Genomic DNA, 72,089 nt, shown 5'->3' with positions numbered 1-72,089 from the left:
CACACAAACGATGCCTTTTGACCATTTTATATCTTTCCAACGGCGTACAATTTACGAACCGCTGGCAAACATTTAATTTGTGTTGTTGCTCTGTACAAAGAACGCAACAAGAATTAGGAGACGAACGAAGAGGTGCCGAAAAGTGTTTGGGACTGGGAGAAGAGTGAGGAGAAGAAGTACAAGATTTAGGATACACTTTACAAGTCGAATTATACAAAGTGCCAACACTTCTCATTTCATGCAAACACAGAAGAGTTCGAATTCTCTCTGTCAAGAATGCATCTAATTCTTTCCAAGTTGAAAGACGAGACTTATTTGTCACACTTTGCTCCCATAAAGCGTGTGTGATCTTAGGCAATTTTTGTAAACAAATGAAAACCACAATCGGATCCCAATTATCCGTAGGTATTTCATAAATTGCCATTGCCGAAAGGCAACTATTTATTCCACGCTGTATTGATTTTAGTCCCGAACTGGTTTCCTGATCCAAAACAGGAAGTGAAAACAACGATTTCAATTGATTGTGGACAAGCAATCGTGGATTATTATAAGTGGAATTCAATGCATTCCACGCCAGGTCGAAACTCCTATGAGTCAGAGGAAACTTCGAGACGATTTCTCGAGCCTCACCACTAGTTTTACTAACCAGATGACACAAGCGTTCAATATCTGTCAACTGGGAGTTATTTACGTAAACCGCACTAAACAAATATCTAAAAGTGGGCCAATTTAGAATGTTTCCATCGAAAACTTCAATATCGCAAGGAGGTAACGCAATATTACGAATGCTATCAATATTTGGGAGATCAGCAACGAAGTTTGTGCCTACTCTAGGATTCCCAATACTCAATATTGTAGAGCTAGACGCCTGTGTACCCACATCACAAGAAATGTGGGTCGACAAACTCAGGTCTTTAACATTAGCATCACACGACAGGCTTTTCGAAGAAATATCACCGGGATGCTCCGTTAAGGAATCTACCGAACTATTTTCCAATGTGTTCGGGGACAATTTAGCAGAACTACGAAATTTTGATAACAATCTATTTATTATTGACGAACAATTTACAATTTACATGAAGTTTCTCAGGATTTTCTATACGAGAGAGGCATTTTTGAACAATTCCCTGAAAGTTCTTCCACAATTTCTCAATTTCTTCGCAATAAACTTCGAGACCATAAAAGTCAAGTTCATCTTCCTTTAATGTACCGAAGTGCTCAGCGAATGTCACGATAGACTTGGAAGCACGAATTAATAAATGTGGAGGGTTGAAAGCCATATTAGTAAAAAACGACAATCTAAACCAACAAAATGGTGAATGAAATTTAACAGCAAAAATTTAGGTCTATTAAATATATTACTTTCCACAAAAAGATAAATTCTCAAACTGCCAATTGTAGCGTGCTGATTTAAAATCGGAAATCTGAAACAATATTCAAAATCCCAAAAATTCACTATATTTTGCAAACGAAAATCAAACAAAAACCTTGTCGACAACTAAAGAATCTACAGCAACCTATTTGCTGAGAATTTGCAATGAGAAATTTAAAACAATATTTAAATTCCAAAATGTAGGTAAAAATTGTAAACTACCATTTAATTTACAAAATTATTACCTAAAACGGCACTAGGCGGTATTATTTGAGAATAAATCGACCATAAATGTCTAATGTCAACCAAAAGTTCACCAATAACTACCAATTGTAGTGTATATTTGTCCAAAAAATGCAACAGAAAATTCGAACAATATCAAAATTCCAGAAAAAAATTGCAAAATTCACAAAAAGTATGAGTAATATACGCTCTACACAAGAAAAAGTCCAATTGACAGATTGTAGGGTGCATGCAATATCAAATATTTACAAATAACCACCGATTGTAGTGTATTTGTGTTCAAAAAACCAACACGAAATTCAAACAATATCAAAATTCCAAAAAATCACAAAATTCGAGTAAAAAACTCCCTACAAAAGAGCAAATCCAATTGACCAACTGTAGGATGCGTGCAATATCAAATGCATACAAATAACTACCGAATGTAGCGTATTTGTGTCCTATAATGCAACAAAAATTTCAAACTATATTGAAATTCCAAAAATATACAAATCGCAATAAATATGTTTAAATAACTCCCTACGCAAGAAAAGGTCCAATCGATCGATTGTAGGGTTCACGCAATTCCAAAAAAATGATTAAAAAGTTCCCTGACACCGATTTATTATATTTACTATAAAATATAATAATATGTGTCACAATACTAATTTACTGACCGGGTACTGTGTAATAATACACCGGCGGGAGACTGTGCAATAAAAACGGACACGACAGAAAGAGGAATGTCCAAAAATGCAATATTTATGCGTGCATGCGTGTGTGTATATATTTGCATGCAAGCCACTTACTGACCGACTAGACGGTACGACAGAGCGACGATGCTGGAGTATGTAGCTATACAAGCGTGTGTGTATCAACACAGAAGGGACCACGAATAGGCCGTGCAGTGTAAATATGTAACCGATGTATTTATGAAAATATGTTTGTATATTTACACTGCTAAAGCGAAACGAAATCAATGCAAATTAGAAATATTTTAGGGAATATTTTCTACACCTTTTGCAACAACAATAAGAAGCAAGTAAACGACAATTTAGAGGAAAATAAACAAAAATTAAAGCGAAATATTTAGAAGCAAATATGTATTATTTTTGTTTTGATATTTCTATTCCCGTATGTCTGTCCACGATTTGGACTTTGACCGATTAACAAAAAAGAGGGAATCTATGACGTTGTAAAACGACCGCACAAACAAACGAACACTTGTTTTTCTTTTTATTTATTGCTCACTTTGCACTATACGTACCGATGGTAGTTGCAAGCTGCAATTATGTTGTGGACTGTATTTTAATTCCAAAATTATGCCAACTGGAATATCCGGCTCGATTGGATCAAATGTTTATTCGGCCCGAAGCGACCAAATGTTTAGTCCGCACTATAGGGACTTGGTGGAAACAAGTGTATGTAGGCTCTCACAATAGAGCCAGTCAGGGGTGCCAACTTGGTGGTTTTCCCGCTACTTGTGGTGATTTTTGACGTACAAAAACCACTGTTTAAGCAGGAATTTCAACTGTTTTAAGGTAAAAATCGCTACAGACCTATGGTGCGTATGTGGCTGTAGCGATTTTTACCTCGGAACAGTTGACATCCCTGGAGCCAGTACGCCCAATGTGTACGAGTGGCCATCAATATGAAAGAAATAGAAATAAAATAAAACACGATAGTTTTAATAAAAGGTTTGGCTCGATTGCCGTGTGTTTATTATTGGTAAACAATATTACCTTTCGAATAATTATGTACAACGATATGTACATGCAAGAGCTTACAATAAAGCGCGGGTACTGCTTGCGATTCAAGCGGTCGATCGATCTTTTCTATTTATGTTTTGTGTTGACATCTGCATAGATGCTTCAAGAGGGCGGTTGTCAAGTGAATATTCGTTGAAATCTCTCATACTATTACAGGGGTGTAATAAATAGGAATGAGGAGATTTCAACGAATATACCCACAGTTTATACAGTTGGCCATTCAGAGTTCTGTTAGCAACTTTTGACAACAAACATAATAGATTGTTCATTATTGTGATTTGATTTCCTTTGTATTTTATGTCACAATAATGTATTTGACAGCAAACTAAATAGTCAGGGCTAACTAGTTTGGGCTGAATGGCCAACTGTATAAACTGTGAATATACCTATGCAATTCATAGGGCCAATTAAAAGTGGTAGAATCAATTCTAACTTAACCTTTAACTTTGGAGGTGAAAATGTAGGACGTACTTTTTGACGTGGTGGTAAATTTTACCCCTATACATATTCTTAAATATTTCTTTATATATTTTCTATTTTTTATAATATTTTGCATTGTTTGCATGATATTGTGTCAGGAAATAATAAAATAATATCAAATCAAACCACACTCTTTGTTTATATAGAAAATTAGGCTCTACATTTCACAAACCTTTTTTTAATCCAACAAAAAAGACATATTTTATTTTTAGAAGAGATAAATAATATAACAATACTTAAAAACGTGAAATTACATTTTTTGACAGTCTTGCCTACGTATTTAATAAAAATACAGAGATCATTCAAAAACACACGTCTTTTAAAAATCTGCAGGGTACCAAATAGTTGAATTATCATTCATAGTGATCGTACACTGTACACATACATATGGGTATGATGCAACCCATTTATATTCCTTTATTGGATTGGAAACAGGTATGTGTAGTTTTTTTGTTATGCCTACTAAGCATATATAACATATTTTCGAGTCTCTGGGATATATTTTGGATGGGGCTATTAGTCCTTGCCCAAGATCTTAGTAATAATTTAACGTAAGTAGCCTTTGGTTATGTTGAATTCGGAATCGAACATCACCGTCAACGTTGCTGAACTTATCGTCCTCTTCTAGCAATTGCCTTATTATAGGAACACTGATTTGCTGTGATAATGGATTAATTGAAAATGCAGAATATATAATTCATATGTCGAGTTTGACGTGTGGTCAAAACTTTTCCATGAAATTCATACGTCGTATTGGACGTGGGGTCATTTTTTTACATAGGATACTTACGTTAGTGTGGAGGTGGTGGTAAAATATTTTCTGTGCCACAGTGACAAGAACTTGGACGTGGGGTAATTTTTACACCACCCTAAGCATATCTCCTCACTTGCTAGTCATATGACAACCAAAACATTACTGCCTACTTATGTTAAGGAAATATGAAGATACAAAGAAAATTAGACCGATCGCTCAAATCATTTGAAAGTAATTAACAAAATATGATCAAAGGGGTAAAATTTACCCCCACCTCCACAGTTAAAGGTTAAACAGCATATTTTGGCGAAATTTTGTAAAACTTTATGAAATGGTCTGCTGGGTACAAACAAACAACACAAACAGCTGTTTCATAAGTGCAGAAACTATCGTCTGTCAGGGTAAAAAATTAATTCAAATTAAGGAATTTTAAATGCAAATTAACTCTGCCGTCTGTCTAGGGTATAAAATTCATGGGCGATATAAACATAATTATTTCAATATATCAAATAAAATTATTTTTTTTTAAGAACGAAACCTATAACTCTGCGTATTGCGTGTGCGTTCCAAAATACAAAAAAAAAACATGTATTTCAAATTCGTAAATAATTAGTAACGAACATAAAAATTACAGCCAAATTCTATTTTTCAGATGGAACACGTGTTTATATTCAAAAGTTCAACAATTTTCAACTTTGTGGCCTGAAGCCTCGCTTCGTTGTGGTCTGTCCTATTGAACACAGTACAACTTCACTTTTCCGCTTTGAAGCGAGGCGGAAAAAATAAGCAACGAAAATCCATTGTGTTCTCGCCTTAAGGAACAAATTTATCAGCAATGATGTATGGATCATATTCAAATCGTTGATATAACCTATTTTCAATAAGATAATCCCTGCACAGAGAAAGCTATAATAATACTCTTAAGGTAAGGTCACATTTGGCAAATATTTGCTCAAAAGTGACAAATATTTGTTTGCCACAATCTGACCAAAAATATTTTTCAAAGGCAAACAAGAAAACAGCTGATTTTTGGGAAAACAAAACTATTTGGAAGCAAACAAAAATTTAACTAAATTGCTTTTAGTGTGAACACCGTTCAGCAAATATTTTCCTCCTTTTTTTGACAAACATTTATTTGGTCTTACAATTTGTTTGTTACCCTGCGTTTACAAATGACAGGACAGTTGACTTCATGTATTGATTGTCAAAATCCCAAAACTTGCCTGTGTGACGTAGGCGTCCCGACAACTGCAAAAACAGTTGTAAAATTTTGAATGAAAATCGTCGATTTCTTTTTGTTTTCCGTTTACATATTTTGGTTTTGTTCACGTTCTTTTGTTTTCAACACACTTCAATTATTATCTCACTTATTTTTACAAAAATGTCAAAAATTTGTCTTCTCTAGTGTCTGTGAAAAAATGATGGACAGCTGGGAGACAAACGACAAATGTATGTATGTGTTAGTAAATCAGAGTTGTATTTGAAGACAAACTAGGTCTGTACGATAACCCAAAAGTTTGTGCAAATTTGCACAAACTTTTACAAAATGCTGTTCGATAACAAACTTGCAAAGTAAAAGAGAGAGAATTTGGAGACAATTGTGAGAGAATATTGTAGAGTTTTGGAGACTTTTGTTTACAAGTTTTTGCAAGGAAATTTTTTCTTGGTTATTAAAATAAATAGAAATAAAAAAGGGACAAATTATTAAATTAATTATGGAAAACGATAATGTAAATAAAATAACTTATTTTGTAGTTTGTGGTGACTACTTTTTTATTTTATTATTTATTTATCTAATCTTTTCCACCAACATCTTATTCTTCAAATCACCTGACATCTTGCAAGTTTTTACAAATTGCTGTTCGATAACAATCTGCAAATTTTTAGCTTCGAGAGAGTAAAATTGGTGAAGAGACGTTACTGAGAACTTGCTGAGTACTTGCAAGTACTTTTCACTTGCGAAGTTATCGTACAGACCTATTATTAAATTGTTTGTACGTACTCTAATGCCATGTTCAGACTAGCGGTAATTCGCTCTCTATTCGTTGTTCGACCCCAAATTACGATACAATTACTTCATTTCCCATACAAAATTTTGAGAACGAACAACGATTTTTGTGCATTGTTCAATTTAAATTACTCTCAGAACGACGATAAAATATGTCCCATCTCTAACAAATGAGAGAATTTATCGAAATAAATTAATTATGACAGGAAAAATAAAAAATTAAAAATTTATTAAAAATCCAAAACTTTTTGGAAAAACTGCAAAATATGAATGAAAAGTAAACAGTTTAACGACTAGTATACATTCAAATCATAGCAAATTTTGTTTTCTCTTCCATTGCAGTTGCATTTCTTGTCCATCGTTTCAAATTCGCGTACAAATTTAGAAACAAAAATCATATGCCTACCGGAAAGTCTGTATACCAAAAAGTTATTTTGGCAAGTCTCTCTCTCGTTAATTATTGAAATAGAAAAATTTTAAAATATACTGAAAACACCACAATTGTGAGAAAAAATAGAAAACATGAATGAAAATAATAGAATTTAATATTAAATAGATATCTGAAAGAAGGATAAATATTTTTTCAGTTCATATAAAATAATTTTACCCGTATTTTGGTTGAAATTTCCTTTAAAATCAGTAAACAAAAACCATGAAAATATGAATCATGTTGCCATGAATTGTGTACAATGTCGTATGAACGGGTTAATTCGTGTACGTAATTATGAGAACGAACGACGTGATTCAAATGCTGGTATGAACATGACATAAACATGACCGTTAATGATATTTCATAGTCTGTGTTTAGACACACAAATTTCTCGGGAAAGTAAATTGAGTTTTTTGGGAGAGAGCGGAGAGGAAAGGGCTCCTCAATACTCTTTCCTACCCCCTATTGCCTTAAAACTGAATTTACTTTCCCGAAAAATTTGTGTGTCTAAACACGGACGTAGTCATTTATTGGAAAATATCTTCAAAAACTAGACATTAGGTCTGTCTGGTTACTTTCCCAGCAAGAACTTTCTCAGAGAGTAACGAGTTTTATTCTCTTTTGCTAGAAAATTGTAAAAAGTAAACAGACAACTTCGCAGCAAAAACCAGCAAGCAATCAGCTAACTTGCCAAAACAGAACAATTTGTCCGCCAATAACGAAACCAAAGGAAGCAAACATGTTGTATTTTATTAAAAATAAAAAAGAAAATGAACTAAAAAATGATTTTTCCACTTTCCACTGATTGCTTTCAAGAAGAAGAAGACTTGCAAATGTTAGCTAGAAGAAATTTGTCCAGCAAGAACTTGCAAACTCTCAGTGAAAGAACTGTCAAAATGTCTCTCTCGCATTGCTCTCTATTGCTGACTTTTTATGTTAACAGACGACTTCCAGCAACAATTGGTACAAATTAGCTTCGTTCCAGAACTAAAAAGTTTTTACACATTTAACACATTTTGCACATTTTTACCCAAAATGCGTTCCCGTACACCAAAAAAGTTGCAAAATGTTCACCTCTCATTGAACAAAAATGGCGCTGAATAGGTTTCTCTTTAGAAACTTTTTACACGATAAATTTAAGCGAGCAAAAATGTGCAACATGTTTGCCGCCTTCTGATTAGCTGATACGCCGACTTTGACATTTGTTCCAGATTTTTTGAAGTTTCTGCCATTTTTCCGAAGACTTCTCTCACACCAATGAGTGCACTCCGATTCATATCAGCTCAATGATAAGGGACCTACTGTTAATTGCCGAGTCCGAACGGCGTGTCCTAAGACACCACTTGTAGAGAAGTTATTCATGGCTGAAATGCTCAGGAAATGTCGCCAACATTACTGAGGAGTATTTTGCCACCGTTGAAATTTTTGATGTTGCCTGGCCGGGGAATCGAACCCACGACCTTCAGTGTGCAAGGCGAGTGTGCATACCATTGCACCACGGTGGCACCCAGTCCAAAATATCTAATGTTGGGAATATCGATGGTTTGCCAGCTCTACGACGTACCGTGGAAACGGGCCATATAACTTTGTACAATTGCTCTCTATTGCAACAATTGGTACAAATTGTTACAAATTTAAGGGTAACCAGACAGACCTAATTACGTGTAGAATTTACACTAATTACGATCATGCCACTATTAAGGCCTGGGTACATATGCAGCCTCGCCTGCTTACCTTGCTTTCCTGATTCATTTCTGACATAGTAAAAATAAAAGAATAAAGAAGGCCGAGCAAATTTCGAACTGAGTTGCTCTTTCCTTTTTTATTCTTTTACTATAGCCTTTGCTCACTTGTTTATTCATATTTGAGGGTCGGTCGAACAACAAATAGAGAACAGACGACGTACCGTGGAAACGGGCCATAAAAGTTTGTACAAATTTGTGTGTTATCGAACAGACCTATTTTGGTGGATAAGTAGTAGAGGCCCCAGATTTCCTGTGATGCAATAAACAAAACAACGAATCAATTTTGTGATTTATTAAAATGAAAAAAAAATACTACACAATTGGTATGTTCCAGTACTGCAAGAATCTACTTATTTTTACTATTTTTCCGATGACATAAAGGAAAAAAATTATCGTAGTAAAAATTTGTAGCTTCTTGCAGGTTCTGGAACAGAGCAAATATTTTTGACAATTTTTATTTTTATCTTCTATTTGTGGGCTCATTCTTGCTGAAGTCATATCTGATAAAAGACTAAAGACCAAGTTTGATCTAATAAAAAGATTTCAGAATCACATTTGAATTAGGTCGAACTTGGTCTTTAAGCGGGGTACACACGATCAGTTTTGGTTGTAGATTTTTCGGAAATATCGATAAATGTCAAACTGTCCATCAACCACAAAATAGTTTGTGGTTGCCTGATGACTGACAAAAATGAGCGGCCACACTATCAAGCAACCGATTATTTGAGCAAAGCTATCAGTCAAAACTTATCGTGTGTACCCTGCATTAGTCATTTACCAGATATGACTTAAGTACAGTACACATTGTCAGTTTTGAATGACGATTTTTTGCAATTATCGATAATTATCCAACCTTCCAGCAACCACAATATATTCTGTGGTTGCATGATGAATGACAAAAAAGAACGGCCACACTAGCAAGCACCAACAAAGCTGTCATTCAGAACTGACAATGTGTACCCAGCTTTATGGGAGTACTCACGAAATATTTTGTGGTTGCTGGACAGTTTGACATTTATCGATATTTCCGAAAAATCGACACTCAAAACTGATCGTGTGTACCCTGCTCTAAGCAAGAATAGCATGCATATTATGAGGACTTAAGATCTTTTAAAATGAAATTTTAATTTGTTTTGGGTTTCGTTTATGTGTGCAAACAGTTGTTACACCAGCTTGCCACAAAAGATTCCTGGCTATTATATATTTTCTTTTGTGACTTTTGGAATTACTCAAATAATGCACTTCCTTTATTCCAGCGTTAATTATTAATTTTGCACATTCATTGCATGGATACAGTGTTGTATAAATGTGGGCGCCTTCTAAATCCAACTTAGTTGCTTTAATTATAGCATCGGCTTCAGCATGCACAACATATAGCTGTTTATCATTCATATTAGGATTTTTCTTGTCTCGTCTTTCCCAACTTAAATCCTGGTGATCGTCCTTACAACCCTTGGGAAATCCATTGTAGCCAACGGACACAATATTATGTTCTGCACTGACAATGACCGCACCAACTTTTGTTTCCGGATCCCTACTAAATTTTTCCGCCAAACGTGCCATACCCATATAGAAATCTTCAGGTTGCAAGTCATCCGTCTAATGAATTAAGAAAATGTAAAGAAACAATATTCCAAAATTTAGCTTTCATGCTTCAAAGATTGCACAACGTCTTAAATTAGATGTGGGGGACTTGTTTGTTCGGTCATGCACTTAACCAAGAATGTCAGCCGCTTATGTCCCAGCTAGCATTTGGAAGATTGTTTTTTCAAAACTCATATTGCGGAGTCTTTTTAGAGTCCTTTTGGTGATCAAAAATTGATTAAGTCCCAATTTACATTAGGCGAGTTTACTTGCGGCAATTGTCAGTTTGTAGGTGAGAGAGGGGGCTGAGAGGCAAAGGGTTACCATATGCCTCACCTCTCTCTCCCTCAAACTGACAATTGCCGCAAGTAAACTCGCCTAATGTAAATTGGGACTAAGTCGCTTGTATGATCAGAAAGGGACTCGAAAGTGACTCCCTGTAATGATTAAAAAGAGTTCAATTTAAAATACAACAACAAATGTGTAGTAATCACAACTAAATCATTGAGGTGTTTAAAATGTGACTATTTTTTTGTTATTTATTGTCACATTTTGATCTTCATAAAGATTGAAAAATGTTTAATCAAAAAAGGATCATGCAGATGTTTGAAAAGTGATTATAATTATGTATCGTCTGATCATATTTTGAACAGTTAGGTGATTAAAAACTGATTGTTTGGTTTTATTTTTGTTTGGTTGTAAATACTTGTCATCTACATTTTCTATAAAACTTTGATATAAATGTAACGTATAATAGCTCATTTAGACTAGCCCTAAATCCTCGACTGGATTTAATAAATCCAATACAAATCTCATTGCATTTAGATATACATTTTGGAGGATTTAAATGGCAGTCAGCTGATTTTTGTTCATAGCACAATTACCAAGGTAGATGCATCAGCCTATCTGAACGAATTTGAAACGCCAAAAGATTTTTTTGTAAATTGAATTCGTCTCAAAAAACATACTTCAAATTACAAATTAATTGTTTAATACTGAAAATGTTAGCACATTATGCTACTAATGCTACCTAAAGAGCAAATAAAGAATTATTTTATCACAGTTTGCCCATCTAAAATAAATAAACGAATTATTTTATCGTTTAGACATCATAAATATTAGTATTAGTTGATTAAAATCAACTTTGTACATCAAAACAAATTTAATTTTTCCGCCTTGTTTACAAATGTTTAACAGGGTGTTTTTGTAAAAATGCTTGCCTGTCACACGAACCGTTCGTACTAAAACGTATACGTTCAAAATTTGGTTCTTGTAAAATTTTACGAACCATTCGTTTTTATCTGAAAGCTTTCGTCTATTTCATAAAAGCTTTTATATTTCAGGGTTTCCATTATACTTATTTTGTGAATTTTGCATAGGCATCTGCACGTAAAATGTGTTACTTGATGGAAACCCCGATAAACAGATGAAAAACAAAAAATAAGAAAAAATGTAATCAAATGTGTCCAAAAATAATTGTGATAATATGAAGAAACGGATGTACATATACGCGTGTGTTTCTATGGAAATAAATAAAATTGCATTCCCTTCCAGTTTTCGTGTGTTTTGTGCCATTTATTACTCAAATTATTTAATTTTCATTCAAAACGATGGGTCTTTTCCATTCGTTTATTTTTGACGTATTCGTGCGTCTGATTTTGTTACGAAAACCAAAAAATTACGAAAATAAAAAGCTTTCATTTGTTTGTCACGCGAATACAAACGTCAACCGCTATGAAAACCAAATTGTGTCTTCGTTCATGAAATCGACGAACGAATGGGCAAAAAGTTTTTACAAAAACACGCTGTATATAAAATTATTTTTAATGTAGCAATTCACCGATGCATCTACCTTGTTTTTTGTGCCAGCTTGCAACATTTTGTATTTTCTAGCAACATGTTGCAAAAAACAGAGTTGTATACGAGGATTTATGCCAGATTTAAAACAAATCCACTCAATAGGAGGATTTATTTTTGTATGGGAAATCTGGTAGATTATGGCTGGATTTAGCAAATAAAACCTGATAATGGGCTAAATCCGGCTAATGCACGATGGGGCCAATAGCAGGTTTTTGAGGCAAAAAGTCAATTTTTGAAGTGAACAATTTGAAAAAAATAATAACGGATTTCGATTGCCAACACTTTGAATCACTAAAAATAAAAAAATAAATCAATCTGGTAACATCACACAGCGACATACTGATCTGGCAATGGTGACATATTTTCTTATGCATCATTTTCCGACATTCATTATAAATAATTAGTAAAAGCATTTTAGGCGCCAAAAAGAACATTTCAACATTTTTATATTTTTTAAACATGGAAAGCTCTTCAATGTGTATGTAAAATAAGATAGTGTTAACAAATAATAAAAATGTTATGTGTGGTAAATGTATTTTTGAGTTAAGATGTTATGTCTTTTTTGGAGTATTTTGCTTTGTTATCCATGTGTTCTCTGGAGTATAACTTTTGAGATCTAGGTAGATCTAGGATATTATATATATGTGGTGAAAGGTATTAATGTGTACTATAATTTTGTGAAAAAATTAGCTGCGCCTATCTGCGCCTTTTCATAAAAATCTGATTTCAGATGTCGTAATACTTAAAAATGTGGACATTTTTATGTTTTGGTTGGCGAATAATCGGAAACCCATTAATGTTACCAATTGGATTTCGGAAAAATTTAATAGACGTCTATAATAATAATATATAATTTCAAAGATATCGCAAACTTTGGCTTTTATGGCGGAATCTTAGCCGATTTTTACTAAATTTGGAACCTTTTTTTATTAACTTATAACAAAGCACAGACAAAACCATGAAATTTGAATATATGTATATAGGGGAGCTATTTCTATATCTGAACCGATTTCAATATAACTTGACAAACTTATTTGTAGTCCGAATTCCGTAACATTTTCCAAATTTTATTGTAATTTGATGGAATTTGCATGCTTGGTCAATCATTTTCCTGAAATCGGGCGAACATATATATGGGAGCTATATCCAATTCTGAACCGATTTCAATATGATTTGCCAAAAATGTTTCTAGACCAAAATCCGTCACACATTTCAAATTTCATCAAGATTGGACATACATAGCGGGATTGGTGCACCAAATACCTAAAATCGGGCGAAAATATATATGGGAGCAATATCAAAATCTGAACCGATTTCAATATAACTTGGCAAACTTATTTGTAGTCCTAATTCCGTGGTATTTTCCAAATCGCATAAAAATTGGGCAGAATTTGCGTGTTTGGTCCATCAATTGCTTGAAATCGGGCGAACATATATACGGCAGCTATATGTATATATGAACCGATATGAACCAAATTTGGCATATTAGTTTCTAAGCCCATTATAAACATCTGTACGAAATTTGGAAGGTCTAGCTTGCCCCAGTGATTTGTTGCCTCGAAAACCTGTCATTGGCCCCATCGTGTAATGGTTGGTTTACATTGATTTCGAGTGGATTTCGTTAATGTAAACCAAGCATAATGGTGTCATATCTAAATGACATATAATATTAAGTGTATAGACAAACACAACACATGTTCAGGTTTTGTCAAGTGAAATGAAGAAGCTAACCACCGCGCAACATAAAGGATAATTAAAAGACGACATAACAAACAGAAAAGACGATAAAACAAAGGAAAGAAACAAAAAAGAATAAAAAGAAATTTCTTTTAATTTATTACGTCTAATAAGAAGGCTAGGCTCATAAATGACTCTCTAACGACTAATAAACGATTAGAAATATGACACAAAAAAGACCCGAAAAAGAGTCGCAAAGTAATCAACAAATCACCAATAAATGATTTAAATTCGACTCGAAAAAGACAAATTCGTACAAATTTTTACTGAATGCTGTTCGATAACAAAATTATCCAGCAAAAGAGAGCGAGTTTGGAGAGATTTTTGGAGAGTTTTGTGACTGAGAACTTGCAAATTTTTGCTGGGAAAATTTGTCCCGCAAAAATTTGCAAGTCTGATCAGCTGACTTTTAATCACCTGCTCAATGTAAACAACTCGAAATGTTAACATTTGTGGCCAAGAAAATTTCACAATTGCACATTTTTTTAGATTCTAAAGCGTTGTGGATAGGATTAAAGCATTAAATAAGTAAACTGCAATTTTAAAATTTAGGTTTTTGTTCCGTTTGGGTTTAAAATATCAAAAGAAACAAAAACAAATTTCATACATTATCGGAAACAGCTGACTTTCTTGCAAGTTTTTGCAAAATGCAATAACTTTCTGCAATTTTTCTTGCTTGAGAGAGTAAAATTCTCTGAGAGAGGTTGCTGGAACTGACTGATTAATTCTTGCTGGGAAAGTTATCGTACACACCTAATATATACCATCAGAAAATTGGGCAAAAATGAATCGAGGAAGACTTATTAGTGATTTGTTTAGAAGAGTCGCCTGAGCTTACGTTTTCCTACCGGCAAAGGAGTCATTTATGATCAGAAAATGAGCTCATATTCCAGCTTTGTAATCGTGCAGTCGGATCAAAAAAGACTCGAATTTGATTAAAATTTTCAAAATATGCTGGCTGGGGTGTCTCGGTCTTAATTTTATGGAAGTATAGAAAAAAAGTACCCTTAAAAATGTTATGGTTGTTCTCCCCTACCTTTTTATTGCTTTCAGTTGGATCTGATGTTGTTGCCTGTTGTTGGCTCATCTCCGCTTTACTTGGATCACTTGACATACCAACAGAAAGTTGCGCTACAAATACAGACAAAAGAAAAAGTAATGAGAAAAAGGCTATGCAATTTATGATTACATTAATAACTAATATAATTTTTGGGCGACTGTCGACTTATGTGATAGCCGAGTTCTTTCTTGCTGGATGATGTCATGTCAAACCCATTAAATTTCATCAAAAGTCACAGAACAAAAGACATGTCGTTATAACCATTTTCTTTACATTTTGCGGATTCGAGGCAAATTGATTATTAATTTAATTTTTTTCTCCGATTTCTTGAATTAATTTTGATTTAGAGCACAATTTATTTTACTTTACTTTAAAAAGATGGTGTTAAAATATTCTCGATTTAATTTCGCAACAAGTGACTTAACAAATGATGATGTCTAATATACATGAATACATACGGTTGCACCTACGAACATAGTCTTATGTCAGACTATGAAAATTTTCATTAACATGAAAACGAGTTTGTAGGTAAGATGTGTGAAGGGGGTGAAACTCTGTACACAAGGTTCTGTAATCTGAAATTATTCTTTGTGTTTACATTCGTTATAGGCCGTTTATATATAACAAGGTTAACCCAGTGGGTCTGGGTTTCAAATGTCATTTCCATTGTATATACTTCAAACAAATCCTCATAAAGAAGGTTAACCCTGCAAAAAACTATAATATAAACGCCGTATAACTCTTAAACCAATTCAAAGCAATGAAAATATCAAAATTTTCATATGATTTTAAATATGTGTGTAGATGTCAATGAAAATTTGGAAGAAAATGGCAAAACGTTTTCAATGAAAATTTTCATAGTCTGGCATAAGACATACATATGTCCTTAACGGGATGTAAAAAAAATTCTCGTAGTGAGTGGTTTGTTTTAAATACGGCATAAATCCTCGAATCCTCTGTTTTTTGCAACATATTGCTAGATAATACAAAAAGTTGCAAACTGGCACAAGAAACAAGGTGGATGCATTGGTGAATTGTTAAACTAAAAATAATTTAGAATGTCAAAATTTGTAAACAATTAAATAAACGCCACCAATGTTCTATTTGAGAAACACTGGCACGGTTTTGTGTGTTGTTGGTATATAAGCTACCAAACAGCATTTGGGTATGTGCATTTGTTGAAAAATCAACGACACATACGAGTGGAAGAAGGTTTGCTTTGTTTCGTAAACACTTTCGTCGGAGTTGTGTTAGGTTACCAAAGAAAAACTTCTCATTGAAGGGTTTTCTTTGTTTACGTTTATACTTCGAGCTGACGATTGATGTTTGGGTATAAAAAGTTCCTTGTTGAAGAAGTTATTGAAAAATAACTTCGGTGGAGAATATCCACAAACAAGAAACAAAGGGAACTGATGAGATCCAGTGGCGTGGATCGAAACTAGTCTTCCTTGCCTTACCCCTTGGCGAACAATGCCAAACCTTCTCCACTAATAAACTTGTTGTTTTAAATATTAAAACAACAAAAGGGATTAAGCCAGACTATTTTGAAAAATCAAAATTGTAACAGCTATCCCAATTAAATAAACGCCACCAATGTTCTATTCAAGGCGGAAACATTTAAATTTGTTTTGATGTACAAAGTTGATTTTAATCAACCAAGACTAATATTTATGATGTCTAAACGATAAAATAATTAGTTTGTTTATTTTAGATGGGCAAACTGCGATAAAATAATTCTTTATTTGCTCTTTAGTTAGCATTAGTAGCATAATGTGCTAATATTTTCAGTATTAAACAATAAATTTGTAATTTGACGTATGCTTTTGAGACTAATTCAATTTACAAAAAAAAATTTTAAATTTGATCAGATGGGCTGATGCATCTACCTTGGTAATTGTGCTATGAACAAAAATCAGCTGATGCCATTTAAAACCTCCAAAATATATATCTAAATGCAATGAGATTTGTTCTGGATTTATTAAATCCAGTCGAGGATTTATGGCTAGTCTAAATGAGCTATAAATCCTCGAATCCTCTGTGTTTTGCAACATATTGCTAGATAATACAAAAAGTTGCAAACTGGCACAAGAAAGAAGGTAGATGCATCGGTGAGTTGCTACAAATAAATAATTTTATTTGAGTTGCACCCAAATTAATTTCATACATTTTAGTGTTTTTTTTTTACTTTTGTTTGCTTAAGCTGGAGTATTCCCCCAATGGCTTAACTTCATTTATTACCCTCTATTACAGAGAGTAATGTTTTTCAAAACGAACTGACAGTGTTGCAAAATATCATGATTTCATCCCGACTATAGGAATTATCAATTGGCTTTTCAGCTTTTGAAAGGATGCCTTTTTTAGCGAAAAACCGAACTCTTTAAAGCTTAAAACACATACAACGTTTGGGTAAAGTTTTGTGTCGTTTTGGCCGTTTTTACACTGTTGGGCATGATGCCGAAAAAATCAAATTCATTTGAAATATATGCCGACAAACAGATAAACGCTGGACTTTGGTATCGTCGTCGCCCTGTTGTTGTTATTTTTTCTCGACGCCCAACGCAAAACTTTAATCAAACGTTGTACCTGTTTTCAGCTTTATTCACTGCCGCACAAGAACAATGCTGCTATTGGTGTTCTTTATTAATTGGTATGTTCCTTTACTCTTGAAAATGGTAAAGCTGGAAACACATACAACGTTTGAGTAAAGTTTTGTGTCGTTTTGGCCGTTTTTACACTGTTGGGCATGATGCCGAAAAATTCAAATTCATTTGAAATATATGCCGACAAACAGATAAACGCTGGACTTTGGTATCGTCGTCGCCCTGTTGTTGTTGTTTTTTTCTCGACGCCCAACGCAAAACTTTAATCAAACGTTGTATCTGTTTTTAGCTTAAAACTGGCAAAAGTAGTAAAAGTTGTAAACTGCTAACATATGAATTGTATTGTGTCTGAAGTAAAGGAACGCTTTTCGAGTAAAAAGTGGTAAAAATTGAAGATTCTTGCACGTAAAGGAACAGAGCTAATATATATTTAATTTTTAATATTAAGCGTGGACCCGTATAAGTCAAATAAATCCGTATGTCCACTGGCTTTTATTTGATGAATACGCTGTAGTATTGACATTTGAGTTTCTTATGCTTGGTTTACATTTACGAAGTCCACTCGCTTTCAACTGTCAATTCCTTCACGTATATCATGGTAGAATAATAAGGTGTAAAGCCAAAAACAGCTGATCTTCATACCAGTTGTCAAAATTCGTTATTGTGAATAAAATCGCATACAAAATGTAAACAAGCAATTCACAGTAATGCATTATTGTGAGCAAATTTAACGTTTGACATTATTTGATGTAACACCTTCTTATTCCACCATGACGTATACGTCAAATGAAAACTCATCTGAAATCTATTGGATTTCATTTGGCATTTAATGCTTAGTTAACATTTACGAAATCCACTCGATTTCAACTGTCATTTCCATAGCTTAAATGTCAAATGAAATCTAATGGATTTCAGATGAGAGTTTAGGCTATGTTTATATTATAGCCTTTTGCAGGGTTAACCTTCTTAGTGAGGATTTACTTGACGTATACTTAAAGGAATTGACATTTGAAACCCAGTGGGTTTGTTAAATCCGGTTATATATAAACGTACTATTAGTTCCCATACTTTTTAATAGTAAAACTTGTAAAAGAGCCAAAGAGAGAAAGTTTGTTCTTACACAACAATTTTTTTTTTCAAAAAGTTCGGAACGCAACAGTGGAACAAATGTCAAAGTCGGCGGACCAGCTAATCAGACGCCGGCAACCATGTTACTATTTTTTACACGCTTAAATTTGTCGTGTAAGAAGTTTTTAAAGAGAGCGTCATTCACCTCCATTTTTGTTTAAACAGAAGTGAACATTTTACAACTTTTTTGTGTACGAGAACGGGTTTTCGGGTAAAATGTGTAGAAGTCGTAAAAATTGTTAAAACTTTTTAGTTTTGGAACAAAGCTGAGATTTCATTTGACACAAAAGAATTGACTGTTGAAATCAACCCGATTTCGTTAATGTAAACTTACTATAAGCAATGGAGTTGACAGTTGAAGTCGAGTGGATTTCGTAAATGTAAACGTATTATGTATCCCGGTTACACTTAACCGGATTAACCCAATGGGTTTGGATTTCAAATGTCAATTCCATAGCGTCAAATAAATCCGCATGAAGTGGGTTAACCCGGCAAAAACTCTAATGTAACCGTATTATTAATGAGAATTTATGTTACGTATACGCAATGGAATTGACATTTGAAATCCAGTGATATGTAAACGTACTATTAAACGGTTGAATTGAATTAGAGGTTTTTGCTGGTTTAACATTCTTTATGAGGATTTATTTGAAGTTTGCGGTATGGAATTGACATTTGAAACCCAGTGGGTTTTTTTTTCAATCCAGTTAAGTACAAACATGGTACAATAATACAGGTAGCATTATCATGCCAGCTGATGGTAACATAATGTGTCAACTGCATTGAATTGATGTCAAATGTTGACACCTTATGCAAAGACATAAATACAACAAGATAAGACATTTTTTTGCTATCATTCTTCAGTGAATGGCTTTTGAATTTAACATAATGTTATATCACGATATGGTGATATAACATTTTTTTCTTTTATACATTTTTACGTATTTAACCGAATTTACCGATCCAATTGACATAGAATTATTCTTGAATAGATCCTTGAATTCATAAATTTCGTTTCTGATACCATTACATGAAATGTTCCTCCTTGGTTGCGATTTTGAATTAACTGCAACCTGTTAAGGGTAATGTTTCTATACAAAGCTTCGTAAACATTTTTTTGTTGCATGCATTTTGTCTAGTCTTAGTTATATTTATGTCTTTGCCTTATGTTACCAACAATTGCCGATGCGACTACCTGTGTATTTGTACCATGAGTGCAAACGGGGTATTATACCCTAGACAGACGGCAGCGATAATTTGCATTAACTGCCTTAATTCAAATTAATTCGTGCATTATCCACATTCTTAATGCACAAAATCGAGCTGCATTTAAAAGGCATTTAGGTATTTCAATATGGCAATGCCGTAGAAGAGAGCCCATATTCATATGGAGGAGAGAGCATATTCATGCTCTGAGACACAAGGAAAACAAAAAAATACATTGCAAACAACAACAAAACAGCAATCAGCTGTTTCGTAAATGCAGAAACTGTCGTCTGTCAGGCCAAAATTAAATACAGTTATTAATGCAAATTAACGCTGCCGTCTGTCTAGGGTATTAGGTCTGTCTCGTTAATTTCCCAGCAAAAATTGTCCAGCAAGAACTTTCTCGGAGAAGTGTTTTTAATCTCTTTTGCAAGAAAAGTTTTAAAACTAAACAGACACAATCTCTGCAAAAAGAGCAAGCTATCAGCTAACTTGCCAAAAGAGGACAATTTGCAAAAATGTTGTATTTTATTAAAAAATAAAATAACTAAAACAAAAATTTTTTCCACACTGCAACAATGTTCTCAAAAAAAAAAAACAATACAATTAGGCTTGCTATTTCCATAATAAATTTTTTTTTAATTTTCACAAAGCTAAATCACCGAATAATTAGAAACAGATGATTGATTGTTTTCAGCAAGAAGTTGCAAGAAGAAATTTGTCCACAAGAATTTGCATACTCTCAGTAAAAGAACTGTAAAAATGTCTCTCTCCTTTACTGACTTTTTTGTGTTAACAGGCGACTTCCAGCAACCATTGGCACAAATCATTGCCCAATTACCCAGGTAGTGAATATGAAAAGTCAATAAAAATATTATTTTTTTGTACTTTACCTAATCACATAAAGAAAGTGTGGACATAATCGCTTATTTAGATTAGCCATAAATCCTCGACTGGATTTAATAAATCCAGTACAAATCTCATTGCATTTAGATATACATTTTGGAGGATTACAATGGCAGTCAGCTGATTTTTGTTCATAGCACATTTACCAAGGTAGATGCATCAGCCCATCTGATCGAATTTGAAACGTCAAAAGATTTTTTTGTAAATTGAATTCGTCTCAAAAAACATACTTCAAATTACAAATTAATTGTTTAATACTGAAAATGTTAGCACATTATGCTACTAATGCTACCTAAAGAGCAAATAAAGAATTATTTTATCACAGTTTGCCCATCTAAAATAAATAAACGAATTATTTTATCGTTTAGACATCATAAATATTAGTATTAGTTGATTAAAATCAACTTTGTACATCAAAACAAATTTAATTTTTCCGCCTTGTTTACAAATTTATATATTTTAAATTATTTTTCGTGTAGCAATTCATCGATGCATCTACCTTATTTCTTGTGTAACTTGCAACTGTTTGTATTTTCTAGCAAAATATTGAAAAAAAATATACGAGGAATTATGCCGGTTTTAAAACTAATCCACTTAATAGGAGAATTTATTTTTGCATGGTAAATCCGGCAGATTTTGGCCGGATTTAGCAAATAAATCCTGATAAATACGGCTATTGAGATTTCCGTTTTACACCACCTTATTATTTCACCATAGACATGAGTCAGACTTTATATTTTTCCCCCATTTCTTGATTTAATTTTTTGTTTTTACTTTAGCATTGCTTTGTGAAGATGACGTCAAAAAGAAATCTCAATTTAAATTCGCAACAAGTCATGCAACAGGTTATGATATACAAAGTTGCTTATACGACGAATATATGTATGTATTAATTTATTATTGATTTCTTTAATTTATTATTTCAAATTGATTTGATTAAGTTCCTATTTCATCCATTTTTTTAAACATTTATGTTTTATAAAACGATTTGGAATAGAAAATTGTTCGTTATGATGAAGTTCTACTTTGTGCACATGAATATCAATTAAATATTGGATTTTAAAAACAATAATATATATTCTTCACTTTTCATGTTTGTTAAGTACTTATTTTATTGTAACTATATTCATTTTATTTGAGCCCAATAAACACCCATTCCTGTGGCGAAAGTTTTCTTCGAGACATTTATCAGCACAATAAAAATACATTATCAATTCCTTATATTTTCTTACTTTTATCCGTTAAACAGCGATGAATTATAACCTATTTTTATACGTTTGCAAACTAAAGTGTACTTGTATGTAGAGTTGCGAGTACTTCCGGAATAGGGATAGATAAGTGTCGACTTTCGATTAATCAACTTTTTGCAGTCAAAAGAACTAGAGTTGAGTAATCTAGTTCCTCGTACTAGTTCCAATGCGTATGAGTAACATTATGAAATATAACGTGTGATAGTAAGTATACGCAGTTTGTTCAAAGAAAAAATGGTGGCCATTGGAACTGCGAAGTGAACTAGATAGTTCCATATAGTTCCTTTGGCACAACTCTAAAAAGAACCTGCGTGAAGTTAGCGACGTCGCTAACTTTCGATAATACAGAGTTATCGAAATTCACAGGGTGATACAGAACGTCCAAAATTCACATTTAGTACTATTTTTTCAACCCTGCTGACGAAAAAAGTTAACGACGAATATTATAATTAAATAATTTAATAAAATTATGAATGGAAAACTCCAAAAATCATAAAGCTAATTATAAATAATAAAACTTAAGTAATTTTCAATAGTTTAATGTACATCAAAGTTACCAAACCATATCAAATTACGCATAGTTTAGAACTTAGATTTGACCGGTGGTCAGGACAGAGTATCGCCTCTGAAATCTTCCCTATACAAACCTCGTCCAAACTGATTACATGGAATTAAAGACAGAGTCCCAGAGAATATTTCCTCATACTAGGAATGTTCAATTTCAGTTTTTGTAGAACAAAGTTGTCGATTTTTCGTTTTCCAATTGGAGGTGAGGACAGAGTATCGCCTCTGGAATCTTCCCCATACCAACCTTGTCCAAACTGAATACATGGAATTAAAGACAGAGTCCCAGAGAATATTTCCTCATACTAGGAATGTTCAATTTCAGTTTTTTGTAGAACAAAGTTGTAGATTTTCCGTTTTCCAACTGGAGGTCAGGACAGAGTATCGCCTCTGGAATCTTCCCTATACAAACCTCGTCCAAACTGAATACATAGAATGAAAGATAGAGTCACATAGAGCATTTCCTCATACTAGGAATGTTCAATTTCAGTTTTTTGTAGAACAAAGATGTCGATTTTCCGTTTTCCAACTGGAGGTCAGGACAGAAAATTGGCTGTGGAATCTTCCCTATACAAACTTCGTCCAAACTGAACACATGGAATTAAGGACAGAGTCCCAGAGAATATTTCCTCATACTAGGAATGTTCAATTTCAGTTTTTTGTAGAACAAAGTTGTAGATTTTCCGTTTTCCAACTGGAGGTCAGGACAGAGTATCGCCTCTGGAATCTTCCCTATACAAACCTCGTCCAAACTGAATACATAGAATGAAAGATAGAGTCACATAGAGCATTTCCTCATACTAGGAATGTTCAATTTCAGTTTTTTGTAGAACAAAGTTGTCGATTTGCCGTTATCCAACTGGTGGTCAGGACAGAAAATTGGCTGTGGAATCTTCCCTTTACAAACCTCGTCCAAACTGAATTAAAGACAGAGTCCCACAGAACATTTCCTCATACTAGGAATGTTCTATTTCAGTTTTTTGTAGAACAAAGTTGTAGATTTTCCGTTTTCCAACTGGAGGTCAGGACAGAGTATCGCCTCTTGAATCTTCCCTATACAAACCTCGTCCAAACTGAATACATGGAATGAAAGATAGAGTCACATAGAGCATTTCCTCATACTAGGAATGTTCAATTTCAGGTTTTTGTAGAACAAAGTATTCGATTTTCCGTTTTCCAACTAGTGGTCAGGACAGAAAATTCACTGTTGAATCTTCGCTATACAAACCTCGTCCAAACTGAATACATGAAAAAAAGATAGAGTCCCAGAGAATATTTCCTAATACTAGGAATGTTCAATTTCAGTTTTTTGTAGAACAAAGTTGTCGATTTTCCGTTTTCCAACTGGAGGTCAGGACAGAGTATCGCCTCTGGAATCTTCCCTATACAAACCTCGTCCAAACTGAATACATGGAATGAAAGATAGAGTCACATAGAGCATTTTCTAGTACTAGGAATGTTCAATATCAGTTTTTTGTAGAACAAAGTTGTCGATTTTCCGTTATCCAACTGGAGGTCAGGACAGAGTATCGCCTCTGGAATCTTCCCTATACAAACCTCGTCCAAACTGAATACATGGAATGAAAGATAGAGTCACATAGAGCATTTCCTCATACTATGAATGTTCAATATCAGTTTTTTGTAGAACAAAGTTGTCGATTTGCCGTTATCCAACTGGTGGTCAGGACAGAAAAATGGCTGTGGAATCGTCCCTATACAAACCTCGTCCAAACTGAATACACGGAATTAAAGACAGAGTCCCAGAGAATATTTCCTCATTCTAGGAATGTTCAATTTCAGGTTTTTGTAAAACAAAGTTGTCGATTTTCCGTTTTCCAACTGGAGGTCAGGACAGAGTATCGCCTCCCTATACAAACCTCGTCCAAACTAAATACATTGAATGAAAGATAGAGTCACAGGACAGAGTATCGCCTTTTGAATCTTCCATATACAAACCTCGTCCAAAATGAATACACCAAGTTTTCTATAGAAAACGGTGGTCTCGCCACCAATTTTTCTATAGAAAACGATGGTCTCGCCACCAAGTTTTCTATAGAAAACGGTGGTCTCGCCACCAAGTTTTCTATAGAAAACGGTGGTCTCGCCACCAAGTTTTCTATAGAAAACGGTGGTCTCGCCACCAAGTTTTCTATAGAAAACGGTGGTCTCGCCACCAAGTTTTCTATAGAAAACGGTGGTCTCGCCACCAAGTTTTCTATAGAAAACGGTGGTCTCGCCACCAAGTTTTCTATAGAAAACGGTGGTCTCGCCACCAAGTTTTCTATAGAAAACGGTGGTCTCGCCACCAAGTTTTCTATAGAAAACGGTGGTCTCGCCACCAAGTTTTCTATAGAAAACGGTGGTCTCGCCACCAAGTTTTCTATAGAAAACGGTGGTCTCGCCACCAAGTTTTCTATAGAAAACGGTGGTCTCGCCACCAAGTTTTCTATAGAAAACGGTGGTCTCGCCACCAAGTTTTCTATAGAAAACGGTGGTCTCGCCACCAAGTTTTCTATAGAAAACGGTGGTCTCGCCACCAAGTTTTCTATAGAAAACGGTGGTCTCGCCACCAAGTTTTCTATAGAAAACGGTGGTCTCGCCACCAAGTTTTCTATAGAAAACGGTGGTCTCGCCACCAAGTTTTCTATAGAAAACGGTGGTCTCGCCACCAAGTTTTGTATAGAAAACGGTGGTCTCGCCACCAAGTTTTGTATAGAAAACGGTGGTCTCGCCACCAAGTTTTGTATAGAAAACGGTGGTCTCGCCACCAAGTTTTGTATAGAAAACGGTGGTCTCGCCACCAAGTTTTCTATAGAAAACGGTGGTCTCGCCACCAAGTTTTCTATAGAAAACGGTGGTCTCGCCACCAAGTTTTCTATAGAAAACGGTGGTCTCGCCACCACCGACGTAGCCAGGGGGGGGGCCCGAGGGGCCCGGGCCCCCCCCGAAATGGTTTTTGTTCCCATAAGATTTTAGCTTATGTTACACATTTTTTTAATTTTTGAGTAAAATTTTAAAATGTTTTAGATTTTTAAAGAAATGTGTATAGTATTTGGGTCAACTACATTGGTTTACTTATTGAAAGTATGAAATAATGAAGAAGTTAGGTTTTTTGAGCAATTTTCTGCATAGTTGTTGGTAAGTTTTAAGGTGTTGTTTGAGCGTTTAATAGTAATTTTAGGCTGACTCTAAGTGTTGTTTGGCTTGTAAACAATATCTAGAAAAAAATTCTTGTGGTCCTTATTCTTTATTATGTTTCAAATTTGCAAAAAAAGAACTATACCAACCATTTTTTATGATAAAACTTTTGTTCCACCGCAGTCTCGTTCGTTGAGATTATTAGAAACTGGTCTCTTGTTACAAATTAGTAAATGTCTATTGTACAAAAAAGGATTTTTCTGTCGTACTTTTATGTTCTGTTCTACCTTTCGAATGTTAATAAAACCAAGATTAACGAGCTTAAGGTCAATATTTATATTTTATTCACGGATTTTTTTCTGTCGATTGCACTGTGCAACATTTTTAATGTGATCTTGTGCAAACAATTCGAACTGATGATTTTTTGAAAGTACATACCCAAACGACAAGAAACCATAGTTGAGTTTTGTTGTGTCAAATCCAGCTCGGATTTTATGGCCCCATCTAAACATGGTTAAATATTGAGTTTTAAAGAAGCAAATTTGTAGATAAGGAAAAGAATAAAATATTTGGAGAAATAATGAACTCGAAAAACTGCATTTATTGCCTCAAATTTCAAAATATATGCAAAAATTCCACAATTTTTATACATTTCGCACCGTGTCTCCACAACCGTTAATTTTTTATGAATATTTTCTTTTGGAAAAATATTACCTGTAATACACAACTCTTCGGAACATGTCATTGTTGTAAAATGCCTCTAAGCTGTTGTTTTCAGTACATTTTCAACAACGATTTAATAAAAATATGAATAATGTAGTGAAATCCGAAATGCGAGAATAAACTGTTGGTGTGAACTGTGTTTGAAATACGTGTTGTAAAAGATATGATGCAAAATACTGCTGAAACAACAAGAAGTAAGCATTTTAGAGTTTAAGAATGTTCTAAAGAGTTGTTGAGAACTTTATTTGGAAGATTTTTGCAAAAGGTTACTTGGTTCAACTCCCAATAGTTTAGCCCATACTGACCAGAATTTCAGCAGTTATGTAAAATTTTCTATATTTTATAGATTTTGATGCCGTAGATGGAGTTTTACAGAAGATAAGTTCTACTAGTACAGGGCTACAATATTGCTAAAGACAGCAAGGCCAAATTCCTATTCGTTTCTGAGATAAAGGCCTGACAAATGCAAAAAACGTGAAGATTTAGCCCGGTTTAGATGAGGCCTTTAAAATCCGAACTGGATCTGACAGGACAAAACCCTACTAGGGTTTTTGTAGTCTAAATATGTATTTTCAAAAAATTCATACCAGAAGTTGTTTGCATTTTCTGTGTTGCATAGTGTTACTCTTTGAATTGTATTTTGGGAATTAGGATGCACTTCTGTAGAAATGTTCCTTTTTCCTGCTTTGACAAAGGACTTTGTGACGACAAACGAAATCAAAAAAAAAAAAAAAAAAAAAAAAAAAAAAAAAATGATCGGAAACAGATTCTCTTCTTCGTCAAATCTCAACAAGAATCAGTCGGCTTTGCGGACAGGAATATACCCTGAGTCTGTGTGAACTGAAATTTTCATCTATGGACAGATCGAATAGGGGCCACACAACCAAAATCCTTTAACGCAAAGCTATGTATTAGGAGATTTTCAGAATTGTGTAGCCATTTTCGGAGCCACATTCGGATTATATCATTGATCACAAGTGTTGCGGAGAAGGTACCTCAAGAAATGGACCGGGACGACATAGTTCATTTTGGAAGTAGATTTTATTTTGGAAGTCATTCCTTTTAAAAGATTTTGCTCCCACCGGTCATTACAGTTCGTCACAGAATATTTTTCAGTTTTTTTTCAGGAAATATGGACTTGCCCACGAAAAACACAATACCATTCTAAACACAAGGAATGCCTCCAGTAAACATTTCTAAGGATCCTCGAACAGACCTTAAACTGCATTTAACAACTATTTTGATGGTTTTTGAAGGATGTACCGCAGTATAAGGCTCGAAAGTTGTCGTGCGCACCAGTCACTACACATGACGGCCGTAGGTGTTCTTTACAGCTTTCGGGCCATTTTCTGAAAGTATTGACTTGCCCATGAAAAACTTGTACTGTAGTAATAGTGGCCCCGAGAACACTTGTTGCAAAAAAGGAAAGCGTTTCCAGAGAGGTCTTTTAATTTATTAATTTATTTATATCATATTTTTACTTATAACTAAATTATTAGCAAAAAGGAAGTGAAGCCATGACTACTTAGGTCTTCAGCTTACACTTATCCACTTATTTATTGTCGAGAGAGGTCTTAAACTGCACATCTCTGAACATTTTTGAAATACTCTGTGGAAGGTTACCGAAAGAATGGATTGATATGGTCCATCTTTATCAAAATTTGGACAAAATAAAACTAAGGCCAAATTTTGGACCGATCTGTTCGAGAATCATCGTTCCTCCACCAAGACGGACGAACATAGCTAAGTCGACTTCAAGTTTTCTGAAACAGATTTCTTCCAAACACACTTTGGCCCTAAAACCATTATGTATGAAACCATTATCGATGAAGTTTATTTTGACTAAAGTAAAGTGAGAGTATAAAAAATGTAGATTGGGAAACATTTTGTTCATGGATTTTTGCTAAACGAATGTATACATGTACTGATCTTGGATTCGACGCCAGAATTTCATTTTAAAAGAATTCAAGACTGGTTGCCAGAGTTTTCCTGGTGCCTGATCAATTTATGAGAAGATCCACGATCGAAACCAGAATTTCTATAAGAGAAGTCCGGCGATTGGACGCCAAAATAGTCTATTTACAGGCACGATTGGGCAGTAGAATTCGTCATTTACATACCCGCGATTAGGTGCTAGAATTTCAGGATTGATAGACTCACTATCGCTCAGAATATTTTTTTATCAAGAAAACCACTATCGGCCTTCAGAAATTCTTTGTGATAAGATCTACGATTGGACACCAAAATATCTTTAGGGAAATAACGATAGTTGGTTTCTTTATGACAATAAAAACGATTGGACACCTGAACTTCCGAAATTGAAAAATTGACCATACTCTGGAGTGGAAAATTTAAGCCTGAAACAAGGGGAATTTGGCCAAGAAATCTTACGCCATTTTAATTAAAAAATAATAATGAAAATTATTTCATCAGTAAAATAAGCCTAAAATAAAGTTTAAATCATTGCTAACTAATAAGTTTTCGCTAACATTAACTTTAAAAATTTTGGTCAGGTGGGCCCCCCCCGAAATGAAATCCTGGCTACGTCCCTGCTCGCCACCAAGTTTTCTATAGAAAACGGTGGTCTCGCCACCAAGTTTTCTATAGAAAACGGTGGTCTCGCCACCAAGTTTTCTATAGAAAACGGTGGTCTCGCCACCAAGTTTTCTATAGAAAACGGTGGTCTCGCCACCAAGTTTTCTATAGAAAACGGTGGTCTCGCCACCAAGTTTTCTATAGAAAACGGTGGTCTCGCCACCAAGTTTTCTATAGAAAACGGTGGTCTCGCCACCAAGTTTTCTATAGAAAACGGTGGTCTCGCCACCAAGTTTTCTATAGAAAACGGTGGTCTCGCCACCAAGTTTTCTATAGAAAACGGTGGTCTCGCCACCAAGTTTTCTATAGAAAACGGTGGTCTCGCCACCAAGTTTTCTATAGAAAACGGTGGTCTCGCCACCAAGTTTTCTATAGAAAACGGTGGTCTCGCCACCAAGTTTTCTATAGAAAACGGTGGTCTCGCCACCAAGTTTTCTATAGAAAACGGTGGTCTCGCCACCAAGTTTTCTATAGAAAACGGTGGTCTCGCCACCAAGTTTTCTATAGAAAACGGTGGTCTCGCCACCAAGTTTTCTATAGAAAACGGTGGTCTCGCCACCAAGTTTTCTATAGAAAACGGTGGTCTCGCCACCAAGTTTTCTATAGAAAACGGTGGTCTCGCCACCAAGTTTTCTATAGAAAACGGTGGTCTCGCCACCAAGTTTTCTATAGAAAACGGTGGTCTCGCCACCAAGTTTTCTATAGAAAACGGTGGTCTCGCCACCAAGTTTTCTATAGAAAACGGTGGTCTCGCCACCAAGTTTTCTATAGAAAACGGTGGTCTCGCCACCAAGTTTTCTATAGAAAACGGTGGTCTCGCCACCAAGTTTTCTATAGAAAACGGTGGTCTCGCCACCAAGTTTTCTATAGAAAACGGTGGTCTCGCCACCAAGTTTTCTATAGAAAACGGTGGTCTCGCCACCAAGTTTTCTATAGAAAACGGTGGTCTCGCCACCAAGTTTTCTGTAGAAAACGAGACCTTTTTCTATTTTATCCATAGAATACTATCTCCTTTTCTATAGAAAGCCTGCTTGTGACTTCCAAAACTACTGGAGAAAATGCCGATTGGTGACCCCATCCATACGACAGATACAAAAATCAAAACAAAGACATAAACATAGTAAAATCAATACTGTCTTTTATTTAAAAACAAGACATTTTTATAACGGCTCTTGCTTATTGACCAGCTTCAGGAATTGCGAAAGATATAAGTATGTCCGATTCACATTGCGGATTGTATTTCTTACATTCCATTCCTGCTTCTTAGATCAGTCTTTCAGAGGCCTTATCCTCAGTTTTATCAGCACTTTTTCTCCACAAATAGTATACCTTCTTTATGCCCGAGGTTATGATTAGTTTGGCACACTCGTTGCAAGGATACAGCGTTGTATAAATTGTGGCCTCTCTTATATTCAACTGAGTTGTTTTAAGTATGGCATTAGCCTCAGCATGTACGACATATAGCATTTTATTTTCCAAGGTAGTAGGGTCTTTCGTCTTGTTCAAACTTAGCTTAGAGTTTTTTTCTTTAACCACTGGGAAATCCATTATAGCCAACGGACACAATACGTTCTTCCGTACTGACAATCACGGCACCAACTTGTCTATCAGGATCTTTACTACATTTTTCCGCTAGCAATGCAGTGGCCATATAAAAATCTTCTCGTTCAAGGGCACCTTTACGGGGTGCAGCTGTGGCCATGCTGTGTGAGAAGTAAAACAATTATTATTAAGTTACGAAGGGAAAACTACAAAACAAGAAATAGAATGGCAAATTTCCTATAGAAACGACTATTCAGCCAGGCTCTTATGGAATATGATGCTTAAGACATTTACAGGCAGGGTAACGTGTTGGGTTTGTGCATGGTGGAATAATAAGGTGTAACGCCAAAAACAGCTGATCTTCATTCCAGTTGTCAAAATGCGTTATTGTGAATAAAATTACATACCAAATGTAAACAAGCAATTCACAGTAATGCATTATTGTGAGCAAATTTGACGTTTGACATGATTTGATGTAACACCTTCTTATGCTTGGTTTACATTTACTAAATCCACTCGATTTCAACTGTCAATTCAATTGCATAAACGTCAAATGAAATCCAATGGATTTCAGATGAGATTTCATTTGACGTATGCGCAAAGGAATTGACAGTTAAAATCGAGTGGATTTCGTAAATTAATGGCGCCTTCTCGGTATTGTAGATTTGAGAAATTGAAAATTTTCCCAATTTTTTATTTCCCCAAATTACCCTGCGTTTACAAATGACAGGACAGTTGACTGCATGTATTGATTGTCAAAATCCCACAACTTGCCTGTGTGACGTAGGCGTCCCGACAACTGCAAAAACAGTTGTAAAATTTTGAATGAAAATCGTCGATTTCTTTTTGTTTTCCCTTCACATATTTTGTTTTTAACACATTTCAATTATTATCTCACACATTTTTACAAAAAATGTCAAAATTTTGTTAACCCGGCTGTCTGTGAAAGAATGATGGACAGCTGGTAGCCAAATGACAAATGTATGTATTCAGTTTGGACGAGGTTTTTATAGGGAAAATTCCAGAGGCGACACTCTGTCCTGACCTCCAGTTAGAAAACGAAAAATCAACAACTTTGTTCTACAAAAAACTGAAATTGAACATTCCTAGTATGAGGAAATGTTCTTTGTGACTCTATCTTTCATTCCATGTATTCAGTTTGGACGAGGTTTGTATAAGGAATATTCCAGAGGCGATAATCGGTCCTGACCTCCAGTTGGAAAACGGAAAATCGACAACTTTGTTCTACAAAAAACTGAAATTGAACATTCCTAGTATGAGGAAATGTTCTCTGGGACTCTATCTTTCATTCCATGTATTCAGTTTGGACGAGGTTTGTATAGGGAAGATTCCAGAGGCGACACTCTGTCCTGACCTCCAGTTGGAAAACGGAAAATCGACAACTTTCTTCTACAAAAACAGAAATTGAACATTCCTGGTATGAGGAAATGTTCTCTGGGACTCTATCTTTCATTCCATGTATTCAGTTTGGACGAGGTTTTTATAGGGAAGATTCCAGAGGCGATAATCGGTCCTGACCTCCAGTTGGAAAACGGAAAATCGACAACTTTGTTCTACAAAAAACTGAAATTGAACATTCCTAGTATGAGGAAATGTTCTCTGGGACTCTATCTTTCATTCCATGTATTCAGTTTGGACGAGGTTTGTATAGGGAAGATTCCAGAGGCGATAATCGGTCCTGACCTTCAGTTGGAAAACGGAAAATCGACAACTTTGTTCTACAAAAAACTGAAATTGAACATTCCTAGTTAGAGGAAATGTTCTTTGTGACACTATCTTTCATTCCATGTATTTAGTTTGGACGAGGTTTGTATAGGGAAGATTCCAGAGGCGATACTCTGTCCTGACCTCCAGTTGGAAAACGGAAAATCGACAACTTTGTTCTACAAAAAACTGAAATTGAACATTCCTAGTATAAGGAAATGTTCTACGGGACTCTATCTTTCATTCCATGTTTTCAGTTTGAACGAGGTTTGTATAGGGAAGATTCCAGAGGCGATAATCCGTCCTGACCTCCAGTTGGAAAACGGAAAATCGACAACTTTGTTCTACAAAAAACTGAAATTGAACATTCCTAGTATGAGGAAATGTTCTCTGGGACTCTATCTTTCATTCCATGTATTCAGTTTGGACGAGGTTTGTATAGGGAAGATTCCAGAGGCGACACTCTGTCCTGACCTCCAGTTAGAAAACGAAAAATCAACAACTTTGTTCAACAAAAAACTGAAATTGAACATTACTAGTATGGGGAAATGTTCTCTGGGACTTTATCTTTCACTCCATGTATTCAGTTTGGACGAGGTTTGTATAGGGAAGATTCCAGAGGCGATACTCTGTCCTGACCTCCAGTTGGAAAACGGAAAATCGACAACTTTGTTCTACAAAAAACTGAAATTGAACATTCCTGGTATGAGGAAATGTTCTTTGTGACTCTATCTTTCACTCCATGTATTCAGTTTGGACGAGGTGTGTATAAGGAAGATTCCAGAGGCGATACTCTGTCCTGACCTCCAGTTGGAAAACGGAAAATCGACAACTTTGTTCTACAAAAAACTGAAATTGAACATTCCTAGTATGAGGAAATGTTCTCTGGGACTTTATCTTTCATTCCATGTACTCAGTTTGGACGAGGTTTGTATAGGGAAAATTCCAGAGGCGATACTCTGTCCTGACCTCCAGTTAGAAAACGGAAAATCGACAACTTTGTTCTATAAAAAACTGAAATTGAACATTCCTAGTATGAGGAAATGTTCTCTGGGACTCTATCTTTCATTCCATATATTCAGTTTGGACGAGGTTTGTATAGGAAAGATTCCAGAGGCGATAATCGGTCCTGACTTCCAGTTGGAAAACGGAAAATCGACAACTTTGTTCTACAAAAAACTGAAATTGAACATTCCTAGTATGAGGAAATGTTCTTTGGGACTCTATCTTTCATTCCATGTATTCAGTTTGGACGAGGTTTGTATAGGGAAGATTCCAGAGGCGACACTCTGTCCTGACCTCCAGTTGGAAAACGGAAAATCGACAACTTTGTTCTACAAAAAACTGAAATTGAACATTCCTAGTATGAGGAAATGTTCTCTGGGACTCTATCTTTCATTCCATGTATTCAGTTTGGACGAGGTTTGTATAGGGAAGATTCCAGAGGCGACACTCTGTCCTGACCTCCAGTTGGAAAACGGAAAATCGACAACTTTGTTCTACAAAAAAACTGAAATTGAACATTCCTAGTATGAGAACATGTTCTGTGGGACTCTATCCTTCATTCCATGCATTCAGGTTGGACGAGGTTTGTATAGGGAAGATTCCAGAGGCGACACTCTGTCCTGAGCTCCAGTTAGAAAACGAAAAATCAACAACTTTGTTCTACAAAAAACTGAAATTGAGCATTCCTAGTATGAGAAAATGTTCTCTGGGACTCTATCTTTCATTCCATGTATTCAGTCTGGACGAGGTTTGCATAGGAAAGATTTCAGAGGCGATACTCTGTCCTGACCTCCAGTTAGAAAACGGAAAATCGACGACTTTGTTCTACAAAAAACTGAAATTGAACATTCCTTATATGAGGAAATGTTCTTTTGGACTCTATCTTTCATTCCATGTATTCAGTTTGGACGATGTTTGTATAGGGAAGATTCCAGAGGCGATAATCGGTCCTGACCTCCAGTTGGAAAACGGAAAATCGACAACTTTGTTCTATAAAAAACTGAAATTTAACATTCCTAGTATGAGGAAATGTTCTCTGGGCCTCTATCTTTCATTCCATATATTCAGTTTGGACGAGGTTTGTATAGGAAAGATTCCAGAGGCGATAATCGGTCCTGACTTCCAGTTGGAAAACGGAAAATCGACAACTTTGTTCTACAAAAAACTGAAATTGAACATTCCTAGTATGAGGAAATGTTCTTTGGGACTCTATCTTTCATTCCATGTATTCAGTTTGGACGAGGTTTGTATAGGGAAGATTCCAGAGGCGACACTCTGTCCTGACCTCCAGTTGGAAAACGGAAAATCGACAACTTTGTTCCACAAAAAACTAAAATTGAGCATTCCTAGTATGAGGAAATGTTCTCTGGGACTCTATCTTTAATGCCATGCATTCAGGTTGGACGAGGTTTGTATAGGGAAGATTCCAGAGGCGACACTCTGTCCTGAGCTCCAGTTAGAAAACGAAAAATCAACAACTTTGTTCTACAAAAAAACTGAAATGGAGCATTCCTAGTATGAGGAAATGTTCTCTGGGACTCTATCTTTCATTCCATGTATTCAGTCTGGACGAGGTTTGTATAGGAAAGATTCCAGAGGCGATAATCGGTCCTGACTTCCAGTTGGAAAACGGAAAATCGACAACTTTGTTCTACAAAAAACTGAAATTGAACATTCCTAGTATGAGGAAATGTTCTTTGGGACTCTATCTTTCATTCCATGTATTCAGTTTGGACGAGGTTTGTATAGGGAAGATTCCAGAGGCGATAATCGGTCCTGACCTGCAGTTGGAAAACGGAAAATCGACAACTTTGTTCTACAAAAAACTGAAATTGAACATGCCTAGTATGAGGAAATGTTCTCTGGGACTCTATCTTTCATTCCATGTATTCAGTTTGGACGAGGTTTGTATAGGGAAGATTCCAGAGGCGACACTCTGTCCTGACCTCCAGTTGGAAAACGGAAAATCGACAACTTTGTTCTACAAAAAAACTGAAATTGAACATTCCTAGTATGAGAAAATGTTCTGTGGGACTCTATCCTTCATTCCATGTATTCAGTGTGGAAGAGGTTTGTATAGGGAAGATTCCAGAGGCGATAATCGGTCCTGACCTGCAGTTGGAAAACGGAAAATCGACAACTTTGTTCTACAAAAAACTGAAATTGAACATGCCTAGTATGAGGAAATGTTCTCTGGGACTCTATCTTTCATTCCATGTATTCAGTTTGGACGAGGTTTGTATAGGTAAGATTCCAGAGGCGACACTCTGTCCTGACCTCCAGTTAGAAAACGAAATATCAACAACTTTGTTCTACAAAAAAATGAAATTGAACATTCCTGGTATGAGGAAATGTTCTCTGGGACTCTACCTTTCATTCTATGTGTTCAGTTTGGACAAGGTTTGTATAGGGAAGATTCCAGAGGCGATAATCGGTCCTGACCTCCAGTTGGAAAACGGAAAATCGACAACTTTGTTCTACAAAAAACTGAAATTTAACATTCCTAGTATGAGTAAATGTTCTCTGGGACTTTATCTTTAATTCCATGTATTCAGTTTGGACGAGGTTTGTATAGGGAAGATTCCAGAGGCGACACTCTCTCCTGACCTCCAGTTAGAAAACGAAAAATCAACAACTTTGTTCTACAAAAAACTGAAATTGAACATTCCTAGTATGAGGAAATGTTCTCTGGGACTCTATCTTTCATTCCATGTATTCAGTTTGGACGAGGTTTGTATAGGGAAGATTCCAGAGGCGACACTCTGTCCAGACCTCCAGTTGGAAAACGAAAAATCGACAACTTTGTTCTACAAAAAACTGAAATTGAACATTCCTAGTATGAGAAAATGTTCTCTGGGACTCTATCTTTCATTCCATGTATTCAGTTTGGACGAGGTTTGTATAGGTAAGATTCCAGAGGCGACACTCTGTCCTGACCTCCAGTTAGAAAACGAAAAATCAACAACTTTGTTCTACAAAAAACTGAAATTGAACATTCTTTGTATGAGGAAATGTTCTCTGGGAACATGTATTCAGTTTGGACGAGGTTTGTATAGGGAAGATTCCAGAGGCGATACTCTGACCTGACCTCCAGTTGGAAAACGGAAAATCGACAACTTTGTTCTACAAAAAACTGAAATTGAACATTCCTAGTATGAGGAAATGTTTTCTGGGACTCTATCTTTCATTCCATGTATTCAGTTTGAACGAGGTTTGTATAGGGAAGATTCCAGAGGCGATACTCTGTCCTGACCTCCAGTTGGAAAACGGAAAATCGACAACTTTGTTCTACAAAAAACTGAAATTGAACATTCCTAGTATGAGGAAATGTTCTCTGGGACTCTATCTTTCATTCTAAGTATTCAGTTTGGACGAGGTTTGTGTAGGGAAGATTCCAGAGGCGATACTCTGTCCTGACCACCGGTCAAATCTAAGTTCAAAACTATGCGTAATTTGAATGGTTTCGTAACGTTGATGTACATTAAACTCTTGAAAATTACTTAAGTTTTATTATTTATAGTTAGCTTAATGATTACTAGAGTTTTTCATTCATAATTTTATTAAATTATTAATTATAATATTCGTCGTTAACTTTTTTCGTCAGCAGGGTTAAAAAATAGTACTAAATGTGAATTTTGGACGTTCTGTGTCACCCTATGAATTTCGATAACTCTGTGTTATCGAAAGTTAGCGACGTCGCTTACTTCACGCAGGTAATATTTTGTAGTTGCTGGACGGTTGGCAGTTATCGATAATTCTGAAAAATCGGCAGTCATAACTGATCGTGTGTACCCCGCTTTATGTGGTTGCATTGTGAATGACAAAAATGAACGGCCACACTAGCAAGCAACAACAAAGCTGTCATTCAAAACTGACAATGTGTACTCAGCTTTATATAGGCAAAAAACAATTGCTTTTATTTAATAAAAGTACTCAAAAATACAATTAACTTACTTCGAAAAATTTGTACTTGTGACTACGGACTTACCTTTCTCACATCTACAACACCAAAAATTCGCTTAATTTCTATTAATTTCAATAAATTTTAGGTTGGGGTTTTTAATCCTATAATATCGATAGAAAAAAATAACTACCGATGTTGAATTTTTAAAAAAGAATCGATACAATCGATAGTGACATCGATTTTTGCCCGTTCAAAATCGATCACAGTATAATCGAGTATTCGATTTTCCCTCCAGACCATGGCACAATAATACAGGTACATCGGCAAAAACAGCTGATTATCACATTTGTTGTCAAACTGCATTATTGTGAATAAAATTACATACAAAAGGTAAACAAGCAATTCACAGTAATGCGTTATTTTGACTTTCGGTTTGGTAAATGGCCCGATTATTGTTATTGATGTATATGTGATATTCGTCATTATAATTAAAATCGCAAAAATGAAAAGTCTTGTTTTATTAGTCGCTAATTTCGCGATATCTTCGTTGTTTGACCACCTACGACAACCTGCGTTATATCGCTGTAAAGGTGATATATTCTACTTTCATTAGCTTTTGATATACCCCTTATAGATGCGGAGATATTCGCTTTGAAATAAAACGTTGAATTTTTCTCCAAATAAGTTTTTTGCTCTTTCCGATCCCTGAATATTATCCGACCATCACCAAAATCAATATGCCTCTTTTTCCCCTTCTGTAGTGCGATTCTCTAACTCATTTTTTGAGTTACCGACAAATGTCGGTAAAATTAAAATGCTTAAAATTTCGGTAGTTAACGATATTATTCGGTAAGTTAGCGACTAACAAGAAGTAGTCGTAAAGTTCTACCGATAGCAACAATGTTGTCAACTTTTATTTGAACTTTTCATTCATAATTTTGCGTTTTAATGTTACCGATTTTTGTCGGTAACTCAAAAAATGTGTTATAGAATCGCACTACTGAACCCTCATCAACACCCAAAATTTGGTGACGATCCGATCAAAATTGCGACCTGTAGCGTGATTACCAGGTTTAGATGGACAGACGGATGGACACACATAGCCAGATCGACTCAGCTCGTCGAGATATTCATTTTGGCATATATAAGTATGGGTCTACGATAGAGCTGGCAAAACATCGATATTCCCAACATTAGATATTTTCGATATTAAGGCCTACGTACATAACTAGGCGTTTACACTAGACAGTTTATCTTCAAATACAACTCTGATTTACTAACACATACATACATTTGTCATTTGGCTACCAGCTGTCCATCATTCTTTCACAGACAGCCGGGTTAACAAAATTTTGACATTTTTTGTAAAAATGTGTGAGATAATAATTGAAATGTGTTGAAAACAAAAGAACATGAACAAAAATAAAATATGTGAACGGAAAACAAAAGGAATTCGATGATTTCATTCATAATTTTACAACTGTTTTTGCAGTTGTCTGGACGCCTACGTCACAAAGGCAAGTTTTGTGATTTTGACAACCAATACATGAAGTCAACTGTCCTGTCATTTGTAAACGCTGGGTAAGCTGCCTCGCCTGGTTGCATTGCTTGCTTCTGATAAAAGAATAAAAAAGAAAAGGGCAACCCAGTTCGAAATTTGCTCGGCCTCCTTTATTCTTATTATGTCAAAAATTAAGCAGGAAAGCAAGGCAAATCAGCTTATGTGCCCAGGCCTTTATAGTTTAAAAAATCGACTGCTATCGATATTATCGCTAATCTGTCACAACCATTACTTTGGAAATGAAAATGGCGGAAATGTATACGCTTTTGTTGGCATTTTGCACAAATAGTTCACAGAAATCAAAAAGAAGAAAAAACAATTGCTTTTATTTAATTAAAATACATTTTACTTTTTCGAAAAGTTTGTACGTGTGACTACCAACTTACTTCCTTACATCCACAAAACCGAAAAACCGCGAATTTCTATCAATTTCAGTGAATTTTAGGTTAGAGGTTTTAAATCCGATAATATCGATAGACAAAACTATCTATCGATATTGTATTTTTAAAAAATAATCGATAATATCGATAGTGCCATCGATTTTTTTGCCAGCTCTAGTCTACGACCATTATTTCGATACGTTACAAACTTTTTGGCCAAAACCAACTTATAATACCCTCCCCACATAGTGGTGTAGGCCCTACACTGTAGGGTATAAAAAGTTCAAAGAAAAGGCAACCCTCTTGCTATCGGTAGAACTTTACGACTACTTTTGATTCGTCGCAAACTTACGGAATAATGTCGTTAATTACCGAAATTATAAGCATTTACAGCCAGTTTCTGTATGTCGAAAAAAGAATGTATGCGAGTGAAACACATCCGAACTTTAGTTTTCGAAATAATTTTACCTTTGCTTTTGCTTCAAAACAAAAAACAAATTTGAAAAACATACAAGAGTTTGGACGTTTTTCTTTCGCACACATTCTTCTTTCGACATACAGAAACAGGCTGTTAATTTTAACAATTTCTGTCGGTAACTCAAAAAATATGTTAAAACGCCTGTTATGCTTGGTTTACATTTACGAAATCTACTCGATTTCAACTGTCAATTCCATTGCTTAAACGTCAAATGAAATCTACTTGATTTCAGATGGGATTTCATTTGACGTGTACACAAAGGAATTGACAGTTGAAATCGACTCGACGTATACGCAAAGGAATTGAAATTTGAAACCCAGTGGGTTTGTTATATCCGGTTATATATAAACGTACTATTAGATTATGAACTTGTACTATGATTTAAACTGTCAATGCCATAGAATATACGTCAAATAAAATCCATTGGATTTAGAACTACGATTTATTTGACGTATATACTATGGAATTGATCGAGTGGATTTATAAGTCTAAACGTGCTATAAGGTAGAAACAGAATCAATCGTTGCTTGCTTCCCAAGTCTCGGTCCACACTAGAGTAATTTCTATGAAAAAAATTCATGAAATTACGCGTCCCCAGAGCGAGTTCCATAGTAGAAGATTAATATTAAAGAATTGCTGCAGTGGGAACTCAATCTAAGAACACATAATTTCATGAAATATGATCAATGAAATTGCTCAATTGTGGACCGGGACCAAATGTCAACTTATAAAGGAATGGCAGAGCCTCTTTGCCAATCCGCCTGCGTTCCTCTTTGGGAGGCTCACGCATTCCTTTATAATTTGACATTTGGGAAACAAGCAACAATTGATTCTCAATAATAGTACGTTTAGACTTATAAATCCACTCGATTTCTAATGTCAATTCCATAGTATATACGTCAAATAAATCATAGTTCTAAATCCACTCGATTTTATTTGACGTATATTCTATGGTATTGACAGTTTAAATCATAATACAAGTTCATAGTCTAACAGGCGTTTAAGCCATGGTGGAATAAGATGGTTTTACACATGGCACAATAATACCGGGAAAAACAGTTGATTATCACACTAGTTGTCAAAATGTATTATTGTGAATAAAATCATATACAGAAGGTAAACAAGCAATTCACAGTAATGCTTTATTGTGAACAATTTTGACATTTGGTATGATTTGATGTAGCACCTTCTTATTCCACCATGGATTTGATGTAATTTGATGTAACAAATCATACCAAACGTCAAATTTGGTCACAATAATGTATTATTGTGAGTTGCTTGTTTACATTTTGTATGTGTTTTTATTCACAATAATGAATTTTGACAACTAGTGTGATAACCAGCTGTTTTTGCCGCTGTACCTGTATTATTGTGCCATGGTTTAGGCCTTTAGAGAATTGCACTGCAGATCACGTAACTAGCACAACGGCAACTCTGTTTTGACCGAAAAATGTAAAAATGTTTGTTTACATTTTTGTATAAATAATTCACAATAACAAAAAAAAATACAGATTGAAACCATGATGAAATAATAAGATGGCGTAAAATGACCAGATGATTGGTTTCAATCTGTCAAATTTTTTGTTATTGTGAATAAATTATATGAAAACGTAAACAAACGTTTTGACATATTGAAGAATTTTTGACAAAAACAGAGTTGTATTTGTGCTACTTACGTGACCTGTTAAATAGATCTTGATTGAAACCAATCAACTGACCGTTTTACGCCACCTTATAATTTCATCATGACTTACGTTTAGTCGAGATACCAGACTTGCTAGTGATATAGGCATGTAATAATAAAAACAATGGATCAATTTTGTATTTTATTTAAAAAAACCATTACATATGTAAGTTTAAAAAGATTATTGTATTCTATTCGCAGCCTTCCAAAAAAAAATTAATTTCTTTTTTTTCTGTCACGTGCTGCTTATATTCTATACCCGCGGCACCAAAAAGTTTTGTAGAAGCTTCATATTTTCTATCGAAATGTGTTTTTTCCCTCAAATAATGTACATGCTTTATTCCAGCTTTAATTATTAATTTTGCACATTCACTGCAAGGAAGCAGTGTTGTATAAATATGGGCGCCTCTTAAATCCAACCTTGTTGCTTTAATTATAGCATCGGCTTCAGCATGTACAACACATTCTGGCACCAGAGGTAAATTTATGTGCCAACCTCTGGGAAATCCAATATAGCCAACTGACAAAATACTTTGTTCTGCACTGACAATCACGGCGCCAACTTGTGCATACGGATCTACGCTACGTTTTGCCGCAAGTAATGCCATACCCATGTAGACATCCTCACGTTCCGAGGCATTAACTGTCTAATGAATTAAAAAAAAAATAAAGAAATATTACAAATTTAACTTTCAAGCATCAAAGATTGCATAACATCTTAGGTTAGATAGTGGGGGGCATGTTAAATTGACCATGGACTTTACCAAGAATGCCAGCCGCTTATGTGTCACAGCCATAATTTTATCGAAGTATAGAAAATAAGGCCCCTTAAAAATTTCATGGTTGTTCTCCCCTACCTTTTCAGATGTCGCTGGAACTAATGTTGTTGGCTCATCCAGTTTCTCCATTTTACTTGGATTGCTAGACATATCAGCTTCAAGATGGCGCTACAAATACAGACAAAAGGAAAAATAAAGAAAAAAAAAAATAGCTATGCAAGTTATAATTACGTTAGTAACCAATAATACAATTTTTGGGCGACTAGAGTTTTTCATGCCGTCCCGGGAATACCCGCATTTCCCACTCATTTTTCAATCCCGCTGACAATACCGGGAATTCCCGGGAAGTTGTATATACTAAAAACGGGCTGTAACAAGGTTATAATCAAATTATTGGCCTGTTCCCGTACTTTATAAAGTGGTAAAAGTTGTAAAAGTCGTAAACGATTTTCATATAAATTTTGTGAAAACTTTTTAGTTCTGGAACAGAGCTATTTATTATATTATTTAACATTTATTTAAATTTGTTGTCAGCTGGGCTTACTGTCCGGCCTAATGGCTATATCACACCATACGCTTTTTCACATGTATGTTGTCACTTTGGGTATACTAATATACAGAGCAGCTAATGTCACACATGCGAAAAAGCCATAATTTGGACATTGCGAGGACATTTCGATACCGATACTTTAAGGCCTCGGTACATAAGTGGCTGGCTATTTGCTTAAGTTATTTCTGGTAAAGGACTTAAGGGCAAAGTTCAACCTAGTTCGAATTTAGTTTGGCCGTTCTTTATTCTTTTATCAGAAGTGACATAACAAAGAAGGCCATGCACGGTACAAACATATAGTTCAAAAAAATATTAAACATTTTAAAACACAAGGAAGTATGGTATTACTCTTTCGTTTTTATTTTTTTCTCGACATTGTGATAGTCGACGGACCGATAGTTTTAAATATATTTAAATGAATTGTCCAGTTGCTCAGGAGCTTCAGAATACTTCTTATTATTTGTAATAGTTCGAGAATTTTTTAGACACGAATCCATTTTTTAATTCTTTAAATAAAGGGAAATTTGACGAGTTTCAAATATTAGGATTTTGATTTTTGCCTGAAAATAGTGTGTTAACAAAACAAAACTAGTATTTAACGCCGTAAAAGTATAGATAACAAGTTAATATAAATCAGAACTAATAAAGGTGAGAACACAGTCAGCTCTTAGCTTAATTTTCCTGCTTAGCTTATACCCCGGTTACACTATTGAAGGTTAACCCACTGGGTTTAATAGATCCAGTGGGTTAATCTTTGCTGGTTACACTTAGCTTTTCGAGGATATAAACTGTCAGCTGATGTTTGTTCACGTATACATACAAAATAACTAATAAAGTCGTGTGTTACACTTTTACGATTTCTCGTATGAGATATCGTCCCCTCTTTGCTCATATTGGTATATTTTACATAGGGATACATTTTTGTATCATGGTATCAAGCGTACTTTTTGTTAAAAAAGCGTCTAATGAAAAAAATAAATAAATAATTTTATGATTTCCAAATAACTTTAGATTTACTAACTCCATAAAATCTCATACGACCAATCGTAAACGTGTAAAACACGACAAACTCTGTTGCAAAAACAGTTGCAACTTTTGGTACTTTTTGAGTAGAGTTGGATTTTTTTGCACAAATACCGAATACAACACTGTATTTTTGGTGGATTTGTGCCGGATTTAAAATAAACCCAGCCATGAGAGGATTTAATTTTTGTATGGCAAATCTGGTCAGATTTGAGTAGATTAAGCAAATAAATCCTCATGAAGTGGGTTAACCCGGCAAAAAGCTGTAGTGTAACCGTGCTATTATTTCTTCACTAGGCCGCTTATTTCTTGGTATCACATAAAAATTACAGCCAAATTCTATTTTTCAGATTGAACACGTGTTTATATTCAAAAGTTCAACAATTTTCAACTTTGTGGCCTGAAGCCTCGCTTCGTTGTGGTCTGTCCTATTGAACACAGTACAACTTCACTTTTCCGCTTTGAAGCGAGGCGGAAAAAATAAGCAACGAAAATCCATTGTGTTCTCGCCTTAAGGAACAAATTTATAAGCAATAATGTATGGATCATATTCAAATCGTTGATATAACCTATTTTCAATCAGATAATCCCTGCACAGAGAAAGCTATAATAATACTCTTAAGGTAAGGTCACATTAGGCAAATATTTGCTCAAAAGTGACAAATATTTGTTTGCCACAATCTGACCAAAAATATTTTTCAAAGGCAAACAAGAAAACAGCTGATTTTTGGGAAAACAAAACTATTTGGAAGCAAACAAAAATTTAACTAAATTGCTTTTACTGTGAACACCGTTCAGCAAATATTTTCCTCCTTTTTTTGACAAACATTTATTTGGTCTTACTATTTGTTTGTTACCCTGCGTTTACAAATGACAGGACAGTTGACTTCATGTATTGATTGTCAAAATCCCAAAACTTGCCTGTGTGACGTAGGCGTCCCGACAACTGCAAAAACAGTTGTAAAATTTTGAATGAAAATCGTCGATTTCTTTTTGTTTTCCGTTTACATATTTTGTTTTTGTTCATGTTCTTTTGTTTTCAACACACTTCAATTATTATCTCACTTATTTTTACAAAAATGTCAAAAATTTGTCTTCTCTAGTGTCTGTGAAAAAATGATGGACAGCTGGGAGACAAACGACAAATGTATGTATGTATTAGTAAATCAGAGTTGTATTTGAAGACAAACTAGGTCTGTACGATAACCCAAAAGTTTTTGCAAATTTGCACAAACTTTTACAAAATGCTGTTCGATAACAAACTTGCAAAGTAAAAGAGAGAGAATTTGGAGACAATTGTGAGAGAATATTGTAGAGTTTTGGAGACTTTTGTTTACAAGTTTTTGCAAGGAAAATTTTTCTTGTAAGAATTTGCAGGTTTGATCAGCTGATTTAAATTCGAATGTTTTGTGGCGGACTTCTTGGCGAAAACATAAACAAACGTTTGGTTATTAAAATAAATAGAAATAAAAAAGGGAAAAATTATTAAATTAATTATGGAAAACGATAATGTAAATAAAATAACTAACTTTGTAGTTTGTGGTGACTACTTTTTCATTTTATTATTTATTTATCTAATCTTTTCCACCAACATTTTCTTCGAAGTTATCGTACAGACCTATTATTAAATTGTTTGTATGTACTCTAAACATGACCGTTAATGATATTTCATAGTAATTTATTGGAAAATATCTTCAAAAACTTGACATTAGGTCTGTCTGGTTACTTTCTCAGCAGAAACTTTCTCAGAGAGTAACGAGTTTAATTCTCTTTTGCTAGAAAATTGTAAAAAGTAAACAGACAACTTCGCAGCAAAAACCAGCAAGCAATCATGCAAAAACAGAACATTTTGTCCGCCAATAAAGAAACTAAAGGTAGCAAACAAGATAAATCAACGAAAAATTAAAAACAGATGATTGATTGCTTCAAGAAGAAGACTTGCAAATGTTTGCTAGAAGAAATTTGTCCAGCAAGAATTTGCAAACTCTCAGTGAAAGAACTGTCAAAATGTCTCTCTCGAATTGCTCTCTATTGCAACAATTGGTACAAATTGTTACAAATTTAAGGGTAACCAGACAGACCTAATTACTTGTAGAATTTACACTAATTACGATCATGCCACTATTAAGGCCTGGGTACATATGCAGCCTCGCCTGCTTACCTTGCTTTCCTGATTCATTTCTGACATAGTAAAAATAAAAGAATAAAGAAGGCCGAGCAAATTTCGAACTGAGTTGCTCTTTCCTTTTTTATTCTTTTACTATAGCCTTTGCTCACTTTTTTATTCATATTTGAGGGTCGGTCGAACAACAAATAGAGAACAGACGACGTACCGTGGAAACGGGCCATAAAAGTTTGTACAAATTTGTGTGTTATCGAACAGACCTATTTTGGTGGATAAGTAGTAGAGGCCCCAGATTTCCTAGTGATGCAATAAACAAAACAATGAATCAATTTTGTGATTTATTAAAATAAAAAAAAATACTACATAATTGGTATGTTCCAGTACTGCAAGAATCTACTTATTTTTACTATTTTTCCGATGACATAAAGGAAAAAAATTATCGTAGTAAAAATTTGTAGCTTTTTGCTGGTTCTGGAACAGAGAAAATATTTTTGACAATTTTTATTTTTATCTTCTATTTGTGGGATGCACATAAGAAGCATGGCATTCTTGCTGAAGTCATATCTTATAAAAGATTAAAGACCAAGTTTGACTTAATAAAAAGATTTCAGAATCACATTTGAATTAGGTCGAACTTGGTGCGGGGTGGTTGCTGGACAGTTTGACATTTATCGATATTTCCGAAAAATCGACACTCAAAACTGATCGTGTGTACCCTGCTCTAAGCAAGAATAGCATGCATCTTATGAGGACTTAAGATCTTTTAAAATGAAAGTTTAATTTGTTTTGGGTTTCGTTTGTGTGTGCAAACTGTTGTTACACCAGCTATCTTCAAAAGATTGCTGGCTACTATATATTTTTTTTTGTGACTTTTGTAATTACTCAAATAATGCACTTTCTTTATTCCAGCGTTAATTATTAATTTTGCACATTCATTGCATGGATACAGTGTTGTATAAATGTGGGCGCCTTCTAAATCCAACTTAGTTGCTTTAATTATAGCATCGGCTTCAGCATGCACAACATATAGTTGTTTATCATTCATATTAGGATTTTTCTTGTCTCGTCTTTCCCAACTTAAATCCGGGTGATCGTCCTTACAACCCTTGGGAAATCCATTGTAGCCAACGGACACAATATTATGTTCTGCACTGACAATGACCGCACCAACTTTTGTTTCCGGATCCCTACTAAATTTTTCCGCCAAACGTGCCATACCCATATAGAAATCTTCAGGTTGCAAGTCATCCGTCTAATGAATTAAGAAAATGTAAAGAAACAATATTCCAAAATTTAGCTTTCATGCTTCAAAGATTGCACAACGTCTTAAATTAGATGTGGGGGACTTGTTTGTTCGGTCATGCACTTAACCAAGAATGTCAGCCGCTTATGTCCCAGCTAGCATTTGGAAGATTGTTTTTTCAAAACTCATATTGCGGAGTCTTTTTAGAGTCCTTTTGGTGATCAAAAATTGATTAAGTCGCTTGTATGATCAGAAAGGGACTCGAAAGTGACTCCCTGTAATGATTAAAAAGAGTTCAATTTAAAATACAACAACAAATGTGTAGCAATCACAAATAAATCATTGAGATGTTTAAACTGTGACTATTTTTTTTTTTTGCTATTTATTGTCACATTTTGATCTTCATAAAGATTGAAAAATGTTTAATCAAAAAAGGGTCATGCAGATGTTTGAAAAGTGATTATAATTATGTATCGTCTGATCATATTTTGAACAGTTAGGTGATTAAAAACTGATTGTTTGGTTTTATTTTTGTTTGGTTGTAAATAATTGTCATCTACATTTTCTATAAAACTTTGATATAAATGTAATGTATAATATTAAGTGTATACACAAACACAACACATGTTCAGGTTTTGCCAAGTGAAATGAAGAAGCTAACCCCCGCGCAACATAAAGGATAATTAAAAGACGACATAACAAAGCAGGAAAGACGATAAAACAAAGGAAAGAAACAAAAAAGAATAAAAAGAAATTTCTTTTAATTTATTACGTCTAATAAAAAGGCTAATAAATGACTCTCTAACGACTAATAAACGATTATAAATATGACACAAAAAAGACCCGAAAAAGAGTCCCAAAGTAATCAACAAATCACCAATAAATGATTTAAATTCGACTCGAAAAAGACAAATTCGTACAAATTTTTACTGAATGCTGTTCGATAACAAAATTATCCAGCAAAAGAGAGCGAGTTTGGAGAGATTTTTGGAGAGTTTTGTGACTGAGAACTTGCAAATTTTTGCTGGGAAAATTTGTCCCGCAAAAATTTGCAAGTCTGATCAGCTGACTTTTAATCACCTGCTCAATGTAAACAACTCGAAATGATAACATTTGTGGCCAAGAAAACTTCACAATTGCACATTTTTTTAGATTCTAAAGCGTTGTGGATAGGATTAAAGCATTAAATAAGTAAACTGCAATTTTAAAATTTAGGTTTTTGTTCCGTTTGGGTTTAAAATATCAAAAGAAACAAAAACAAATTTCATACATTTTCGGAAACAGCTGACTTTCTTGCAAGTTTTTGCAAAATGCTGTTCGATAACTTTCTGCAATTTTTCTTGCTTGAGAGAGTAAAATTCACTGAGAGAGGTTGCTGGAACTGACTGATTAATTCTTGCTGGGAAAGTTATCGTACACACCTAATATATACCATCAGAAAATTGGGCAAAAATGAATCGAGGAAGACTTATTAGTGATTTGTTTAGAAGAGTCGCCTGAGCTTACGTTTTCCTACCGGCAAAGGAGTCATTTATGATCAGAAAATGAGCTCATATTCCAGCTTTGTAATCGTGCAGTCGGATCAAAAAAGACTCGAATTTGATTAAAATTTTCAAAATATGCTGGCTGGGGTGTCTCGGTCTTAATTTTATGGAAGTATAGAAAAAAAGTACCCTTAAAAATGTTATGGTTGTTCTCCCCTACCTTTTTATTGCTTTCAGTTGGATCTGATGTTGTTGCCTGTTGTTGGCTCATCTCCGCTTTACTTGGATCACTTGACATACCAACAGAAAGTTGCGCTACAAATACAGACAAAAGAAAAAGTAATGAGAACAAGTAAAAAAGCATTAAGTTCGGCCGGGCCGAACTTTTCATACCCTCCACCATAAAATATTCATTCCTGTCCCCAACTTTAAGTGAGTAAGTTAAAATGTCCGATAATGTACATAAAATGCTTCATTCGGGAGGCCCTTTTTATGGTGCCTATATCTAACTGTTGACAATTTTTGGTGGGCTAGAAATTGGGAGGTACTGTTATATAGGGGTTATAATAAAACATGGGTCTTTGTTGAGAGTTTTTGGTGGGAGCCTTTAAAGTCAAATAACTCCTAATTCGGTTAAAAAATTTAGCTAGAATCCTCAAAATATCGAAAATCGGTACATAACGTGGGAACTTCAAATATCATTAACAGCTAGTTCGGAGGTATCTGGGCTATACGAAAATATGAACTTAAATGAACAATTTTTGTTGCAGAATTTTTTTGACTTTTAAATTTCAAATTACAGAAAGTTCGTCCAAAAATAAAGCTAAGGTACGGAAAATCAGGAGGTTTGTTTTGGGGCTATACAAAAACATGGACCTACGTTCGGTTAAACATTTTAAGTAAAATCCTCAAAGTACCGAAAATCGGGAAGTATCGTTATATTGGGGCTATGTTGAAAATTGTTGATGCAGATGCGTGGTGACCACTACAACCTTCAAATGTCAAATTACAGTTAGTTCTGTTAAAAATTGTAGCTAAAATGGCCAAATTACTGAAAATTGGGAGGTACCGTTACATGGGAGCTATATCCGAACATGGACCTATGTTGACAATTTTTGATGGAGAGGTGTTGTGACCACTAAGAACTTCAAATGTCAAATTACTGCTAGTTCGGTTTAATATTGTAGCTAAAATCATCAAATTACTGAAAATCGGGAGGTACCGTTATATGGGGGCTTTCTTGACAATTTTTAGTGGAGAGGTGTGGTGACCACTAAGAATTTCAAATGTTCAAATTACAGATAATTCGGTTAAAACTTGTTGGTAAAATTCTCAAAATACCTGAAATCGGGCGGTAACGTTATATGGGGGCTATTCCAAAACATGGACCTATGTCCATTAGTTATATAAGTTTATTGACATTTAAGAACCCTAAATGTCAATTGATAGCTAAATCGGTCTGAAAATGTAGATAAAAACGTCAAAATGTCGTAAATCGGAGGTACCGTTATATGGGGGCTATACCAACACGTGGACCTAGGTCCACAACTTTTGTTATATAAGTTTAGTTACACTTAAGAACCCTAAATGTCAAATTATAGCTATATCGGTCTGAAAATGTAGCTACAAACGTCAAAATACCGCAAATCGGGGGGTACCGTTATATGGGGGCTATACCAAAACGTGGTCCTATGTCCACAAGTTATGTTAAATAAGTTTATTGACATTTAAGAACCCTAAATGTCAAATTATAGCTACATCGGTCTGAAAATGTAGCTAAAAACGTCAAAATACCGCAAATCGGGGGGTACCGTTATATGGGGGCTATACCAAAACGTGGACCTATGTCCACAACTTTTGCTGTATAAGTTTATTAACACTTAATAACCCTAAATGTCAAATTATAGCTACATCGGTCTGATAATGTAGCTAAAAACGTCAAAATACCGTATATCGGGGGGTACCGTTATATGGGGGCTATACCAAAACGTGGACTTATGTCCACAACTTTTGTTATATATGTTTATTGATACTTAAGAAACCTAAATGTCAAATTATAGCTAAATCGGTCTAAAAATGTTGCTAAAAACGGCAAAATACCGCAAATCGGGGGGTACCGTTATATGGGGGCTATACCAAAACGTGGACCTATGTCCACAAGTTTTGTTATATATGTTAATTGATACTTAAGAACCCTAAATGTCAAATTATAGCTAAATCGGTCGAAAAATGTTGCTAAAAACGTCAAAATACCGCAAATCGGGGGGTACCGTTATATGGGGGCTATACCAAAACGTGGACCTATGTCCACAAGGTTTGTTATATATGTTTATTGACACTTAAGAACCCTAAATGTCAAATTATAGCCAAATCGGTCTGAAAATGTAGCTAAAACCGTCAAAATACCGTAAATCGGGGGGTACCGTTATATGGGGGCTATACCAAAACGTGGACCTATGTCCACAACTTTTGTTATATAAGTTTATTGACACTAAAGAACCCTAAATGTCAAATTATAGCTACATCGGTCTGAAAATGTAGCTAAAAACGTCAAAATACCGCAAATCGGGGGGTACCGTTATATGGGGGCTATACCAAAACGTGGACCGATATAGCCCATCATCGAACTTGACCTGCCTGCAAACAAAAGACGCACTTTCCCAAAATTTCAGCGTCCTATCTCCATTTTTGTGGATGCTAGAGTGATTACCACAGACGGACGGACGGACGGACGTGCTCAGATCGACTTAGAATTTTACCCTGATCAAGAATATATATACTTTATAGGGTCGCAAATGAGTATTTCAATGCGTTACAAACGGAAAAACAAACTTAATATACCCTCCATACTATGGTGGAGGGTATAAAAAGGCTATGCAATTTATGATTACATTAATAACTAATATAATTTTTGGGCGACTGTCGACTTATGTGATAGCCGAGTTCTTTCTTGCTGGATGATGTCATGTCAAACCCATTAAATTTCATCAAAAGTCACAGAACAAAAGACATGTCGTTATAACCATTTTCTTTACATTTTGCGGATTCGAGGCAAATTGATTATTAATTTAATTTTTTTCTCCGATTTCTTGAATTAATTTTGATTTAGAGCACAATTTATTTTACTTTACTTTAAAAAGATGGTGTTAAAATATTCTCGATTTAATTTCGCAACAAGTGACTTTGTGTTTACATTCGTAACTCTTAAACCAATTCAAAGCAATGAAAATATCAAAATTTTCATATGATTTTAAATATGTGTGTAGATGTCAATGAAAATTTGGAAGAAAATGGCAAAACGTTTTCAATGAAAATTTTCATAGTCTGGCATAAGACATACATATGTCCTTAACGGGATGTAAAAAAAATTCTCGTAGTGAGTGGTTTGTTTTAAATACGGCATAAATCCTCGAATCCTCTGTTTTTTGCAACATATTGCTAGATAATACAAAAAGTTGCAAACTGGCACAAGAAACAAGGTGGATGCATTGGTGAATTGTTAAACTAAAAATAATTTAGAATGTCAACATTTGTAAACAAGGCGGAAACATTTAAATTTGTTTTGATGTACAAAGTTGATTTTAATCAACCAAGACTAATATTTATGACGTCTAAACGATAAAATAATTAGTTTGTTTATTTTAGATGGGCAAACTGCGATAAAATAATTCTTTATTTGCTCTTTAGTTAGCATTAGTAGCATAATGTGCTAATATTTTCAGTATTAAACAATAAATTTGTAATTTGACGTATGCTTTTGAGACTAATTCAATTTACAAAAAAAAATTTTAAATTTGATCAGATGGGCTGATGCATCTACCTTGGTAATTGTGCTATGAACAAAAATCAGCTGATGCCATTTAAAACCTCCAAAATATATATCTAAATGCAATGAGATTTGTTCTGGATTTATTAAATCCAGTCGAGGATTTATGGCTAGTCTAAATGAGCTATAAATCCTCGAATCCTCTGTGTTTTGCAACATATTGCTAGATAATACAAAAAGTTGCAAACTGGCACAAGAAAGAAGGTAGATGCATCGGTGAGTTGCTACAAATAAATAATTTTATTTGAGTTGCACCCAAATTAATTTCATACATTTTAGTGTTTTTTTTTTTTTACTTTTGTTTGCTTAAGCTGGTGTATTCCCCCAATTGCTTAACTTCATTTATTACCCTCTATTACAGAGAGTAATGTTTTTCAAAACGAACTGACAGTGTTGCAAAATATCATGATTTCATCCCGACTATAGGAATTATCAATTGGCTTTTCAGCTTTTGAAAGGATGCCTTTTTTAGCGAAAAACCGAACTCTTTAAAGCTTAAAACACATACAACGTTTGGGTAAAGTTTTGTGTCGTTTTGGCCGTTTTTACACTGTTGGGCATGATGCCGAAAAAATCAAATTCATTTGAAATATATGCCGACAAACAGATAAACGCTGGACTTTGGTATCGTCGTCGCCCTGTTGTTGTTATTTCTTTCTCGACGCCCAACGCAAAACTTTAATCAAACGTTGTATCTGTTTTTAGCTTAAAACTGGCAAAAGTAGTAAAAGTTGTAAACTGCTAACATATGAATTGTATTCTGTCTGAAGTAAAGGAACGCTTTTCGAGTAAAAAGTGGTAAAAATTGAAGATTCTTGCACGTAAAGGAACAGAGCTAATATATATTTAATTTTTAATATTAAGGGTGGACCCGTATAAGTCAAATAAATCCTTATGTCCACTGGATTTTATTTGATGAATACGCTGTAGTATTGACATTTGAGTTTCTTATGCTTGGTTTACATTTACGAAGTCCACTCGCTTTCAACTGTCAATTCCTTCACGTATATCATGGTAGAATAATAAGGTGTAAAGCCAAAAACAGCTGATCTTCATACCAGTTGTCAAAATTCGTTATTGTGAATAAAATCGCATACAAAATGTAAACAAGCAATTCACAGTAATGCATTATTGTGAGCAAATTTAACGTTTGACATTATTTGATGTAACACCTTCTTATTCCACCATGACGTATACGTCAAATGAAAACTCATCTGAAATCTATTGGATTTCATTTGGCATTTAATGCTAGGTTTACATTTATGAAATCCACTCGATTTCAACTGTCAATTCCATTGCTTAAATGTCAAATGAAATCTAATGGATTTCAGATGAGAGCTTAGTTCCCATACTTTTTAATAGTAAAACTTGAAAAAGAGAGAAAATTTGTTCTTACACAAAAGTTTTTTTTTTAAAACGTTCGGAACGCAAAAGTGAAACAAATGTAAAAGTCGGCGGACCAGCTAATCAGACGCCGGCAACCATGTTACTATTTTTTACACGCTCAAATTTGTCGTGTAAAAAGTTTTTAAAGAGTGTCATTCACCTCCATTTTTGTTTAAAGATAAGTGAACATTTTACAACTTTTTTGTGTACGAGAACGGTTTTTCGGTAAAATGTGTAGAAGTCGTAAGAATTGTTAAAACTTTTTATTTTTGGAACAAAGCTGAGATTTCATTTGACACAAAAGAATTGACTGTTGAAATCAACCCGATTTCGTTAATGTAAACTTACCATAAGCAATGGAGTTGACAGTTGAAGTCGAGTGGCTTTCGTAAATGTAAACGTATTATGTATCCCGGTTATATGCTGTTTATATTAGAGCTTTTTGCAGGGATAACCTTCTTTGAGAGGATTTGTTTGAAATATAAGCAATGAAATTGACATTTAAGACCAAGTCGGTTTGTTAAATCCGGTTATATATAAACGGGGTATTACACTTAACCGGATTAACCCAATGGGTTTGGTTTTCAAATGTCAATTCATAGCGTCAAATAAATCCGCATGAAGTGGGTTAACCCGGCAAAAACTCTAATGTAACCGTATTATTAATGAGAATTTATGTTACGTATACGCAATGGAATTGACATTTGAAATCCATTGATATGTAAACGTACTATTAAACGGTTGAATTGAATTAGAGGTTTTTGCTGGTTTAACTTTCTTTATGAGGATTTATTTGAAGTTTGCGATATGGAATTGACATTTGAAACCCAGTGTGTTTTTTTTTCAATCCATTTAAGTACAAACATGATACAATAATACAGGTAGCATTATCATGTCAGCTGATGGTAACATAATGTGTCAACTGTATTGAATTGATGTCAAATGTTGACACCTTATGTTACCAACAATTGCCGATGCGACTACCTGTGTATTTGTACCATGAGTGCAAACGGGGTATTAGGTCTGTCTCGTTACTTTCTCAGCAAAAATTGTCCAGCAAGAACTTTCTCGTAGAAGTGTTTTTAATCTCTTTTGCAAGAAAAATGTAAAAACTTAACAGACACATTCTCTGCAAAAGCAGCAAGCTATCAGCATCTACCTTGTTTCTTGTGCCAACTTGCAACTTTTTGTATTTTCTAGCAAAATATTGAAAAAAAAAACAGAGTTTTATACGAGGAATTATGCCACTGCCTAATCCACTCAATAGGAGAATTTATTTTTGCATGGTAAATCCGGCAGATTTTGGTCGGATTTAGCAAATAAATCCTGATAAATCCGGCTATTGAGATTTCCGTTTTACACCACCTTATTATTTCATCATAGACATGAGTCAGACTTTATATTTTCCCCCATTTCTTGATTTAATTTTTTGTTTTTACTTTAGCATTGCTTTGTGAAGATGACGTCAAAAAGAAATCTCAATTTAAATTCGCAACAAGTCATGCAACAGGTTCTGATATACACAGTTGCTTATACGATGAATATATGTATGTATTAATATATTATTGATTTCTTTAATTTATTATTTCAAATTTATTTGATTAATTTCCTATTTCATTCATTTTTTTAAATATTTATATTTTATAAAACGATTCGGAATAGAAAATTGTTCGTTATTATGAAGTTCTACTTTGTGTATATACATACATATGAATATTAATTAAATATTGGATTTTAAAACAATAATATATATTCTTCACTTTTCGTGTTTGTTAAGTACTTATTTTATTGTAACTATATTCATTTTATTTGAGTCAAATAAACACCCATTCCTCAATTTTAGGAGCATATTGGACAAAGAAAATGTATTCTTCATTATAGGAATTTCACAACAAGTGTCTGGACAAAAGCAACACAAAGACGTGCCTTTTTTTCTTCACATTTCATTTGGGGCTTTGTGGCGAAAGTTTTCTTCGAGACATTTATCAACACAATAAAAATACATTATCAATTCCTTATTTTTTCTTACTTTTATCCGTTAAACAGCGATGAATTATTGCCTATTTTTATACGTTTGCAAACTAAAGTGTACTTGTATGTAGAGTTGCGAGTACTTCCGGAATAGGGATAGATAAGTGTCGACTTTCGATTAATCGACTTTTTGCAGTCAAAAGAACCTGCGTGAAGTTAGCGACGTCGCTAACTTTCGATAACACAGAGTTATCGAAATTCACAGGGTGACACAGGACGTCCAAAATTCACATTTAGTACTATTTTTTCAACCCTGCTGACGAAAAAAGTTAACGACGAATATTATAATTAAATAATTTAATAAAATTGTGAATGGAAAACTTCAAAAATCATAAAGCTAATTATAAATAATAAAACTTAAGTAATTTTCAATAGTTTAATGTACATCAACGTTACCAAACCATATCAAATTACGCATAGTTTAGAACTTAGATTTGACCGGTGGTCAGGACAGAGTATCGCCTCTGGAATCTTCCCTATACAAACCTCGTCCAAACTGAATACATGGAATTAAAGACAGAGTCCCAGAGAACATTTCCTCATACTAGGAATGTTCAATTTCAGTTTTTTGTAGAACAAAGTTGTCGATTAGCCGTTATCCAACTGGTGGTCAGGACAGAAAATTGGCTGTGGAATCTTCCCTATACAAACCTCGTCCAAACTGAATACATGGAATTAAAGACAGAGTCCCAGAGAATATTTCCTCATACTAGAAATGTTCAATTTCAGTTGTTTGTAGAACAAAATATTCGATTTTCCGTTTTCCAACTATTGGTCAGGACAGAAAATTGGCTGTGGAATCTTCCCTATACAAACCTCGTCCAAACTGAATACATGGAATTAAAGACAGAGTCCCAGAGAATATTTCCTCATTCTAGGAATGTTCAATTTCAGGTTTTTGTAGAAAAAAGTTGTCGATTTTCCGTTTTCCAACTGGAGGTCAGGACAGAGTATCGCCTCTGGAATCTTCCCTATACAAACCTCGTCCAAACTGAATACATGGAATGAAAGATAGAGTCACATAGAACATTTCCACATACTAGGAATGTTCAATTTCAGTTTTTTGTAGAACAAAGTTGTCGATTTTCCGTCAGGACAGAAAATTGGCTGTGGAATCTACCCTATACAAACCTCGTCTAAACTTAATACATGGAATTAAAGACAGAGTCCCAGAGAATATTTCCTCATTCTAGGAATGTTCAATTTCAGGTTTTTGTAGAACAAAGTTGTCGATTTTCCGTTATCCAACTGGTGGTCAGGACAGAAAATTGGCTGGGGAATCTTCCCTATACAAACCTCGTCCAAACTGAATACATGGAATTAAAGACAGAGTCCCAGAGAATATTTCCTCATTCTAGGAATGTTCAATTTCAGGTTTTTGTAGAACAAAGTATTCGATTTTCCGTTTTCCAACTGGTGGTCAGGACAGAAAATTCACTGTTGAATCTTCCCTCTTTCCTCATACTAGGAATGTTTAATTTAAGTTTTTTGTAGAACACAGTTGCCGATTTTCCGTTTTCCAACTGGTGGTCAGGACAGAAAATTGGCTGTGGAATCTTCCCTATACAAACCTCGTCCAAACTGAATACATGGAATGAAAGATAGAGTCACATAGAACATTTCCACATACTAGGAATGTTCAATTTCAGTTTTTTGTAGAACAAAGTTGTCGATTTTCCGTTTTCCAACTGGAGGTCAGGACAGAGTATCGCCTCTGGAATCTTCCCTATACAAACCTCGTCCAAACTGAATACACGGAATGAAAGATAGAGTCACAGGACAGAGTATCGCCTTTGGAATCTTCCCTATACAAGCCTCGTCCAAACTGAATACACCAAGTTTTCTATAGAAAACAGTGGTCTCCACCACCAAGTTTTCTATAGAAAACGGTGGTCTCCACCACCAAGTTTTCTATAGAAAACGGTGGTCTCCACCACCAAGTTTTCTATAGAAAACGGTGGTCTCCACCACCAAGTTTTCTATAGAAAACGGTGGTCTCCACCACCAAGTTTTCTATAGAAAACGGTGGTCTCCACCACCAAGTTTTCTATAGAAAACGGTGGTCTCCACCACCAAGTTTTCTATAGAAAACGGTGGTCTCCACCACCAAGTTTTCTATAGAAAACGGTGGTCTCCACCACCAAGTTTTCTATAGAAAACGGTGGTCTCCACCACCAAGTTTTCTATAGAAAACGGTGGTCTCCACCACCAAGTTTTCTATAGAAAACGGTGGTCTCCACCACCAAGTTTTCTATAGAAAACGGTGGTCTCCACCACCAAGTTTTCTATAGAAAACGGTGGTCTCCACCACCAAGTTTTCTATAGAAAACGGTGGTCTCCACCACCAAGTTTTCTATAGAAAACGGTGGTCTCCACCACCAAGTTTTCTATAGAAAACGGTGGTCTCCACCACCAAGTTTTCTATAGAAAACGGTGGTCTCCACCACCAAGTTTTCTATAGAAAACGGTGGTCTCCACCACCAAGTTTTCTATAGAAAACGGTGGTCTCCACCACCAAGTTTTCTATAGAAAACGGTGGTCTCCACCACCAAGTTTTCTATAGAAAACGGTGGTCTCCACCACCAAGTTTTCTATAGAAAATGGTGGTCTCCACCACCATGTTTTCTATAGAAAATGGTGGTCTCCACCACCAAGTTTTCTATAGAAAATGGTGGTCTCCACCACCAAATTTTCTATAGAAAATGGTGGTCTCCACCATCAAGTTTTCTATAGAAAACAGTGGTCTCCATCATCAAGTTTTCTATAGAAAACAGTGGTCTCCACCACCAAGTTTTCTATAGAAAACAGTGGTCTCCACCACCAAGTTTTCTATAGAAAACGGTGGTCTTCACCACCAAGTTTTCTATAGAAAACGGTGGTATCAACCACCAAGTTTTCTATAGAAAACGGTGGTCTCCACCACCAAGTTTTCTATAGAAAATGGTGGTCTCGCCACCAAGTTTGCTATAGGAAACGAGACGAGATAATATCCTCTTTTATCCATAGAATACTATCTCCTTTTCTATAGAAAGCCTGCTTGTGACTTCCAAAACTACTAGAGTAAATGCCGATTGGTGACCCCATCCATACGACAGATACAAAAATCAAAACAAAGACATAAACATAGTAAAATCAATGCTGTCTTTTATTTAAAAACAAGACATTTTTTATAACGGCTCTTGCTTATTGACCAGCTTCAGGAATTGCGAAAGATATAAGTATGTCCGATTCACATTGCGGATTGTATTTCTTACATTCCATTCCTGCTTCTTCGAACAGTCTTTCAGAGGCCTTATCCTCAGTTTTATCAGCACTTTTTCTCCACAAATGGAATTAAAGACAGAGTCCCAGAGAATATTTCCTCATACTAGAAATGTTCAATTTCAGTTTTTTGTAGAACAAAGTTGTCGATTTTCCGTTTTCCAACTGGAGGTCAGGACAGAGTATCGCCTCTGGAATCTTCCCTATACAAACCTCGTCCAAACTGAATACACGGAATGAAAGATAGAGTCACAGGACAGAGTATCGCCTTTGGAATCTTCCCTATACAAGCCTCGTCCAAACTGAATACACCAAGTTTTCTATAGAAAACAGTGGTCTCCACCACCAAGTTTTCTATAGAAAACAGTGGTCTCCACCACCAAGTTTTCTATAGAAAACGGTGGTCTCCACCACCAAGTTTTCTATAGAAAACGGTGGTCTCCACCACCAAGTTTTCTATAGAAAACGGTGGTCTCCACCACCAAGTTTTCTATAGAAAACGGTGGTCTCCACCACCAAGTTTTCTATAGAAAACGGTGGTCTCCACCACCAAGTTTTCTATAGAAAACGGTGGTCTCCACCACCAAGTTTTCTATAGAAAACGGTGGTCTCCACCACCAAGTTTTCTATAGAAAACGGTGGTCTCCACCACCAAGTTTTCTATAGAAAACGGTGGTCTCCACCACCAAGTTTTCTATAGAAAACGGTGGTCTCCACCACCAAGTTTTCTATAGAAAACGGTGGTCTCCACCACCAAGTTTTCTATAGAAAACGGTGGTCTCCACCACCAAGTTTTCTATAGAAAACGGTGGTCTCCACCACCAAGTTTTCTATAGAAAACGGTGGTCTCCACCACCAAGTTTTCTATAGAAAACGGTGGTCTCCACCACCAAGTTTTCTATAGAAAACGGTGGTCTCCACCACCAAGTTTTCTATAGAAAACGGTGGTCTCCACCACCAAGTTTTCTATAGAAAACGGTGGTCTCCACCACCAAGTTTTCTATAGAAAACGGTGGTCTCCACCACCAAGTTTTCTATAGAAAACGGTGGTCTCCACCACCAAGTTTTCTATAGAAAACGGTGGTCTCCACCACCAAGTTTTCTATAGAAAACGGTGGTCTCCACCACCAAGTTTTCTATAGAAAACGGTGGTCTCCACCACCAAGTTTTCTATAGAAAACGGTGGTCTCCACCACCAAGTTTTCTATAGAAAACGGTGGTCTCCACCACCAAGTTTTCTATAGAAAATGGTGGTCTCCACCACCATGTTTTCTATAGAAAATGGTGGTCTCCACCACCAAGTTTTCTATAGAAAATGGTGGTCTCCACCACCAAATTTTCTATAGAAAATGGTGGTCTCCACCATCAAGTTTTCTATAGAAAACAGTGGTCTCCATCATCAAGTTTTCTATAGAAAACAGTGGTCTCCACCACCAAGTTTTCTATAGAAAACAGTGGTCTCCACCACCAAGTTTTCTATAGAAAACGGTGGTCTTCACCACCAAGTTTTCTATAGAAAACGGTGGTATCAACCACCAAGTTTTCTATAGAAAACGGTGGTCTCCACCACCAAGTTTTCTATAGAAAATGGTGGTCTCGCCACCAAGTTTGCTATAGGAAACGAGACGAGATAATATCCTCTTTTATCCATAGAATACTATCTCCTTTTCTATAGAAAGCCTGCTTGTGACTTCCAAAACTACTAGAGTAAATGCCGATTGGTGACCCCATCCATACGACAGATACAAAAATCAAAACAAAGACATAAACATAGTAAAATCAATGCTGTCTTTTATTTAAAAACAAGACATTTTTTATAACGGCTCTTGCTTATTGACCAGCTTCAGGAATTGCGAAAGATATAAGTATGTCCGATTCACATTGCGGATTGTATTTCTTACATTCCATTCCTGCTTCTTCGAACAGTCTTTCAGAGGCCTTATCCTCAGTTTTATCAGCACTTTTTCTCCACAAATAGTATACCTTCTTTATGCCCGAGGTTATGATTAGTTTGGCACACTCGTTGCAAGGATACAGCGTTGTATAAATTGTGGCCTCTCTTATATTCAACTGAGTTGTTTTAAGTATGGCATTAGTCTCAGCATGTACAACGTATAGCATTTTATTTTCCAAGGTAGTAGGGTCTTTCGTCTTGTTCCAACATAGCTTAGAGTTTTCTTTCTTACAACCACTGGGAAATCCATTATAGCCAACGGACACAATACGTCCTTCCGTACTGACAATCACGGCACCAACTTGTCTATCAGGATCTTTACTACATTTTTCCGCTAGCAATGCAGTGGCCATATAAAAATCTTCTCGTTCAAGGGCACCTTTACGGGGTGCAGCTGTGGCCATGCTGTGTGAGAAGCGAAACAATTATTATTATTAATGTTATGTGGAGAATACTAGAAAACAAGAATTACAGTAAATTTACATTTACGAAATCCACTCGATTTCAACTGTCAATTCCATTGCTTAAATGTCAACTGAAATCCAATGGATTTCAGATGAGTTTTCATTTGACGTATACACAAAGGAATTGACATTTGAAATCGAGCGGATTTCGTAAAAGTAAACCAAGCATTAGAATGGAAAATTTCCTATAGAAATTACTATCCAGTCAGGTTCATATGAAATAGGATGCTTAAGACATTTACATACATTTACAAAGCAACTGATGTTTCGGATGTCAGCCTGTCTTCTCGTGTTCTGTCGTGTGTAATCGCAGGGTAACGTGTTGGGTTTTTGTTATAAATTGGTCTGTTCCAGTACTGCAAGAATCTGCTAATTTTTACTTTTTTTTTCGATAACATAAAGGAAAAAAGGTTATCGTAGTAAAAAATAGTAGCTTCTTGCAGGTTCTGAAACGGAGCAAATAATGGGCCCGTCTGGTTACTAGAGCTGGCAAAAAATCGATGGTACTATCGAAAGTAGCGATTCCTTTTTTCAAATTCAATATCGATAGATAGTTTTCTCTATCAATAGTATAATATATATAATTGATCCATGAATGAACTTTTGCCAAATTATGAATGAAATACAAAAAAGTTCACGCACAAATCGATTTAAAAAAAAATATATAAATTTTAAATGAATGCTGCACGAATGAATGAACTAAAGCATCCCTCTATCGATATTATCGGACTAAAAATCCCTTACCGACAATCTATTTAAATTAATGGCGCCTTTTTGGTATTGTATTTTTTTAATTTCCCCAAATTAATGGTTATGGCAAATTAGCGATAATTTTCATAGCTATCAATAGCTTTGTTTCCGTACGTTTTAATAGTAAAACTCGTAAAAGGGAGAAAAATTGTTCTCACACAAAAGTTTTTTCAAAAAGTTCGGGAACGCAAAAATGGAAAAAAAACGTCAAAAAAGCTGGAACAAATGTCAAAGTCGGCGTACCAACCAATCAGACGCCAGCATCCATGATACTATTTTTTACACGCTCAAACTTGTCGAGTAAACAATTTTTAAAGAGAGCGTAATTCGTCGCCATTTTTGTTTAAAGTGAAGTTAACATTTTACAACGTTTTTGTGTACGGGAACGGGTTTTCGGGTAAAATGTGTAAAAGTCGTAAAGATTGTAAAAACCGTTTAGATCTGGAACAAAGCTAATGAAATATCGAAAATATATCTAAAGGCCCCCACTCATTTATCAGTCTGTGCCGTCAGTCCGATGAACCCTTTCTGTATGTGTGACTGACAAGTGTGTAGCACGAACCATCAGTCAAGTCTAAAAATCTTGAATTTCTCCTCCAAAAATGAATGAATTCTACGTTTTTTGTCTTCCTACACCAACATTATTTTCTGTTTTTCAAAATTGTTTATTGACAATTTGAAAATAAACACAATTCACCCAGACTGATGCGTGTTCATTTTTAAATCAAAACTATTTTGATTTTCATCAGTCTTGGAAAACTCACACATACATTCTCAAAATTTCAAAAATTTACACATACTACCATAAATGCTGGCAGTCAGACTGACTAATGAGTGGGGGCCTTAATGTTGGGAAAATACTGATTTTCACTGGAAACTTGCAAAATTTGGAAATGTCTACATGCACAATTTGTGAATATCAAAGACACATATTATCAGCTTCGTTCCAGAACTAAAAAGTTGTTACAATTTTAAACACTTTAGCAAATTTTTTCCCCCAAAAACGCGTTTTCGATCTCCCAAAAAGTTGCAAAATTTTCACTTCTCTTTAAACAAAAATGGCCCCCTGAAACTTTTTACACGATAAATTTGGAAATTTGGGCGAGTACAAAATAGTAATATGGTTGCAGGCGTGTGATTGGCTGGTACGCCGAATTTCCTGTTTTCCATTACCTTTGATTGTTGGCAAAGAAAAGCACTGTCACCGCTTAAACACTATTAAAATTTAACTGGTTTAATTTTTTCTGTAATAGGTTCCTTTTATACTCTAGCCGTGAAAGAATGTATTGCAATATGAATGCAATATGACTGATAATACAAACGCAATATACATATAAAAGAGCTTAGTGATAAGTGAGTGACTGACTGGCCGATCATCGCCCAGACCAATTCGCAGAAGCGAACAACTTGAAATTTTTGGTGTGGGTGGGTTATTGTTGGTGAGATAAGTCCTATGCCACACGCTGAAACTTGCACTAATAACTTTCCAATTTTATAGGGTTTATTAGATCGAGTTACCCACCACAACAATTTAATAAAATTACTCTAGTGAGGAACTCGATCTAAGAGCGCATAATTTCGTGAAATTTATTACGCCGTGTGACAGGGGTCTAAGACTGGGTTTATGGAAATTCGTACTACAAGGGTACGAAATGTACTAAAAGTTATACCCTGGTTACACTTAACCGGATTAACCCAGTGGGTTTGGATTTCAAATGTCAATTCCATAGCGCAAACGTCAAATAAATCCTCTCGAAGTGGGTTAACCCGGCAAAAAAACTATATTGTAACCGTACTATTACTAAATATGATACGCTATGTGTACGAAAAGTACTAAATTTAGTACAATTTAAATTTGGGTGAACGGATGGAGCTAATTAAATATTAATTAAAATATACATCAGTATTCATCATTTCCATATCAAAAATATTGTTTATTGGTATTTTATTGCCTTTCCACATACGATGTTGCGGCCACTTTGCTAGTATATTATACTTACATACAGTGGCGCAGAAAAGTACACATACCCCCTACAAAAATACAGTTTAGTCGAAATCGTTGGGGGTTTTTTGTAGCAACAGCTGCACTGTGTGAATCCTTGATGACAAAATAACAGAGCATTATCAGGATAATTTTGCTAAATCCCGCGATAATCTATCAGATTTCCCATACAAAAATAAATTCTCGTATTGAGTGGAATTGTTTTAAATTCGGAATAAATACTCGTATACATGGTGAAATAAGAAAGTTTAGCTAAAGCTTTCTGTTAATTTAAATTTTTTCTTTCGACTGTTCCTAAAACTTCAAAACAATAATATGACAAACAATTTTAAAAACAATCGAATTCAATGATTTTTATTTAAATTTGTTTTTAGAACATTGGCTTGGAAGAAATTCTTCAGCTATGCATTGAAAGAATCGTTTGATCATATACACAACTCGATTGTGCGGAGAAACCTTGACACTTCATTCATTTTTCGCGTTTTTTATAAAATGCTCAAAAATTATATTGTAAACAAACCCACTTGTTGCTTTTGTGTTTACTAATTTTTTCGTTTTAGGAATTCGGGAAAAACAAGGGTTCTATAGATTATTTTCATTTAAATCTACCTCTTTACTTATACCATGCTCGTATACAACTTTGTTTTTTGCGACATGTTGCTAGAAAATACAAAAAGTTACGAGCTGGCACAAGAAACAAAGTAGATGCATCGGCGAATATAAATTTTGTAAACAAGGCGACAAAATTAAATTTGCTTTGATATACAAAGTTAAATAATTAATTTTTTGCTCATTAGAGTCAAAATATGCCAACATTTGCAATCTTAAACAATAAATTTGTAATTTGCCGTATGTTTTTTGAGACGAATTCAATTTACAACAACTTCTCTTCTTTTGACGTTTCAATTGCCTCGGTAATTGTGGTATGAAAAAAATCAGCTGACTGCCATTTAAATCCTCGAAAGGTATATCTTATAGCCCGTTTAGACTATACCCTTATACGATGATTAAGGGCATTATCTCGATTTAAGTGCTTAATCCACCCAAATCCACCCTGATTTACCATACAAAATTAAATCAACTCAAAACTTGGATTTGTTTTAAATCAAATGTTAAATCGAAATATTTTGACATACAACACTGCTCTTTGCTCCTAAAAATGCAACTATTGCAGTCTGTACCAATATTGGCAACTATGTTCATGTGTCGTTTATTGACTAGGGTTATGACTTTTTGATTTCCATTCCATTTTTAATTTTCATGCAATTCTTTTTGCAAATTCGCATATGTATACGTAAGCAAAGATCAGCTGACTGGCATCTTATATCATGTTAGACTAGTCTAAACAACTAGGATTTGAAAGTTGGATTTAGAAATCGAGTCGATTTAAAATGACTAGTCTAAACGGGCTATAAATGCAATGAGATTTGTACTGGATTTATTAAATCCAGCTGAGCATTTATGCCAAGTCCAAATGAGCTAATGCTTGGTTTACATTTACGAAATCCACTCGATTTCAACTGTCAAATCCATAGGTTAAACGTCAAATGAAATCCAGATGAGATTTCATTTGACGTTTGAGCTATGGAATTGACAGTTGAAATCGAATGGATTTCGTAAATGTAAACTTAGCATAATACCCCTTAAACAAAGACATATGGTCTGTTTCTTTACGTTGCATTTATAGCTGTGTTCCTTTACTTACCTGAGGTTACCATTTTCACCATTTGTTACCATTTTTAACCTGTTTTTAACCTGCGTTCCTTAACCCCGAAAAGTGGCAAAACTAGAAGCAATTTTTAAGAGAGTGAGAGTGGAGAGAGAGCGAAAATGGCTTTCTCTTCTACCACAGGCTACCAGCAAAATTTCTGCAGGTAAAAAATGGCAGAACTGATTTTTCGACTTTTGTTTGACGATTATTTTCGAAAAACAGAAGAAAAAGTCGAACGCTGACAAAACTAAATTAAAAACTGTGAAATAAAAGACGAAAATCGATTTTTTATGTTTCTTTTTGACATTGCTGCCTGATCTACCATTTTTCCGTTCCTTTACTTTTCTGGTAAAAATGCTCATGAGAGAGCAATTATGAGCAATTTTGACACTTTTCTCTTTTACCACCCTTACCATTAAAAAAGTAAAGGAACAAAGCTTATATATACATTTTGGAGGATTTAAATGGCAGTCAGCATAAGCACAATTACCAAGGTAGATGCATCAGCCCATCTGATCGAATTAAAAACGCCAAAAGATTTTTTTGTAGAATGAATTCGTGCCAAAAAATATACGTCAAATTACAAATTTATTGTTTAATACTGAAAATATTAAGGTAGAAACTCAATGAAATACGCCGCTTTTTCACGCTCAGTTTCAAATGAATTAGGCAGCACTCGAATTATGTAGTACTTGGCCTTTAATCTTTTACATGAAACTGAGCGTGAAAAAAGCGGCGTATTTCATTGTGTTTCTACCCTAAGCACATTATGCTACTAATGTTAACTAAAGAGCAACTAAAGAATAATTCTATCGCAGTTTGCACATCTAAAATAATCGTAAATATTAGTCTGGGATGATTAAAATCAACTTTGTACATGAAACCAAATTTAATTTGTTAGTCCCGGGCCACACTAGAGAAATTTCAGTGTAATTTTGACATGCAACTTTGCATTTTGTGGGAAAAACACATAATTTCAAGAAACTAGTGTACACGGTTTCATGTGTTCTGCAATTTTGCTTTGTTGCAATATTCTTATGAAACAAAAATACCGTTTTATTTTACATTTTCTTTTACTTTCATGTCAAAATTTCAGTGAAATTACTCTTAGTGTGGCCCGGGACTTAGTCTTGCTTACAAAATTTTACATTTTAAATTATTTTTAGTGTGGCTATTCACCGTTGCATCAACCTTGTTTCTTGCGCCAGCTTGCAACTTTTTGTATTTTGTAGCAACATGTTGGAAAAAACAGAGTTGTATACGAGGATTTATGCCGGATTTAAAACAAATCCACTCAATACGAGGATTTATTTTTGTATGGGAAATCTGGTAGATTCTGGGCGGATTTAGCTAATAAAACCTGGTAATGGGCTAAATCCGGCTAATGATGTCATATCTAAATGACCTATTAGTTTTGAAAATGGTAAAACCAATAAAGTTGTAAACTGCTCCCATATGAATTGTATGGTGTTTGAAGTAAAGGAATGCTTTTCGAGTAAAAATTTGTAAAACTTGAAGATTCTTGCACGTAAAGGAACATACCAAAAATGAATAAATTTCAGTGGAAATAAGCAGTTAATAGCGGTGTCTTTTTACGTGATAATAGGTCTGTACGATAACTTAGCAAGTAAAAAGTACTTGCAAGTACTTAGCAAGTTCTCAGTAACGTCTCTCCACTTATTTTACTCTCTCGAAGCTAAAAATTTGCAGAATGTTATCGAACAATAATTTGCAAAAACTTGCAAGAAGTCAGCTGATTTTACAAACAAGAAGTTTGGCGGATAAGATTTAATTTAACAATCGAAAATTGTTTACGAAAAATGTTTGATTATCCATTGCTACAAAAATAATTATCTTTCCATAGCATTTCCGTCCACATAGTGTTCCTCCCACTCCATGGATGCGCCGCTTTTTTTTTTGGGATTTGATAGCTTAGAAAGAAAAGAATCATCACTAACTACAAAATAAGTTATTTTACAAAATAAGTCGTTTTCCATAATGTATTTAGTTATCTCTTCTCTTTTTTATCTTATAAATATTTTAATAATCAATTGTTTGTTTATGTTTTTGCAAGAATTGCAAAGTCCGCCACAAAACATTCGAATTTAAATCAGCTGATCAAACTTGCAAATTCTTCCAAGGAAAAGTTTGCTTGCAAAAACTTGTAAGTTCTCAATAACAAAAGTCTCCAAAACTCTCCAAAATTCTCTCCAAATTCGCTCTCTTTTACTTTACAAGTTTGTTATCGAACAGCATTTTGTAAAAGTTTTTACACATTTGTGCAAACTTTTGGGTTATCGTACAGACCTAATTAGTAATAATTATTACTAAGTCCCAATTTACATTAGGCCATTTTACTTGCGGCAATTGTCAGTTTGTAGGTGAGAGAGGGTGTTGAGAGGCAAAGGGTTACCATATACCTCACCTCTCTCTCCATCAAACTGACAATTGCCGCAAGTAAATTCGCCTAATGTAAATTGGGACTAACGTTGCAGGTTTTGACAGTTGTATAAAGGAAAAGTTGCTGAAAAAATGTTTCAGCAACATTTAGTAAGTAAAAAGACACCCCTATTGTATTTTAAGCTTTCATCCTTTAAGGTAGAAGCACAATGACTTTTATTGCTTGCTTCACGCTCAATTTCATGTAAATGAACAAAGGCAAGGTACTACCTAATACAAACGCGATCTTGGATTTCTTTATTCTGTTACAGAAATTTAGGCTTTGATAAGCATGAATTTCTCATTGTGTTTGCACCTTTACGTTAACGTTTGTCAAAACTCTGCTTGTTTTAGCATTTTTAACTCGGAAAGCGTTCCTTAACCCCAAAAAGTAGTAAAACTTGTAGCAAAATTTACGGATCGCACGGCAAAATGGCTTTCTCTTTTACTACTTTCTGCTCGCACTGTCAGAGCAAAATAAAAAGAAATAAAATAAATATAAATAATAAAAAATTGAATCCAGTGAAATACAAAATACAAAAAAACAGTGAAATTTATTTTGTTTGTTGTTATTTTTTAAGCAGCCATTTTTCCGTTCCTTTAGTTTTGTACAAAACTTGTTACTTGAGAGCAATTCTGACAATTCCCTCCTTTGCTACTTTCACTATTAAAAAAGTAAAGTAACAAAGCTAATATAACTTGAAATTTTCTTTCTTCTTTGCGATTTTAGCGTCGTTCCAGAACTAAAAAGTTTTTACACATTTAACACATTTTGAACATTTTTCCCCCTAATGCGTTCCAGTACACCAAAAAAGTTGCAAAATGTTCACTTCTCATTGAACAAAAATGGCGCTGAATGGCCTTTTCTTTACAAATTTGAGCAAGCAAAGATGTGCAACATCTTTGCTGGCTTCCGATTGGCTGACACGCCGACTTTCACATTTGTTCCAGTTTTTTTACGTTTCTGGCATTTTTCCGTTCCCGTACATTTTGGAAAAATGTGTGCGTTGAACTCATTTTTGAAGGTTCTCTCTTTTGCACATTTTACCAATAAACAAGTAAGAACGGCGTTAAGTTCGGCCGGGCCGAACTTGTTATACCCTCCACCACAAGTTGTATTGAAGTATAATGGAATAATTAGTTTCCTTTCGTGTATGAAGAAGACTTAATACTAAATTTCAGCAATTTCGGTAAAACAATGTGAGGCACCGTTCTATGGGGGCTATTTCAAAACGTCGATCTATACCGACAAATTTCTGACGGAAAATTTTTAGGCTCAAAGAAGACAAAATACCAAGTTTCCTATATTTCGGTAAGAGAATGTGGCTAAAACTAAAAAAATACTGAAAATCAAGAAGTTAACTTCTATGGGGATATAGGAAGACGTGGACCTATACTGATAATGCTTTTCTGGAATATTTTATAACTCTTGGAAGACGAAATAACGAATTTCAGCCATTTCGGTTGGATACTGACGTCACAATCTTCAGTATTACGAAAATCCGGAGGTACCGTTCTATGGGGGCCATATCGAAACGTGGACCTATCCCGACGAATTTTAGTCAGAAATGGGGCAATATGAAAGCGTGGACCTGTACTGGCGAACAGTTTTATATCACATTGAAGACTAAATACCAAATTTCAGCCATTTTGGTGGAATATTGAAGACACAACCTTCAAAATACGAAAAATCGGGAGGTACTTTCCATGGGGGCTATATGAAGGCGTGGACCTATACCGACAATTTAAAGGGGAAGTTTGAGTACCCCCAATGAAGTCTAAATAACACATTTCAGCCATTTCGGTGGAATATTGAGGCCACAACGTTCAAAATACCGAAAATCATGAGGTACCGTTCTATGGGGGCTATATGAAGGTGTAGACCGATACCGACAAAGTTCTGGGGGAAAGTTTTATACCACCAACGTAGACTAAGTACCAAATTTCAGCCATTTCGGTGTGATAATGAAGCTAAAACCTTCAAAATACAGAAAATCGGGAGGTACCGTTCTATGGGGGCTATATGAAGGTGTGGACCGATACCGACAAAATTCTGAGGGAAAGTTTTATACCCCTAAAGAAGACTTTGTACCAAATTTTAGCCATTTTGGTGTGATAATGAAGCTAAAACCTTCAAAATACCGAAAATCGGGAGGTACCGTTCTATGGGGGCTATATGAAGGTGTGGACCGATACCGACAAAATTCTAGGGGAAAATTTTATACCCCTAAAGAAGACTACGTACCAAATTTCAGCCATTTTGGTAGGATAATGAAGCTAAAACCTTCAAAATACAGAAAATCGGGAGGTACCGTTCTATGGGGGCTATATGAAGGTGTGGACCGATACCGACAAAATTCTGAGGGAAAGTTTTATACCCCTAAAGAAGACTTTGTACCAAATTTTAGCCATTTTGGTGTGATAATGAAGCTAAAACCTTCAAAATACCGAAAATCGGGAGGTACCGTTCTATGGGGGCTATATGAAGGTGTGGACCGATACCGACAAAATTCTAGGGGAAAATTTTATACCCCTAAAGAAGACTACGTACCAAATTTCAGCCATTTTGGTAGGATAATGAAGCTAAAACCTTAAAAATACCGAAAATCGGGAGGTACCGTTATATGGGGGCTATATGAAGGTGTGGACCGATACCGACAAAATTCTGGGGGAAAGTTTTGTACCCGTAAAGAAGACTATGTACCAAATTTTAGCCATTTTGGTAGGTAATGAAGCTAAAACCTTAAAAATACCGAAAATCGGGAGGTACCGTTATATGGGGGCTATATGAAGGTGTGGACCGATACCGACAAAATTCTGGGGGAAAGTTTTGTACCCGTAAAGAAGACTATGTACCAAATTTTAGCCATTTTGGTGTGATAATGAAGCTAAAACCTTCAAAATACCGAAAATCGGGAGGTACCGTTCTATGGGGGCTATATGAAGGTGTGGACCGATACCGACAAAATTCTAGGGGAAAATTTTATACCCCTAAAGCAGACTACGTACCAAATTTCAGCCATTTTGGTAGGATAATGAAGCTAAAACCTTAAAAATACCGAAAATCGGGAGGTACCGTTCTATGGGGGCTATATCAAAACGTGGACCGATATATCCCATTTTCAATACCAACCATCCTGCAAGTAATAAAAACTTCTGTACCTATCTTTAAAATTGCGAGCTGTATCTTGATTTCAACAGACAGACGGACGGACAGACGGACATGGTCAAATCGACATAGAATTTTATGCTGATCAATAATATATATACTTTATAGGGTCTCCGACGAATATTTCGATGTGTTACAAACGGAATGACAAATTTAATTATACCCTCCATATGGTGGAGGGTATAAAAAGTACTGGGACGGAGCTTTTAAGTTACCAGCAAACTGCATAACCTGCATTGTTTCTGTTAAGGGTAAAGTTTCTATACATTGTTTCATAAACATTTTTTGTTGTATGTATTATAGGTGTGTCTTTTTGCTTACTAAATGTTGCTGAAACATTTTTTCAGCAACTTTTCCTTTATACAACTGTCAAAATCTACAGCATTAGTAATAATTATTAATAACTATCAGGTAAAAAGACACAGCTTATGTCTACTCTTTATGTTTGTTTTTGACTTAAAGCTGTTTTTGACTTAGCTCAT

At 35.0% G+C, this 72,089-nt stretch overlaps 4 protein-coding genes across 7 annotated transcripts in view; all 4 read right to left on the bottom strand.

The window, feature by feature from the left end:
- LOC141388237 (probable deoxycytidylate deaminase) overlaps positions 1-22,212 on the bottom strand; it is a 26,482-nt gene extending 4,270 nt beyond the window's left edge. Inside the window, exons 1-3 of one of the 3 annotated variants that reach the window (XM_073958257.1) lie at positions 22,094-22,162; positions 14,998-15,092; positions 9,058-10,379 (exon numbers count right to left, since the gene is read on the bottom strand). In XM_073958257.1, coding sequence (XP_073814358.1) covers positions 9,891-10,379; positions 14,998-15,075 — 567 coding nt within the window. In that variant the 5' untranslated portion in view covers positions 15,076-15,092; positions 22,094-22,162 and the 3' untranslated portion in view covers positions 9,058-9,890. Of the gene's footprint in view, positions 1-2,861; positions 2,991-9,057; positions 10,380-14,997; positions 15,093-22,093 lie in introns of those variants that run through there. The other 2 variants (XM_073958256.1, XM_073958258.1) reach the window with 2 other exon arrangements.
- Positions 22,213-30,391: 8,179 nt separating this feature from the next.
- On the bottom strand, positions 30,392-30,833 carry LOC141388255 (probable deoxycytidylate deaminase). Its single transcript, XM_073958277.1, has 2 exons — positions 30,665-30,833; positions 30,392-30,621 (listed from the first exon to the last, which is right to left on the bottom strand). The coding sequence occupies exons 1-2, from the start codon at positions 30,831-30,833 to the stop codon at positions 30,395-30,397; spliced, it is 396 nt and encodes a 131-aa protein (XP_073814378.1). The 3' UTR covers positions 30,392-30,394.
- A 10,690-nt stretch (positions 30,834-41,523) lies between these two features.
- On the bottom strand, positions 41,524-55,984 carry LOC141388236 (probable deoxycytidylate deaminase). Of its 2 annotated transcripts, XM_073958254.1 has the most exons (4): positions 55,856-55,984; positions 48,835-48,929; positions 42,268-42,357; positions 41,524-42,057 (listed from the first exon to the last, which is right to left on the bottom strand). In XM_073958254.1, the coding sequence occupies exons 2-4, from the start codon at positions 48,910-48,912 to the stop codon at positions 41,602-41,604; spliced, it is 624 nt and encodes a 207-aa protein (XP_073814355.1). In that variant the 5' UTR covers positions 48,913-48,929; positions 55,856-55,984; the 3' UTR covers positions 41,524-41,601. The 2 variants fall into 2 exon arrangements, with proteins under 2 accessions (XP_073814355.1, XP_073814356.1); XM_073958255.1 differs by lacking the exons at positions 41,524-42,057; positions 42,268-42,357 and adding an exon at positions 46,217-47,139 and having other exon boundaries at positions 55,856-55,966.
- Positions 55,985-60,889: 4,905 nt separating this feature from the next.
- On the bottom strand, positions 60,890-63,598 carry LOC141388233 (probable deoxycytidylate deaminase). The gene is made up of 2 exons (XM_073958251.1): positions 63,460-63,598; positions 60,890-61,477 (listed from the first exon to the last, which is right to left on the bottom strand). The coding sequence occupies exon 2, from the start codon at positions 61,474-61,476 to the stop codon at positions 60,949-60,951; it is 528 nt and encodes a 175-aa protein (XP_073814352.1). The 5' UTR covers position 61,477; positions 63,460-63,598; the 3' UTR covers positions 60,890-60,948.
- Between the last annotated feature and the right edge of the window lie 8,491 nt (positions 63,599-72,089).

The sequence above is a fragment of the Musca autumnalis genome, unplaced genomic scaffold (assembly GCF_047663935.1).
Source record: "Musca autumnalis isolate F117 unplaced genomic scaffold, ASM4766393v1 scaffold_9, whole genome shotgun sequence".
Classification (NCBI taxonomy): Eukaryota; Metazoa; Arthropoda; class Insecta; order Diptera; family Muscidae; genus Musca; species Musca autumnalis.
Note: the sequence above shows the minus strand (reverse complement) of the source record. Positions and strands in the feature narration are given on the sequence as shown.

Excerpts from the sequence above, each read along its gene's own strand:
- LOC141388255 (XM_073958277.1), bottom strand. The coding sequence starts at position 30,833 with ATGGCCACAGCTGCACCCCGTAAAGGTGCCCTTGAACGAGAAGATTTT. Across the intron at positions 30,622-30,664 it reads CTATAATGGATTTCCCAGTG|ACCCTACTACCTTGGAAAAT; the intron begins GTTAAAGAAAAA and ends ACAAGACGAAAG.
- LOC141388236 (XM_073958254.1), bottom strand. The coding sequence starts at position 48,912 with ATGTCAAGTGATCCAAGTAAAGCGGAGATGAGCCAACAACAGGCAACA. Across the intron at positions 42,358-48,834 it reads CAACTGAAAGCAATAAAAAG|CGCCATCTTGAAGCTGATAT; the intron begins GTAGGGGAGAAC and ends CTGTATTTGTAG. Across the intron at positions 42,058-42,267 it reads TTCCAGCGACATCTGAAAAG|ACAGTTAATGCCTCGGAACG; the intron begins GTAGGGGAGAAC and ends TTAATTCATTAG.
- LOC141388233 (XM_073958251.1), bottom strand. The coding sequence starts at position 61,476 with ATGGCCACAGCTGCACCCCGTAAAGGTGCCCTTGAACGAGAAGATTTT.